The following is a 72,089-nucleotide window of genomic DNA, read 5'->3' as shown; positions in this document are numbered from 1 at the left end:
TATTGTTAGAGGCCAATTGTTGAAAATTGGATCATCCATATACCTTCCCTGGGGTAACAGAAGGTCCAACAAAAAATGAAGGCCCAATCAGTTCAACTGTTTGGACGTTTATTGGATACATACAGTCACCCTTATTTGACAAGGAGAGTATATTGAGATACATGCCTTTCACTTTAGATGGTTCAAAAAGGTTTACGCCTTGAATTTTCCCACTTTCATGTTTTAGTAAAGTTATTATTTTTGTATTTACATAACCAAAAAAGTATTTCTTCTTTCTATATTTTGAATTTTTAAAATTTCCTCTCAAATTTCTACTTTTATTTATTTTAAAAATAACATCAACAGCAGAACCATTACCCCTAAGTCAAATCACATGATCTCAGGGAAAGTTTCTGGTTGGTTGAAGCTGAAATCACATGACCTCAGGGAAAGTTTCTGGTTGGTTAAAGTTGAAAACTTTTCACGAAAAATATGCAATTGTTTTGTTATATTAAGAAGGTACCAACTAGCAAGATTAATTCTACAAAACATGGAAAACAAAATTTATTAATTTTTTCATATTTTGTAACTTTAAAAACCTGTTATATCCAAAATGAGGTGAAATACAGCACATTCAACATTTAAGAGTACTAGCACTAAACCAGCACATCCTATAGCTGCATCCCTCAGCTCAGTTGTAATAACTCCTAATTCTAGCATAAAGTAAAATTCCTACTGCCAACTTTTAGTAATAGTCAACGTGTATTAAAATTCAACTCTTTGTTATTTAGTATTTTGAACTATTTATCTTTTAATCAACATATTGTACCCACTCATTTAATTTTCCTCCTCAAAACTTTGCTTATTCCATGCCTGCCCCCCCCCCCTTATTTCTTTGATACCTGTACCCCTTTACTTTAAATCATACCTGCACCCCCTTTATTCATTAATATCTGTCCCCTTGTGTTTTTTTTCATACACGCCTCCCCATATCTGTTTTCATCCATTCCCCTTCATTTTTTTTCTCCCCACGTTGAAAAGCGCCTTAACCTGCATTCCATTCCATTTATAAATGATATATTTAGATTTAGTTGCTCAAATATATAAGAAATGATTAAAAGTTGGACTACTCTTACTTGTTTCTAAAGCACCAATTGGTATTTTGCTTTTATAAAGTTGGAAAAGTTTGAATATTTTGAAAACCATTTGAAAGTGATTAATACTGCACAGAGAGGTGTGGGAAGGAAGGGGGTTGTAATATAAAATTGAAAATTGATAATTGATTTAAATTATAAAAATTATATCAACATTTAACAAATTAGATCTAAAGAAAATATAAATGGGATTTGTAACAAATCAACTTGTTTACCGCATTTTATTTTTTTCTCTTATCCTGAGCTGGTAACTTTAAAATTGAATTACCTTTAATCCTGAGTCTAAAACTAAAGAACGAAAAGTTTTGACTTAAATTTTAAGTTCATGGTTAAATGCCACTTTTGACTTAATTTAAAGCTGAACTTTAACAGGGAGGTTAAATATTTAACCCTTTGGTTAAATATTTAACTCACCGAAATCGACGAGTTAAAATTTAAACACAGGGTTAAAACAGCTGATTACCGAATGCCGATACTTACATAATAATTCTTTAAATCCTTTTCTCTGATTGGTTCAGATTTTTCCCGGGAAATTCAAATTTAAAATTGAGAAAGTTTAATATTTAATTAGCTATTCATTATTTTACAGAACTTTTAACCTGAAACTTAACCCTATCCCCGCTGGGGTACTTGAAAACCAGGATACGCTGGGGGGGTGTCAATTTGACCCCCCCTCTAAATCCCATGTTTTATGTCCAAATATGACAAATGATACATCATTAGAAAGCTCTTGTGCTCTACTTTTAGAATCTGCAAAAAAATTTGCAAATTTGCGAAAATTGAATTTTTTATCGCAAAATCCAGTTTTATAGTAAAAATGTTTGCAAAAAAAAATTTGTCCAAAAAATGACAAAAAATACATTTTTGAAAAGCCCTTGACCATGCCATTTCAAAATTTTAAATAACCTGATTTTTAATCAAGAAAAACTAAAAGTGTGCAAATTTCCTTTGACAGGTTGTTCGCAAAAAATTTGCAATTTTTTTTCGCAAAACTTGTGCAATCCGTTTCCTTATGTCATAGGCTTTCCAAAAAGCTAAATTTTATCAAAATCTGACAAGTGAAAGTGGGTCAAAACAAAGATTTACTTTGCTACAGGCAAAAGCAGTCATTCAGGCAGTGTGCCTGAGGACTCAGGCAGTTAGTATTAAAGCCCGGTTTTAGACCTAAAGGGAGGGCTTTGGGTATGTAAGAAAAGTCAGAAAATTTCAACAGCCTCAGACCAATACTTTTTGAGTTATGTAAAAAAAAACTACAGGGGGGGGGGACTTCACCCCCCCCCAGCGGGAATAGGGTTAAAATTCGTGCATTCTTTAGTTTTAGACTCTTGTCGCTTAATCTAAATATCTAATGTGAACACTTTTAACTTCTTGCTTAATCTGCTCTTTTTGGATATCCTTACAGTATCAAAGATACAGATATGATGATATATTGATTGGACTTATATATCAGATTAAACAAACTTTCAATTTCATTAGAGTGAGCTCTTCACTAATTGGTTTTGAATTAAATAAAAATTGCCTTAAATTGAAATAAACAATATTTTTGTTCACTTGGGCATCGTCATTATAGAGATCATTTTTCACAGACAAAAACTATTTTTTTATATTCATTCTATCCAAAAACTATGCCCAATACCCATCTTAATCTATAGCGTCCTGTTCTTCAACCTGTCCTAGCTGCACCACTTAGCCCCTAAATGGTAAAAACCTATCCTGATCCTCAAATAATTTAAATGTCCTTAAATTTTTAAAAATTGATTGACAGTAATTTTTATTAATTGAAAAATTAGTTCAATTGAACAAATTGAACATTAGTCCAAAAAACCATTAAACCAAACTTAACTTGGTTTAGTCAATCATTATTTTAATCATAAACAAGTTTTTCAAAATTAGATTGACATGCTAAATTTCATTTTCAAATTTCCTGGCTGATTCGCCACTCTGATTGGTTGGATTTTGTACACTTTGTTGGGTACACAATACACATATAAGATCTTGAAATTAACATAAAGAGGAGATTATGAATCAATCTCAATATCCACATTCCACAATTCTAAAGTTTTTAGCTCTTATCATTCATAATGTTTGGATGTTCATTTGATTTGCTACTGTAAAAATTGATGCAATCAGAAAACTCATTCAAATCTTATAGTGAGATTATGTCAAAACTCATCTCGAAATAGTGCTGATCAAAATAGTCAATTTGATAACAGATAGTTGAATCAATAAATTGGTTGGCTATAAAATAACTTTTGCAATTTTGGGTATGTCGGTAAGAGAGTTTTAAGTCATCAGAGACTATCATGTTGGGGTACCAAAATGTAACTATCTTTAACTTAAATACCTTATTTTTAAGTGAAAGTGTGTAATTTAAAAACAGAAAGTACCATTAACAAATGGATTAATTAGTTTTTAGCTAAGAATAAACTACCTGAATCTGAATGTACTAAACCCACTTGCACATATTTTGAATATCTGATTAAGTTGGTACCACATAAAAAATGGGGGGGGGGGGGACACTAAACTTGAGTCATTTTTAAAGTTTGGCCTAAAACTGACATAAAGAACCATGACCTAAAAGAACATGCATATGTGAGGACTTATTTCTCCCTATATGGGCGAAAATGTAAAATCCGTTTTACTCCAAAACCCATTTCAAACCATTTAAAACTGATGACATTGCCAATCTTCAAGGAGCAAATGCCGTAAGGAAGAAAAGCATGTTTGTTGGTTGGTTTGAATCTAATTTTTAGCTCTAATTTTACAATGAGACAAAATATTTGTTGTAATTCTGAAATAGTTTTCAGAAGAATTTTAAAATGTTTTACGCCTGTTTGTTTCTTTCTGGATTCATGATTTTTACCAATGGTCAAACTCCAAATGATTTAAATAACAAAATATCTTATTTCCTTCAAGATCTTACAGGTGCAGTAGATAAATAAATTTAAGAAAATCATAATTTTTCGAATTGATTATAGGAGCAAAGTTATCAAAATCTGTTGAGAGAAAAAGGTATTGTGACAGGTATTCTTTATTTAGAAATTACACTTTTATTCATTATATTATATCTATAGGACTGAGGACTTCCTACAAATAAACATAGGGTAAAACTTCTAAATGAGACAAAAATCTAGCAAGACAAACATTAATGCCTAATGTAGAAGTCCAGTCACAAATCGCAATGCAAGAGACAAGTCAGACATCTGTGATTTCAAATTTAAAAAAAAATTTAATTACTATTGTCCCACTGAGTGAAAGGGTTTACTTTTATTACAAAAAAAATATTAGTAATATGTTTAGGTTTTAATAGAAGCCATGTCGTCTTTAAAATCTTAGATCTAACCCTGCATTCCTTTATTATAAGCAATCAAAAGTAAAGACATTTAGACGGAAGATGATTGGGTGGGGCTAAGAAAGTGCTACGAGGGAAGGGGTGCAGAGACGCCATGATCCCCGCAAAAATTACCTTTGAGCCTCAGGATTTGCAGAATTACCTCCAGGCCCCGCAAAACTGGTCTCCCAGCCTTAGTGACGTCACCAAGCCTCCCGCCATTCTGTCTCCACGCCCGCATTTTGGTCTACGCTTGTTGATTTTATTTTTTGTTTAAATTTATTGGCTTAACCAAACAAATATCAACATATATCTCTTCATAGTAGACTCCGTCATAGTTTAAAGAATCGTCTAATCAACAAATTTGACATGTTAATTCATTCAATTGTTCTGGAGTTGTGTTTCTGTAAAAGTTTACATTAAAATGGAATGAGTAAAAGATGACCTTTATAAACGACATATCTAATATTTTTGAAGGCATCATGATTTGAAGATTTTCTTTACTCTCGATTCCTTAGCATTACATTTTATCTTAAAAATGCAAATTAATGAGGATCTGTTCTAAAATATACAAGTTTTTGCCCCCCCCCCCACCTCTGTATATAAATTTTTTGGTCAAATAAATGAATTCTCTCACTAAAAGAAAAACTATTTAGGATCAAATTTAACTTATTAAAACAAGAAGATATGACACGAAGCTGCGGTAACCTGTTAGTAAAGCATTAATAGATATTTAGATTATTTTAATTCTTTGTTTCAATTTTTTAAAAAATAGTTCTTCAATATTTTCCAAAGCATACGATAAAATCACAAATACAAGGATTTCACAAAAACTACCTTGTTTTGTAAATTGCCGCTGATATTGTTTAATTCGTATATGAGACCCCTCTAAAATAATATAAATTTTTTTTATGTTTATAAAAAACTGCAATAGTTCTTCACAATTTAAGGAATTTGTGAAATTTAGAAAAACAAAATACAAGCCTTTAATCTTAATTAAAATTCACTTTTTAATACAAAATGTTAATGTATCATTCTGAACTATTTCATCATGTTGAGAATCTTTTAAAAAAAAGGTTCTTGGTGGAAATAAAAACCAAATATTTTTTTATTGGCGCCAAAATGCGGGGCGTGGAGACAGAATGGCAGGAGGCTTGATGACGTCACTGAGGCTGGGAGACCAGTTTTGAGGGGCCTGGAGGTAATTCTGCAAATCCTGAGGCTTGGAGGTCATTTATTACGGGGATCATGGCGCCTCTGCACCCCCTCCCTCGTACTGCCACATGTCTATGTTGGTGAGTAAATTGCAGGATGTAGGCTATACTTTCTCCCCTAGTAGAGGGCAGATATGTATATGTCTGACCTCCTAAATATTGGATTTGTTTGATACTTCACAAGTTTTTTGACCTAAGTAAAAAAGTCCTTAAAAAGGATTTGAGTTTTTGGCTCAAACTCAACATGTTTACAACCTTATTGTGTAAATCTTGATATTTCAAACTTAGATTATTTAATTTATCAGAGCTTATAGTTTGAGATATCTAAGAATAAAATTCGAAGAAAATTCTATACCAACCAGAGCTGAAAACTTTAGAATGTGATATCCCTAATACTGATCTGTTAATTAATCTGGAGATTAAATTCATGAGGAAAACAAGCAATATTTGATCTGGAGATAAAAAAAGAGTGGATCATGCATTAATCCTGATATCCACCATTCTAAAGTTCCCAGCTCAGATGTGTCTTATTTAACTGTCCATTATAGCACATGTGCTGCTATAAAGTTTTGTTTGGTTTCTTGATTTTCTCCAAAACATTTTAAATATTTCCAAATAATTTTTTTGATTAAAATGTAAACAAAATTGAAATCAATTTTGTAATTTGACTTTTGCTTTGTTACAAAGCTTATTTTATCTAGATATAGCCATTGAAATTAGACAAGTACACAAACATTTCATAAAATTACCTATAATACTTTTATTTTTGGACTTAAATTGTCTCTATATCTTGTAGGTTCTTGCCTTTTTAATTATATTTTGTCCCTCACTAAAACTTGGGACAATATAAAATAAAAGAATTTCTGTCTAAAACTTTATAACACTGCGAACAAAAATAACAGTGTTATAAACAGTAATAAATTAGTATAAAACTACACTTTTACTTACAGAGAGAATTTCCTTCAGGAGAACTGCACTTCACCGGAAATTGACTTTTCCGTGTGTTTTTTCACTTAAGCTTGTGATGAAATTTCATCAAAAAAGTCTCAAAAACACTTGGAAAAGTAGATTCCTGGTAAAGTTGCCAGTTCTCCCTGCTAAACCCTTGCTAATTAGTTATTACTAAACAGTAGTCAGTCAATATTTTCCTGGAAAAGTAAAATTTTAATTTAAAAGTTGTGACAATGAAGTTCAAATCTGAATTTATATTCAATAAGTAATATACTGAAAATAGATATTTTTAATAATAGATAATTATGGTTTTTAAGTGATATAAAGCTAATTATTGAATTTCAATAGCCTATGCATTTTTCAATAAAGTTCTCCTAAATGAAGGGATCAAATTCAAATTTGAATTGGATTCAGCATATACCCTTTTAATTATTCATATACACTTACTTTCAACCAGGACCCCAATTAACTTTTGAATTATCTTATCATGTGAAAAGTTTCATTTGGATCACTTGGTGTCCAATGATAGATCATAATGTTTTAATTACGATTAACTTTACCCATTATAGGTAATCGGATCAAGAAATATCAGGATTGGAGTAAGGAAACCAACACTAATTATTTTCATCAACATAGATAAAAACATTAACCATGAAGATAAGAAGGATTTTTTTCTGATCAGATTGTTATGTAGTAAGAGTCTGCGTAGAAATCATAATCATGGAGTTGGAGACCCCATTCACCAGAGACCCCCATGGAAGTCCCCAGATTCTCATTGGAGACCCCAGTATTTTCATTTGATACCCCATATTTTCATTTGAGACCCCCAAATTTGTGTTGGAGAATCACATGGGAGACCCCATAGTTTAGTTGAAGACCCCCATTATTTTGTCAGACCCCAGATTCTTGTTGGAGAGTGGAGACCCCAATATTCCAAACTTTCATTGCAGGCCCTCTTATTTTCATTAGAGACGCCATGTTTTTGTTAAAGATCCTCATATTTTTGTTTAAGACCCCTATATTTTAATTGTAGACCCCCACATTTTCTTTGTAAACCCCCTTTTTTCATTGGAGTCCCCCATATTATCATTGGAGACCCCAAATTCTCATTAAAGACCCAAGCTTTTTTGTAGACCCCAGCTTTTTTGTTGGAAACCCACAGATTAATGTTGGAGACCCTCAGATTTTCATTGGAGATCCAACAAAAATACAGGGTCTACAATGAGAATCTGGGGGTCTCCAATGAAAATATGGGGGTCTTCAGCAAAAATATGGGGTCTCCAATGAGACCTCCATGGGGTTTCCAATGAGACATCCATGGCGTTTTTAATTATTCTCCATTGACAATGATTTCTTCCCAGATTTATTGAGTAGTTAACCCTGTAGAAATGTCAGTCACACAAAGGACCAGCAAACGATCAGACTGATAGACTCAAAACTGAAAAATTAACATACTAATGTTATTAAGTGTAATCTTCTGAGATACCAGAAAAATTTCAAAATAAACTAAGTAAATGCTAAAATCTTTTTTAACAAGAATAAGAAGTCTTAAATTGACCTATAACTTTAGAATGATCAATTTACCAGACTGCTTGGCTTAGCATGCTTATATTTGTCTCAAAAAGTCTCAGGGCAAATATTCATAAAACAAAATAACCACAGAATATAAAGTTTGTGAAAGGAAAAGGACAGCTCCTAAAACTGAAAATTATCTTGACTAGTAAAACCAATTGAAGGGGTTAACCTAAATCCCACTATCTATGAGATAGACATCAAATGAGAACAATTTCTCCTTAACCTTTATCTGCTCTTAATTTCTGATTAAGATATTATTTCTTAAATCCTTGACCATCGGATTAAATTATTAAAGGTTGATAATACAAATTCTCTCTCATGATCATCTGGTTTCTGATTAACAACTACTGTAGAATTTAGAAAGACTGATAGACACAGATTTTAATTCAATTTAATGAATTGTTTAAGATGTGGATATAGGAAACAAAAATAATTAATATGTTTACAATAGATTTGAAGCAATAAACAAATCAACTTTTTTCATGCACAAAAAAAAAGGCAAACGTTTGGGGAATTCACCTATTAAAATTTCCTGGACTATTTCAGCTAAATTTTTTAATCTATAAATTTGTCTCCTTTAGATGGATATTCATATTTGGAACTTTACAATAATTCTCAAATCATAAAATTCAGGTAATACTTTGAGAAATTCTTATTCTTACCCTTCTTTTAGTAATTGTCAATATTAAAATTTTTTCATAAAAATCATGTTTAGGAATATTAATGGATATGTTTTTGTTGGCATTTGGTCTACGTTTTATTTAATGCCAAAGTTCCCAGGCTCTACCTTAGAAAACCTAAATTCATTGAATAATCAGAAATTAAGGCAAGTATGAGTTTGATACATTTGGATACCATAAAGGTTGAGAAAAAAATATTCTTACAGGATTTCCTACAACAATTATGTGCCACAGTTTGAACTTCAAAACGGAAAAATTTCAATGAAGACATCAGAGGGATTATGCATTGCCAGTTACATAGGTGTTAAAATTAAATCTTTTTGACAAAAACAAATATGAAATATGGCTGGGTGTGATAGTTGTAAAGTTGGGCATCCTTGCTATTCATTATTAAACCTGTAGAATTTTTTTACTTTATTGATTGATACTCCAAACAACTCTTTAACATTTAGAATATTTCATAATTGTAATCTCCGAAACCTTTTTACGTACATACACAAAGTAAAAATAATAGTTGTTTTGCTTAGTTTCATTAGAAGGGAAAATGCAGTATACATCTGGGACACCTGACCAAAAATTGATTTGGAAGTGGTTTATACCACATTTGTGTTGTTTACCAAGGCCAAATTGTTTAAACCGATAGTTTTAGGTGGGGAAATGGGGTTGAAATGTATGTGGCCTGAACTGTCTACTGTTTAAGATTAACTATTAGAAGAGTATAGAAAAAAGTGTATGTAGGTAGATTGGGTAAGCCGTCTTAGGCGCTGCTTTAGAATATTCTATGTTGAATTATAATATTGTGGAAGAGAAGTTACAATACTAATGTATAGCATAACTATTTGTAACACTGTTATTTTGGTTCACAGTGTTAGATTTTGGACAGAAATTTTCTCTTTATCAAGAAACCTCAAGCCTTTTTAAATTTAATTTTGTCTCAAGCTTTAGCGAGGGACAAATTATAATCTAAAAAGGCGAGAACCTTTGATATTTAGAAAAATTTAAGTTCAAAAACCTTTTAGCATGTCTTGTCAAAATAATAGTGTTTTAGGAAATTTTATGAAACATTTGAGTACTTGTCTTCAATGGCTGTTTCTAGATCAAATAAGCAGACACAAAGCAGACAAAATGTAAAGTTGATTTCAAGTTTATTATCATTTCAATTGAAAAACATATCCTAAATTTGTTGGCGAAAATCCACGAACCAATCAAAACCTTATAAAACACATGTTATAAAAAACAGCTAATTTAATATTATAGCACGATGATTACTTTATAGCACATTCATTATGAAATTCACTAGGAAGTGAGAAAGAATGATAAAGTACACTATGGTTTCATAAAGTACTTTAAGATATCCTGCAAATTGGTCACATTTTTCTCAATTTTCGTGAATAACTCAGTCAGGCAATCAACTAAAATTTACAATAAAACTAAACTCACTCTTCAAATATTAGGAGGTTGGATTATTCGGAAGTTTGCCCACAAGATTCTTTTTTTAAATCATTTAAAACCAAAACCCAATCTACTTTTACATTGGTTTCAGGGTTATTAGATTATTTTAAAAATCCAATCATGGAAGAAACCCGTAGAATTATCCAGCCTTAGGATTCTTGAAGAGCAAGTTTTGGGAATTAACAGCAATATTAGAGTTTAATTTTTTTATTATTTAATGTGTTCTATCAAATACAAGCCAGATGTAAATCCTAGGGATTTTTGAGATCGATCAATTGCACCCATGGTTCAGGGTTTACGCAAATATTTTACTCTACCATACCATACTCTCCTTCTAGTACCAATCCCTTTAACAACCTCTTTACACATATCTCTCAAAGTGTAAATGAATTGGAATTGATTGATTTCATAGTTTATTAGAAACATCTGAAATCTTTAATCATGTTTTAATAAGTTCCTTTAAATATTCAGCTGCCACAGTTCATGATCTGTCTGAGCAGCTTCCTCTATTACTCAATCTTGTTCAGCTGCTCTGAGAGTCTCTGTTATCCTGGCTACTCCTATAATCTGGGATGCTCTTATTAGATCTTCAGCTGCTTCTTTAATTACTAGAGTTGCTCTTGTAGTCCATGTTATTTTAGCCATTCTTAAAGTTTGAGCTGCTCCCAGAGCTATTCATAGAGTTTCTGCTATGTTAGCTGTACTTACAGTTTGAGCTGCTCACAGAGCTATCCCTAGAGTCTCTGATAGGCTATCCCTAGAATCTCTGATATGTTAGCCTTACTTACAGTTTGAGCTGCTCCCAGAGTTATCCCTTGAGTCTCTGTAGTGTCTTGGGAGTCTTAGTTATCCTATATATCCTGGTGCTATTGTTAACATGAATGTGTACAGAGCTGCTCTGCAATGAGCGGTGTCTCCGTATGTCTCCATTCTCGGGATCCTGGTTATCCTAGTTCCTTCATATGTCCTGGATATCCTAGTTCTCCTATGAGTCCTGGATACCCTAGTTCTCCTATGTGTCCTGGATATCCTAGAAGTCCCTGTCACTAGAACCAACTTGAGATTATAGAGCTTCTGCTTATAAATACCTTAGCTGCTCCAAGGCTCCAGTAACTCTGTTCATACATATATCCAGCTGGAGAATAAAGAGTGTCCTCTGATATCCTGAATGATGCTGAGGATTCCGAGGATGTACATTCATGTTGAAGGATGGAAGGAGGCTGGCGTTCTTCTTAGTTCTCTGGTAGTCATGGTAAGATATATCATCCTACGAGATGTCAATAAAGTACAAGTCCCCTGGCCTTAGTTGGATAAACAGAGCTAAGCTCTATCTTTTATCCTGTATAAGATCCTGGAGCGTACTGACAACCTCCAGGTTCCAGATAACTAAGAGTTTTTGCAGGAGTAACTATGTCTTAATTATTACATTATGTCTAATAGGTTAAACATAAATTGTGATAATCTATTCCATAATAATGCACTCTCACTTTGTAACCACCAAGCTAGTAACTTCCATTTAAGAGAAAAGGAATCTGAATACCAGTTTCAAAGATTTGAAACAACTGTGGGGAAGCAATCGTACAGGAATATGGACCGGAGTAATTGGAGAGGTATTATACTTAGCCTATTCATGTGATATAATTTGTAATTGAACAGCAGTCTGAAATCACATTCTCTATTTTAAACCATTTTTTGCCAAATTTGGCGCAAATTTACTTGAAGTGTGCACTATTGTCATGCAATCGTCTAGATTTGCACAAAACTATGGATTGTAAAGACTGTTTTCACTAAAATCTATGCAAAAATAATATTTGCTAAATCCTGCTTATTGCCTTTTCTATTTGTAAATTGCATATCTACTTTGCATTTTGATTTTTTTATAAAGAACTTTTTTTGGAGCCTCATGTGCAATGAGTATAACTTGTTTAGTTTTTTTTAATTAAAGTTATTAATATTATTTCTGTGCTAATTGTGTAATTTTTGCCAACATTCCGATATCTCCAAAAACCCAAATCTTGGCATAAACAAAAATTTGCATAACTTTGACTGAAACCATAACAAAAGTCATCTTTAAAATCTTCAAATAGAAATGCTACTGTGGATTTTAGTACATTTTGTTTTTATACAAAAAGCTAAAATGCTTCAATATTTTTTTGAAACCTTATTAACTCATTAAGTAAAATTTGTCTAATCTTTCATGTAAAAAAACCAAATTACATCATAAGCAAAAATTTGCTTTCCAGAACTTTTACTGTGACCTTAATAAAAGGTCATCTTTGTCTTAAAATAGAATTTCTATGAATTGAGAAACAAATTAAATTACAAAATCTTCAGCAACATTTCTGATTAAAAAAAAATTTGCTGTTTTATTTTGATTTATTCTTGTAGTCACTACTATGTCTGTTCTGTGTTAGAATGCTTGGTTCATGTTTTGTTTTACAAATAGATTGAAAGAGGTGAATCTGACTTGGGAATACCTTTTTTGGATACACAGTAGAAAGGTGACAGATTTAACATATATTTAACATATAATAAAATAAACATAACATAAACATAAAAAAGTGCTTATCTATATAATAAAACAACACATAAGCATACACTCATATATATAGCCGGCCTATTTCTTTTTAACAAGGAACAAAATGGATTTAATAATTTTTTTTTCATTTCGTTAGTTTAGTTTTCAAAAAAAATTATTTTGTTCGTTCTCAAAATTAAAGTTTACTTTTCATCTATTTTTTTAGTTGTTTTTCTGAATAATTGTTTCATAAAATAGATTTTTCAGTAAAATCGTGAATTCTGTAAAATCCTTTTTAGTTTGTTCAGTAAAAAAGTGATGGTTTTTTCAAGATCATTCAAACATTATAAATCATTTATTTTTTTCCTTTGATTTGCCTTTAGCAACGTCTTTTTTTACTAATCTATTTGCTGATGACACTAGTTTTCTAAAATCATCTCCACATATCGAAACCTTAGTAATTGATGCGAACTTTGAACTAAAAAAGGCAGCTGCATGGTTTCAGGCAAACCCTGTAACACTAAATGTTTCCAAAACAAAGTTTATGATATTTAGGAATAAAAATATACATTTTGATCCTGAGAACTGCAAATTAAAAATTGGAAATGAGATACTAGAAAGAATAGGAACTGACTGTACAAATAAATATTTCAAATTTGTTGTACTCAAAATTGATGAATTTTTAAATTGGGACTATCAAATTGAACATGTTTCCAATAAGATTTCTAGCTCAATTTTTGCTCTGAATCAGATTAAAAACATTTTACTGTTAAACATTCGTCTACTAGTCTATAATGCACTTGTAAGGCCACATATTGAGTATGGAATTATAACATGGGGGGGCGTAAAAAATGCTAAACTACAGAAAATCAAGTCTCTGCAAAAAAGAGCAATTAGAGCAGTAAATAATAGTTCATTTAAGGCACACTCAGATCCAATATTTTTCAGATTAGAACTCCTAAATTTTGATGATACATATAAACTAGGTGTTCTATCTTTTATGCATAAATACTTTTATGGAAAACTTTCAGCTTCCTTCCATGATATTTTTAATTCTTTAGCTGAACCAACTAGAACAAAATCATATAAACTTGAACGGGTTCTCTTTAAAACTCTAGAATGTTTTCCCTCTGCTTTGTTTCCAAAAATATGGAATTCGATTGAATTAGAGCTGAAAGAAACTAAATCTGCAAAATCGTTTAAAAGAAAAGTCGCCAAGATCTCTTTAGATAGTTATGCAAATTATATCTGTAAAAAAAAAACTGTGTATCATGTGGATAAACTTAGTCTTTACTATCTTCATCACCCTGTAGTTCATAAACATGATTTAATAACTTATGTTACCCTCTGTTCCAACCCTTACGCTGAGTATCCTCCCTTTACCTTATACTCCCTCACCTCCTCCTTACCATTTTCCTGATTTATCATCATTCTTATGTTTAAAATGTAAAATGTACATTTTTTTATCTGCAATTCTCATTCGTTTATAGTGGGCCAACCAATTAAAACAACCTACTCTGGTTAGGCGGGTCCAAACAAAAAAGAAAATGGGAATTAATTATTTGTATTATCTCGTGCTTTGTAGTTGAATAAAATATAAAATATGATATGATCTTTGTGGGTGCTTACTTGCTGGGCCTCTTTTATCTCAGGGCACTTAGATAGGAAATGAGATTTTGAAACAAATTATTCCTAGGTCAGCTGTTGTAAAATATTCACAAGTTCTCAGTGTTATTAGCATAGTCTGGGTATCCAAGGTATCAATAAACAATCTCTTTGATTTCATACTGGGCGAAATGTAATCTGCTGAGATTCATGCCAGCAATACTGTTTTTCTAGCTCAAAGGGAAGTTAAAATTAACTTTAAATGGGTTTAAAACAGGGCATGGCAACTACTCACTTAAAGTTACAATCTAAAAAAAACAGTGGTTTAAAGAGTTTTTTGTTTTGAATTTCAAAGTGGTAAGAGCTTTTACCTTGAGCTTTGTATGATTAGAGATTCCACTAGAAATTAATATTGATTCAATATTTATATTTTTTGAAAAAAAATACTTCATGAAGTTTAGCTGCAAATTGAGCCTACTTTACGGGGTGTATTTTCCTTTCTCATTTTATTAATGAATTTTTTTCTGATTTTTCCCTTCTCTTGTTCCCATCCGTTGATATCAAATTCAAATTCCCTTGGAAAAACTCCGGTCGTGTTCGGCTTTTTAAATTGCATTTATTATGCATCATATCCCTGGCCGGAAGAAATGAACTTCAATCAGCTTATGTACATATGGCTAAACCCTTGGTGGGTTTTCAATACCTAACACCATGTTAAAGGGCTTGGAATATTTAGTGTTTTTTCTCTGTTTATATTAAATTTAAAAAAATATGGTATTATGTGATATTTGAAAAAGGTGAACAATATTTAGTTTACTAAAATCTATTTGAACCTGTTAAACCTTAAAGAAGATTTTCTGGAGGTGGCAAAAAAAAACACTTAAAACTTTTGGAAATAAAGGGCCTAACCCTAATTAATTGATTTTCAAATAAATATAATCTATAGTTTAAGGCCTTTAAAGGTTCAAATTTTTACATAAAAAAATTAAAAACTTTAGTAAGAATCTATAATGTGTACTAGAACTAGAATGTGTACTAATAGCACATTGGACAAGTTTTCTCAGAATTTTTTTGTTTTAAAATAATTTTGCAATAAAAAAAATAATTTGAAATCATAAATTCTAGTATCCCAAGAGAGCAGCTTCATTTACCAATGTCCTGCAGGTATAATCAAAATGGATTATATATATATATGTCATAGATTTTTGAAAATAAAAAATCAATATAATAAAATAAATCAAGGTTTTTGACTTTGTAAGCTGGTTCGCAATTCTTATTTAGTTTAGAGGCTAACTTTAAATTGCAAATCCTTTGTTTAATAAAACTGTACTTCAATTATTTCAGCTTTTTTGGAGTTGGGATAGCTTTGCTTCTGATATTTTTTGTTTCTAAAATAAGAAATATTAAGAAGGTAATATTAGTTGGTTAATTTAACAAAGAAAGAATATTTAGGATAGATTTAATCCTATCTCTGCTTTGTGCAAAAATCATTATGTCTTTACATTAAGTAATAAACTGAGCGTTTAATACAACACTAATTTAACCGCCAAATTATAATTTGTCATTGCTGTAGTTTTAAGGATGTATTTTTATGTTTCTATCTGAAACTAATTATTTTCAATAAAGATTTTAATGTTTCCTAAAAATTCCTTTTCATCAAAGTTATTGAGTCTTTGCCACAAACTCATTTTTTAAGCACAACATCTTTGCAACCCAAAGTTGTAGTGCTTAGATATTTCAAACTATTAATTACATAAGCTCAAATAATCTAAGTTCCAAATATAAAAGGTTTACACCATCAGATTGCAAAGATAAAGGAATTAGAAAATTTGAGTTTGTGGCAAAGACTCAATTCCTTTCTCAATCTTCCATCCTTTTTCCTCAACCTAACTCTTTCTAACTCTTTCTAACTCTTTCTAACTCTTTTCTAACATCTATGCACTATATCTTTAAGTCTAAAAGTGTCACTATGAGTTACTAGATTTTATTTCAAAAATTACTTTGCAAAATAGAACAAATTTATTTTTAAAAAATGTTCTTAAAAACATTGTTATTAATAACATTATTGCATATTTTGGTACTAATATAAAGTTAACATGATCATAAACTTCATAAAATGTATTAATAGGAAAATTTAGGAAAGATATTTTACTGTTGCATTTTGAATTTTGTGACAATTAAATCTGTTTAATGCATACCAGGTAGGATACAGGGCAGTATAAAGTCTGGTCTGTGTAAAAAAAAATATAAGATAGCCCATAACTTTTTTGAGACTAAAGCTAAAGATATATCTAAATGCTATATTTTTTAAACGCCCGCGTGAAATGGATGTAGAAACACATGTCACACTTTGATATTTGTTGAAAACAAAAACAATTATTTTAACATTTTTTGACAATTTTTTTGGCTTTTTTTCTACCATACCTAGCAACTAAATCATCGGTCTAATTTTTTTTCAATGTGCTGGCCTTGAAAAAATGGGCAATAAACATGTATTTCAGCCCTATACCTATTTTCTAAGGCATTTTTATAAGGGCGGAGGGGAGGGGCGTGGGACACCCCCTAAGGCTTTGCATAGATTCAGACCCCCCCAGCCTTTATAGGGTTAAGCATAATGGACCTTCTTCATTGGTAAGAATGTTATTCCTGGTAAAGCCCTGCCTTTTTCATTTTGATTTCATGGTCAGTTAATGCATTATTGCTGTATTAACTTGAATTATAAATATTATATCTGATATATCTGATATATCTGCATATTCTAAGATCCATGAATATGGTTTTGCATGTTCAAACTTTTCTCACACATTTCAAGACTTTATTTACAGCCAGACACTGTCCTAGTCATGCTTTTACCCTACGTAGATTGGTATAAAGCAGATCAAGCCAAGGGTAAGATTTCAAGACTTTATTTACAGCCAGACACTGTCCTAGTCATGCTTTTACCCTACGTAGATTGGTATAAAGCAGATCAAGCCAAGGGTAAGATTTCAAGACTTTATTTACAGCCAGACACTGTCCTAGTCATGCTTTTACCCTACGTAGATTGGTATAAAGAAGATCAAGCCAAGCGTAAGATTTTCATTTATGGATTAAATTTCATAGAACTTTCATCACAAATAGTGATCAAGCATTCGTTTCCAATATTAGCCATTTTCTATCAAATATGACAAGGACCCCCTTTCTCAGAAAGTGGAACATCCATCTGAAAGTCATGCTGGCTTAGAAAAACTTGTGACTTAGATTAATTGATCATAACATAATTTAGGAAATATGTAGGTTGCTTTCTGTTTGACATTAGACATTTTACTTGTAAGATATCTACAGAAAACAGAATCTAGATTAGTATTATTATTCATAGCTTATTTAATTAGGCAGGTTTATTGTTCCGACTTTCCTTAATATGTCATTAATGTTATTTTCTTAATCCTGATCTGTCTGATGCCATTTTCATATAAATATCTTACAAAATTGAATAGGGCTTAATTGTATTTTGCATAACTACAGCTGCTATAGCTCCTCCAGCAATATGTGTAAATGGTTTTGCAAAAATTTTGCATTTTTCATGAAAAAAATATTTTTGCTGAAAATTTTGCTTTTGTCATGTTTAGCTTATTTTTTGCAAAACTTCACTTCAATCTGTTTTGCGAAATAAGACATGCAAAAGTTTCACAAAATCTAACAGAAAAATAAATGCAAAACAAAGCACAAAAGAGAGATGATTAATTAAGATATAATACAACTTAAAATGCTCAGTTAATTAATTGTTTATTTCGAGTAATTTTGCATTATTTTTGCATTGCCAAACATTGATAAAATTTTTTGCATTTTTTTGCGAAAGTTTTTGTTCGTTGGAAACCCTAGCTATGATGTAGTATAAATTCTTTATTTTGAATCAGTTCTAAGTGGTAGAATTGTTGTAACCATATGGAGCTTTGGCTCACTATTCATAATTCTTGCTTTCTCCTGTAATCTAAGGTAGGATTAAACACAATTTGAACTTTATTCTTTAATTTGATGCAAAACTTATGTTCAGGGCCATTTTACTGAGTCCTTCCTTTAAATCTCCAATTGATACTTCTAAGGACATTGTTCTAAAGAATAAGGTTAGTTTATAGTTTTTAAAGAATACATTGTTCCAGATAATGAAAACTCAATATGTCGACCTGTATGTTTTAGAAAGGAAAAATTTTAAATTTGCCGACAAGAATTTTTCAAAAACAAAAAAAACTTTCAAAAATGCTGCATTTTCTTTTGCCTCAATCTTCCTGGATTTTTTCTTATTATTTTCTTTTTGCAGTTGTCTGTTCTCTCTGCATACTCCTGGCATTATAATTATCTGTCCACATCTAAAGATCCATGGCAAAGAGATACCCTGAAGAACTACAAGTTTAAAGACGCGGTATACAAATGATTTACTTATTTAAATGAATACAATGAAAACTAAACACAGAGGCTTATTTAAGGGGGGGGGGCTATGGGGGCTAGGACCCCCAGGACCAGTAAAATCTATTGATTTAAGGCCCCAATTGGGGCTAAGCCCCCCTAGACAAATTTCTGAATACGCTCCTACCTATATAGACCCTTTCAACTGATGAAGTACTTTGGAATGTTTATACTGAAGAAAACGAGGTGACACCAGAACCCAAGGTGATGATTTTTTCCCCAGATCCTTACATTCAAACCAAAACAACTGTTACCAGTAGCTGTACAGCTCGACATCCCTGGATACGTTTTTCTCATAAAGGAATTGAGTCTTTGGAACAAAGTCAAATTTTTAATCCTCAATATCTTTAGAACTCGATGTTGTAAACCTTTGATACTTCAAACTCAGATTACTTGATCTAACAGAATTCATAGTTTGAAATATCTAAGGTCTGCAACATTTGGTTCCAAAGATATAGTGATTAGAAAATCAGATTTGTGGCAAAGACTCAATTCCTTTAGCAATTTATTAGCACTTAATTGTTAAACACGTCTCATACCGAAGAATGTATAGTCATCGATTATCTTTCGCCACATTTATATATAGTTGATTTTTCATACTATGTTCTAATTGTTATGATCTGAGAGTTACTTATAAAAACATTTATTCTTGTTTAGAGGATTTTTGGTAATGAAGACGACATTTTCATATTTTCCGGGAATGTTCGAAAACAAGTTGTAAGCTAAATATTATTTTGAAAAACAAAATCAAAACTAGTATGAAATATCAAATATATACAAATGTGGCGAAAGATAATCGATGACTATAGGTTGTAATATCTGAATGATTTGTTTGAAATTAAATTGATTTTTTTACGGTCTAAGTCGTATGTTGCAATTTTCTCAATTTGAATGGACGCCATGTTATTCGGTATGAGACGTGTTTAACAATTTTCTCCTTATAGACGCAACAGATAGAAGTAAAATTAGTAGCGATCAAAAGCGCTTTTTTATCGCATTAAGCCTATACCCATTTCATTTTTCGCGAACACTCCCTTTAAGTTTTGATTTCTTTCAAGGATGTGGACAATTTAAGTTCCTCATAAGACCATAGGTTTAAAATGGGAATATTTATTTTTCCAGACCTTTCAAATTCCCAAAGTTCATCTCTTGAAAAGTATTCTCAGTGGACAGTAGCTGTGGAAATCTATATAAAACTCCAAGCAATGTTTTTAGTTTCTCTTTTTCCAGCAAGACCATACTTTAATGTGAAATTTGAATTAGATGTCCACTCATCAGTTAAACCGCTAATATAACCGCTAATATTTCAGTTGTAAAGGGGGGGGGGGGGCTTGAATCAAATTAGTCTCTGCACCCCTCTGGAATTCTGAAACAGCAGTGATTAAACAAAACAACTTCTGGGTGCCAGGGAATGTCTTGGGACAGATGCAACATCCTTTTCATGAACATTTGTGTCCCTCTTCAACTTAAATTTCTTTGCATTATCTTCTCTAGGATAATTGCAAGCGAATATCCTGTAGCATCCTGGGTCCTGTCCCTCACATGGGGTTGCGCAGCATTTTTATTCTATTTTTTTTTCAAAAAATATTCTCTTTAAACTTTGAGCTTGAAAAATACTAAATTGTTTTATTTATTGTATTCCAGGACCAGGTGTTGGTCATCATACGAAACAACAAAACATTTTCAGGGATGAATACTCCAGTATTTTATTTTAGCAAGGTGATTCATGATTTGAACTCAATACAAAGTTATAAACAGTATGATTGACAAGTAGGGATTATAGCATTTAATAGTCAGAATTTTCTGTATTTCAAAGTTTTAAGTACTTCTAAAAATTAAAGCTGAAATTTTTCTTTTCATTAGCTAATGAAATGAGTCATGATTCAGGCTTGAAAACTTTATAGAACAATTTTACAGCCCCTGATCAATTCCATGTGAAATGATCTCATAATAATCCTGGAACATTACAAAATTCTTTTTATGAATTTTAATTATGAATTTTTATTGCAAAAACTTATTGTAATCCAAAGTCTGAAATGAGCTTGAAAGAGGGTCTCTGATAGCCACAAAATGATGATGATTATTATCTGAACTTACCTTTTTTCACTTAAATGTGTATAATGTTTAGGAGAAATTAATGCCATATTTTGCTGGTTGGGTTTTTCAAAAGGAAACAAAATGGGAAAATGATATTAATAATCATATACTGCTCTGTCATCAGGTACTTGTTAAAGAAAAGATTAAATAGAGTGAATACCTTCCCCAAGTTCTTTAGATTCCTCAGAATCCATTTTTTCTTCTTGATCCATTATTGTAATAATGTAAATAGCTAATGGACAGACAATGCATTTCAAATTTCTGTCAATTTCTAGCTATAACACTATTATTTTGTTTTAAAGTGTTAAAAGTTGTTGGACAAAATTTTCTCTTTATCCAGAAGGTTTCAGCCTTTTTGGATCATATTTGTCCCTCGCTAAAACTTTAAGATACAGAGAAAAATCTTAAAACTTTATTACACGTTGTGCCAAAATAATAGTGTTGCATGTAATTTTATGAAGCATTTCTTTACCCGTATTATTGCAATATTATTTTTAGATAAATTAAACTTTTTAATAAAGAACCAATTTTAAAAATAAAGTTATTTTAAATTTTCTTGAAAATATAGAAGAAAATAAAATCGAAATATCCTGAATTTAATTGAGAAAATCCGGGAACCAATCAAAATTGTGCAACACTATGACTACGTAATATTGCACATTTATAATAAAAGAGTTTAATAAAGTACACAATAGTTTCATAAAAGTGCTTCTGAAAACGCTCTTTTTGCAATGACATAAAATGTTTAATGATTATTATTTCCATCATGCCTCAATTCAGTTATCAGTTTTGAACTTTATTCTCTAGGCTGGGTTCTCTACAAAAATAGAAAATTTATACGCTTCAGTCAAGGTTCATGATACTTCAACACCATCAGAGGTTAAATACAAATTATTCAGTTTGCCATAAATCGACCTTCCACCCTACATTAATGTGATTTAGGACACATTGTTTTCTTTTACGACTAAACTTGAAAAATAAAAATTTGAATTTTTTCATAAAGTATGAAATCTGTGATCCCTGAAGCCCCAGTTTTTATGACCATATTCACTAACTGTCTGGCTACTTTTGTCCTTGTGAGCAATAGTTTAATCATTACAAAAATTGTGGGTGTTTTGAACGTCTAGTTTTCACTCACTGCTATTCCATTCATTCCATCCATCTATCAGGCTGCATGGACAATGAAATGGATTATATCTTTTACAAGAGTCTGTTAACAAAAGTCAAAAACCGTTAATTTTCAAAATGTTAACAAAATGGAATAGCTGTTTTTGAAGAAAAAAAAATTCAGTTCAAACAAAACAGAAATTTTTTTTTAAACTGTTAATTTCGTTTTTTCTGCTTAAAATCGCATGAAACTTTAAATCTAAAGAAATATATGTGTTTTGTTGTTGTAAATTTTCTGTTAACGGAGTTAATAAAATTGAAATCATTAATTTTTCTTTTTTAACGGTTGGAACTTGGAAGTAACAGTTAACAAAACGGCTAGAAAAAGTTGGAACATGCCCATCCCTACCAGTAGCTAACAAATGAATTGCAATATGGGTAGTGGATACACGGGCAGCCGTAGTACATTTGAATTTCCGAGCCGGGTCAACTTTTCCAGTCCCAGTTTGTACTGTATCGACCCGTCAGTGGGTCTATAAAGCAGACACTCAATAGGAGACTAGCCAATGCAACAAGGTTGACGCGGTCAGACTTTAGGTTGAATTTACTTTTACTGAAGGGTCAGAGATGCGTTGATAGAGTTTACTAAAATTAGATTAGAATTTTTCTAAAATGATTTACTATTATTCAGATAACTCTATCCATCTCAGATCTGGCCATTTCTTTCTTCTTACTAAGTGGTGGTCTTGCTATATCAGCAATAGGTAATGTTATTACTGGTTACTTAACAGTATACCAGTTTCTTAGTCAAGTCAACATTTCAAAGCAGTTTAACAATTTTCTTTATGTTTTCTAAGACAAAATAACTAATTTATGTTGATATATTGAAAAATCATGGCAGTCAATTATTAAGAAGTTTATTTTGATCATTTTACTTGAATGAATACAGCAATTTTAGATAATATATTTAATTGATGTAAAAATGGGGATACCTAAATTATATTTGCAGAATTATTATTCTATTGTTTACATTTCACACGTGTAATTGATTTAAATTGAGGACTCAAAATTATCAAATTCAAATTACATATTTACATATTTACATATTTACATATTTACATATTTACATATTTACATATTTACATATTTACATATTTACATATTTACATATTTACCTTACCAATTATTTTTAGTATTTCTGCTCGAGTTCTGGTGGAAAATTAAGTAAGATGTCAGATGCCATGAATATTTATACAGAAAATTAAGAAGAAAAAATAAATTTATTTTCTTTTCTAAATGAGTGCAAAATCTAATTTATAATGAAACATGTTAACATTCAGTAAGAAGCCCTTGCCCCGTTGAATCACAAGACAGAGAGAGTGCCTAACTGCAGTGCTCGGCCCCATAGCCTATTCTAGCCGCAGTGCTTGGCCCCTAGCCTGTCATTTTTGTACTGCAGTGTGCTGTCTTTGAGTGGACATGGAATCCATTTTCGCAAACATAATCTATGAAATATTCTGGTCGTAGGAAACTATTTTTTTTTTATCCTCCTCAGATACAAGACGAACACTGATGCATCTATTCTTACTTACAAATTCCGGCCAGAGAGAACTGGTTTCAATATGTACGCAATTAACTTTCCTTGCATTAATACCTTGCACTGAACTATGATTTGAAAGCAATTTTTATTAATATTTTAATTATACGTATATTGATAATAGTAATAATAATAGAATTTATTTTCAAACACAAAATACATGATCCAGTCAAACTCAACTGCGCGCATATAACAACGTATGAACAAGCCAAGTTTATAATGCAAGGAAAGCTATTTCAGAGGTGTACGCATCTTTTGTACTGCTGTGTATTGTCTCTGGGAGGTAATGTAAAGCCTGACATGGGATTCATCTTTTACATAAAAAATAAATAAATTCTGGTCATAGTAAACTATTATGTGAATTATCAAAATTATCAAAATTTAATGCTTTTAACCACCTCGGATACAAAAAGAACACTGATGCATCTATTCTTGTTTACAAATTCCGCCCAGAGAGAAAAGGCTTCAATATGTAAGCAGAGTATACGCAACTGCAATTAACCTTCCTTACATTATAACCTTGAACAAGCCAAATTCAATGGATGGGTGTCTTTCCTGGGAACGATTGTGTTTTCACGGGAACAAACCGAATATTTCACGGGAACAAACCGAATATTTCACGGGAACAAACCGAATATTTCACAGAAACAAACCGAATATTTCACGGGAACAAACCGAATGCAAAAACAATTTTAAAAAGTGGTAACAGGCTCAGCCTTAGGTACAACCAAGTGGTAGCATATACTCTTTCAAGGGCGTAAACAGGGGGGGGCAAGGGGGGCAGTACACCCCCTAGAACTAAGAGCTTTCACACTTTTCAAATCTTAAACTGAAGAGCGAAGAACATAAAAAAATAGTTTGCGTTCATTCAGAGCACTAAGAAAATTGTATACTTGGACCAGAAAAATCAATTTAGAATTTGCACATTCATCCTAATCAGATGGGCGCTATCAGGAATAGCGAAGTAAAACAATTATTTTTAAATGTCAAGCCACGAAGGCTTGAGTTTGGAGGTAGTAAATAACTATTTTTTGTTTTGTAATTTAGATTTAATTTATCTTATTCATTGCACCGCCTTTTTGTAATCTTTCTTTTTATTCCAAACTAGCTGAAGTATGCAGGCGTTGCCCGTGGGATTTTTAAAATCGAATTAAAACAAAAAAAATTATCTTTTTAGCTTATGTCATCCCCAAAGTTATCCATGAATTCCTCACTAAAATTGAGACCATTTGATTCATCCGTTTGGCCAGCCATAGCAAACATATAAATGAACTTAGAGCTTCCTTTGTATTAATTACAATTGTACTCCTACTTTTTTTCAAAACAGGTACTTTGACAAGTCAGAAATTTTTATTATTAAGTACATTACTAACAAAACACTAACAGTTAAAGAAAATTACGATTTTTTAGAAACAATACTTTTTTTCTGCTAGTTTTGTTTGAAGGAGAGATAAAGTATAGTACATGCAAGTAGGGTTGTTAATCGTTTTTGAAAACGATCGTTAAACGCTCGTTTTGTTTCGTTTTTCAATCGTTTTCAAAAACGATCGTTTCGTTTTCGGAAAAAAAGATCGTTTTTAATAACAACTCACTCGTTTTGAACTTTTAGAAAACGAATAACGATCGTTTTTGAAAACGATCGTTTTTATAAAAAAAAATTATTGACAATTATGTTAACGATCGTTAACGAAGGGTCGTCGTTAAAGATCGTTAACGAAGGGTTGTCGTTAACGATCGTTAACGAAACGACGAACTTTATAAAAACGGTAGTTTTTGGAAAAACTAAAGTTTTTGAAAAAAACATTATTTAATGTCGTCTTACATGAAGTTTAACAGTTGTGGGGGAGCTAAAACTTCTTGATATTTTCTTACAAACTACTGAATGACTAGTACAGATGCCCTTCAGACGACGAATTTTATAAAAACGAGCGTTTTGAAAAAAGATCGTTTGAAAAGCGACCATTTCTAAAAAACAATCGTTTTTAAAAACGGTCGTTTCGTTTTCGATTTTTTGTCGTCGTTTTCATAACGAAACGATCGTTTTTCAAAAGAATGAAAACGTTAACATCCCTAGTTGCAAGGTAAAATTGGACTGAATGAATGTGTACCTTTAAAGCATCTTATAATTATGCCTGATATCCAAGAAGCCTAATGTTTTGAATTTACCGTTCAATGCCCCCCCCCCCTTAGAAGATATTAGGAGGGGGGAAAAATAATTTGCGCTTCGTGCATATTTATTTCTGTATACGCTGCGTAAAAGGCTTCCCCCCCTCCTTGAAATAAACTTTGTATACGCCCCTGATTCATTCATTATCGCTCTTTTGGGTTAACTCACAATTGGTTTTATAGGTATACTTGATGCATTTTATATTAACCCTATTTTTTCACTGAAAAATATTTTGATTTATTTACTTCTTCACTTTTCTTTTTCTTTTCGATTTTTATTCTCTTCATTTGTCTTCATTTGCTCCTCTCTACTATTTAAATGGTAAAATTAATAATTTTATATATATAATGTTCATAGTTTTAAAACTATAAATTAATAATAAAATAATAATAATAACACTTATGTGTAGGGCAAGATGGAAATATTTTGCGAGAAGCGCGAAAAAAAATTTTTGCCCCCCCCCCTTAACATTTTTAGGGGGGGGGGGCAAGAAAAATGTCTATTATACTCAAACAATAAAAAAAACTAAGCTTACCAACCGGATATTCGAAGTATGACCCCATCTGATATGAAATAAAAAGAAATCTATCAAACAATTTTTTTAGTTACAGGAAAAAGCCTTATAAAGAAGGGGTGGGTGGGGCCAGGGTGTATTCTATGCTGTCCCATATAATTGTTCCTCATAATTTACAGTTCACGGGCAGCCGTAGGACTTTTGAATTTCCGAGCCGTGTCAACCTTTCTGGTCCCATTTTGTACTGTACCTAGCTCTATGGACAGGACTAGCCGGTGCAACAAGGTTAACACGGTCAGACTGTATGCTTCATATGGGCCATGAATTTACCTTTACTAAAGGGGCAGATTCGGCAGATTTGCATGAGTTGCAATATCCTACATTTACGTTTACCTAACGAATGCAGAATGAAAGATATTGGTTTGATTATCTGCTATGATTGAAGGAGTAAAATTTTAGGACACAGTCTTCACCTTTATTCCAGCAATAATTTTAATTCATTAAGTAGTTATAATGTTTTCAGCCCCTCCCATTCCCAGCTCCCCGGCCCCACAAAAGAAAAAAATTAGCTTGTTGCTTTTCCTTTAATGTTCATCACGCTATTCTGAATTTTCCAGGAGACCATTGTTATTGATCCATTCGTTTCAGCTTGTATTTGAAGCATTCCTCTGATTATAATAAGATTACTAACGTTCAATTATAATATTTTTTTACGATCTGCAGAGTGAGGGAGGGGGTCCATGGAGTTCCTCAAATAGTAATCACCGCCACCCAAATCTGTTTTCCGGCAAGCGCGCTCCTCAATTGGTAATCTCCACCACCTCAATTAGTAATCAACGTAAAATTTTGTTTTCTGTGATAAGAATTTAATGCACTTTTAACACAATTTTCGACATCTATCGGGGTTTTATGGCATCTGTATTGACTTAAACTAAATTTTCAAATTATTTCAGATTTGTTTGGTCAACAAAAACTGAGAATCAAGGCACAGTTCATTTTAGCCGAATCTTAGATCCAATTCGCCCATTTAATGACTGCATTCCATGATTGGCGTTAAGATACTAACAGGTCGGGCTGCCTGTTTACTAAAAATTATCTCATCCCATGCAAAGTAATATCCATCTCCATTTAAAAGATATTTTCAAAAAACCTTTACAGTGTTTAGATTTTTGTATTCGCCTACTCGAGTTCAACATCTAAAACAAAACTAATTATATGCATAGAAAGAGCATAAAATTTTGAAAAATTAGTCTCATCCCACCCCCTACTGAAAATGAAGTATATTTAGTCCACTCTATATAAGAAGCTTTTAAAACAACATTCAGAGGAAAATGCCGCAAACATTCTTAAAGCGAAACTTGAAACTATAAAAAACGTTTAATATATTTCTAGCACTTAGTGTGGCATATTTATAGATTTATTTTCGAAACTATAAAGGAGCAATAAAGAAAGCTTTAACAATATTGTACACCATAGGGTCATTAAAAGAGATCAATATGGTCTTATTTCTAAGAAATAAACGATTTAATGTTTTGATTTTTTGGGCTGATTACTATTTGAGGTGGTGGAGATTACCAATTGAGGAGCGCGCTTGCCGCAAAACAGATTTGGGTGGCGGTGATTACTATTGGAGAAACTCTGGACTCCCTCCCTCGCAGAGTGCTTAGCCTTCTTCTTCTTTAATTTGCTTAGGGTCAGGATTCATGAATCGCTAAATTGAAAAACAGGGTACCACTCTTGCCACCTCCTAGTTGCGTTCGCCCCCTCTTTTCTCAAAGAAGGGGGGGAGAGTGGAATGTGGCCTTGTTACCTCCCCCCCCCCAACAACCCACCGCGCCCTACGGTTACAGATCCCTCGTCGATTTTAATAAATCACTCACATGTGACCGCGACGATTCTCATTGGTTGATTTCTGTGACGTAATAAGCTGTGATTGGTCCAGAAGCTGTATCGTTCAAAGTTATTAGTTTCGTTAGCAACCACTAGGTGTCTCTTGGCAGACTCAGCTTTAATCTTAGATAACCGGCAAATAATTTGGTCAGATTTAAATAATTTGGATAAACATATAATTTCCATCACATATTGAAATAAAAATAATTTCTAAAATCAAATTTATAAGAATTTTAAGTTTTAACGTTGGTATTTTTAATGTTTATTGCAATAATAACGTCAAAAACATTTCCGTGTAAGTATGGTCTATTTTAATTGCTGTGTCGTAGGCTCCTTTTCAATTTTTAACAGGCGTTGGCCCTCATGCGTAATCGCGAAGTAGTCAATACGATTGAAATACAATGAAAATATCTTTTTTTGCAGATTATTGAAGCAAAGCTCAAGGGCTTTATAAAAACGTATCAAAAGTTATAGATTTGTATCACAATAAGAAAATAGAGGGGGGGGGGGGTCAATCAAAATAAAACCAGGGTAAATGGGGTTAAACCTTAGGTTTAATGCAGTATTTATAACTTAAACCTCAGGTTAACTGTAGTATTTATAGCTTAAACCTCAGGTTCACTACAATATTTATAGCTTAAACCTCAGATTTACTGCAGTAATTATAACTTAAACCTCAGGTTTACTGCAGTAATTGTAACTTAAACCTCAGGTTTACTGCAGTATTTATAACTTAAACCTCAGGTTTACTGCAGTATTTATAACTTAACCCTCGTAATCGAAAAGTGTGACTTAACAAAGGTTTACTGAAGATATTTATAACTTAAATCTCAGGTTTACTGTAGTATTTAAAACTTAAACCTCAGGTTTACTGAAGTGTTTAAAACTTAAACCTCAGGTTTACTGCAGTATTTATAACTTAGACCTCAGGTTTACTGCAGTATTTAAAACTTAAACCTCAGGTTTACTGTAGTATTTAAAACTTAAACCTCAGGTTTACCCAAGGTACTAATGCAAGGAAAGTTAATTGCGGTTGCGTATACTCTGCGTACATATTAAAACAAGTTCTCTCTGGGCGGAATTTTTAAACAAGAATAGATGCATCAGTGTTCGTTCAGTATCCGAGGGGGTAAAAGGCATTTAATTTTGATAATTTTGAAAATTCACATATTAGTTTCCTATGACCAGAATATTTCATAGATTATTTTTGTGAAAATATATTCCATGTCAGGCTTCGACATCCGTCTTGTGTTTACTTTTCCGTCCAAAGACAGTTGCACTGCAGTACACATTTGAAATAACTTTCCTTGCATTAGTACCTTGCTTACTACCTATCTCAAATCCAGTGGCGTAAATAAGGGGGGTTATTGGGGTTATTTACCCTGGGGGTAATTATATTGAATTGAAAAATTTGATTTTAAAATTGAATATCTTTTTAATTTGCACAAAAATAATTTAAATGTGCAAATACTATAGATATTTCAGATTTTAAGTTATGTTATGCTAGCATATTCTAAATGATTCTAAATTCTAAAGTAATAGTTAATGTCATTACAATTAGATGTTTTTTTAATAGAAAAAAAGGATATGGGCAATAAAAAATACATTTTTACCTCTAAATAATGTCATTTCCATATTAGATTTATTTAAGTTAACATACTACATAGACGACAAGAAAATTTTAGAAATTGAAATTAGAATCAAAGACAATATTTTTTCAAAGTTTTGCAGAGTAGCTTTTCTGAAGACTGAAAAAAGTAACATCTTTTTCCTCTTAGAGTAAAACTATTTTTTGTTACTTAAAATAAATTCAGCTTTTTTACAGATCTTTCTAGTTAATGTAAAATGAATGACTATAATGAAGGATATAAAACAAGGTAAAATGAAGCCTTTATTTGATGGAGTTTGTAAATGCCAGAAATTAGTGGAAAATGTAAATCAAATCCAATTAAAACCAATAATTTGATATACATCGTGATATTTTTTTAGGAAAGGTTATGCAGTACGTTCATGAAAATTTTACCGTACATGGCTGAGATGTACAATTATTCAGCTAAAATATTGCGATCTCTTAATTATTAATTGAGATATTAGTTATGTACGCGTCATGTTTAAATGCGACGACTGTACTAAGAAATCCCGTAGCTTTGTTTACTAATAAAGTGTACTGCATATTTTGGGAGTAATGTAAATACTGCCTGCACTTAGTTTTACTGACATTCCTCCTAAACACTGTAGTACAATATATTTTAAACAAAGCAATGGTAGTTCCTGGTACATGTCGTGGTACAGTGTATGTATACTGAACAGTATACCTTTGTGTACATAATGTTTGCTAAGATGACTAAGGCAGGAAAAGTATGTATGTGTGGGTATAGAAAGGCTGATTAGTCTGCTTAACCTTTAAATGTAAAAATACAGGCTTGAGAACAAATATAACAAATAGATGCTGTCCATAGAGAGGAAATTCAGAGAGTTTAAACATAAATATTCTGCCCAAAGATATTAAATTTATAGAGTGTGAAAAAATAGATGCAAAAAGATGAAATTCAGAGAGTGTAAACAAATAGATCTAAAGAGTGAAATTCGGTTAGTACCTATATATATATATATATATATATATATATAAAGTAGTAATCTCTGTTTGTGCATTTGTTGGTCCGATCATAACTCAGGAACCCCTTAATTGATTTGTCTAATTTTTTATCAAGGAACTCGGAATTTGTTAGCTGGGTTAAAAGATTCTTAGTTGAGTGAGAAACCACAGTTAAAGCGGGGTCTTTAAGCTAGTTCCATATCAACGTATAAAGTTTATATATTTTTGATGTCTGATCATAGCTCGTAAAAAGCAAAAGATATAAATTAATTATCAAATCGTATTAATTGAACTTTCAATATAATTTTAAGCATACAAATTTTGATTTTAACGATTTTGTATAAATGTATTTCTGTATACATAATATTTATTGCTGACTTTCTACTTTTGCTTGTTTATGGATTTTTAAATGCCGGTCAATCTGCCTAAGGAGACCTTCTAGCTGAAGCCCTTAAACACAGATTAGAATAGAAGGGATTTAAGCCTAGCCCTTGGTATAAATTTTTTCAATCCCTTTGAGCCTGAAAGTGTACAATTCATGTACATGTTTACAAAGTATACACAGTACATTACAAAAATACAGTACGATCCATTGACATAACCGCTAAAAATTTCTTTTTACGCTGAAAGGAACTCGGGAATGTAAAGTAAAGCTTATGATAAAATGAACTCGTGCATGACAGAGAATTGATTTAGAGAAAATTAAATAATTTTGAAGAAAATGTTTTCTATTAAAAGCCGTTTCAGGGCCCAAAAGATTATATGGCGCTAGCACAAATGTGTGAATTACACCTGCAGTATGGAAACAGTAAAACAAAATGGCGGTTTTATACTTTTTTCGACTTAATTCCACTCTATGTAAATCTCCTTGCCCTGAAATAAAGGGGCCTCGAGGCTAGAGGTTTGTTTGAGGGTGTGTGTTTGTTTGTTGGCGTTAACCTTTCTTTTCTGTACACAGTACATAAAATGTTGCATTTAGGATATATTTTTGCATCACGCATACATTAGCAATAAAATACATGCAACTCGTAAAATTAAGAGTTACTTAGAAAGAATAAGACTGTAAAGACGACCTGAAACACTTTAAATATGATTAAATCAAGGTTAAATTAAGACTTCTGTGATGAATATAGGTTTTTTATGGTTTCAAGAAGAAATATACAATTTAACATCTGCAGGGACATAAGGAAACAGATATAGTTTAATGTCAATACAGACGTCTCTGAAGGGTCATCCATCCTTTATGAGTAACCCTCTATGTAGAGTCGGGTCGGTTTAACGAATGCGATTAAAACTGCAACGATCACAAATATATCGAAGGTAGAACACGTTATCTAATATCCTCTCTTTCCCTTTTATCTCTCTCCCCAACAACTGTCATTAACAATCAATATCAGATAATATAAGCCATCGTTAAAGATAAGAAATCGTTTAAAGATAACACATTGAAGATAATACATCTTTGAAGATAATATATTGTTAAATATAACACTTTGTTAAAGAAAGCACATTGTTAAATATAAAACATCGTTAAAGATAGCACATCGTTGAAGATAGCACATCGTTGAAGATAGCACATCGTTTAAGATTATAAAATGCATCGTTAACATATCATAACATAAAGATGATACATCGTTAAAGTTAAAACATCTTTAGAATTAAAACATCGTATTATAAAATACATCGTTAAAGATAACACATTGTATTTTATAATATATTGATAAAGATAACACATTGTATTATAAAATACATCGTTAAAGATAATACATCGTATTATATAATATATCGTGTTATAAAATAAATCGTTAAAGATAATACATTGTATTATATAGTACATTGATAAAGATAACACATTGTATTATAAAATACATCGTTAAAGATAATACATCGTATTATATAATATATCGTATTATAAAATAAATCGTTAAAGATAACACATTGTATTATATAATACATTGATAAAGATAATACATCCTATTACATAATATATCGTATTATAAAATACATTGTTGAAGATAATACATCGTGTTATAAAATACATCGTTAAAGATAATACATTGTATTATAAAATACATTGATAAAGATAATACATTGTATTATAAAATACATTGTTAAAGATAACACATTGTATTATAAAATACATTGTTAAAGATAACACATTGTATTATAAAATACATTGTTAAAGATAATATATCGTATTATAAAATACATTGTTAAAGATAATGCATTGTACAGGGTGTCCCAATAAACATGGGAATTCAGAGACGAATTCGATATCGTCTTTTCAAAAAATTCTTTGATTTAGTATAGTGATACCTGCTGAGAAAGCTGTAATCCGTAAGATTTTCGTCTGCTATGTTTACAATTTGTTTGTTTATGTTTTGACTGCATACGGTTGTACTCAGTAAAACAAGAAAATTACAGTATACAAACAGAGTAAACTTGTCCGCCTTCATTGTTCATCTTGCGGAGACATTATAGACACATTTTTACAGCCATTTACCCTTTTCATTAAATAAACTCTAGCAGACATAATAATATTATGGCTTTTGAAATCAGGTATTGCAATGCTAATTAATAACAAAGACGATATCAAATTCGTCACTGAATTCCCATGTTTATTGGGACACCCTGTATTATATAGTACATTGTTAAAGATAACACATCGTATTATAAAATACATTGTTAAAGATAATATTGTATTATAAAATACATCGTTAAAGATAATACATCGTATTATATAATATATCGTATTATAAAATACATTGTTAAAGATAATACATCGTATTATAAAATACATTGTTAAAGATAACACATCGTATTATATAATATATCGTATTATAAAATACATTGTTAAAGATAACATATTGTTAAAGATCCTATAATACATCGCTAAGATAAGAAATCGTTAAAGATGACACATCGCTAAAGATTCTACAAAACATCGTTAAAGATCAACAATTCTCTAATGCCCTAACGTTAACGAAAAGTAAACATTTTATAAATCTTCTTAAATATAGACATTTTGTATTTTCTATTTTGTTCAATATTAAAACATTTAAAGTTTATTGCACTTTTGGTTGATTAATTATGAACAACAAACTATTTAGTGGAGAAATTTGTAAATGATAGATGGATACTAAACAAGAGTCCAGGACTCCTACAATGCAGAACAAATATCCCCCAAACTCCCCCTGCATCTGACATTTAAAAGGTAACCTAAAGTGGAGAAAGTTGACTTTTAGGGACACTGCTTTTAGATCCCTCAGTCCCCTCAAGCATCTGGACTCCTAAACTACCCAAGGTAACTCTCTACTTTTAGGGACTTGAAAACATAGCAAAAAATATATTTAAAGAAACTGTAAGTATGTAATTTCAAATATGGCAATGCCCGATTCACAACGGTACCCTTGAAACCTTAATCTGAAGTTTAAAGTGTTTAATTCTGATGATAATTCCTGTATGATGTCCTGCAGAATATATTCCCAAGTAATTTTGGTAGATAACCACAATTGGTTTTCTAAATTATAAACATTGATATATAATTCATACTTGCTCAGACAACAAGATTGGGTACAGTTTTTTCTTAAACAACAAGATTGGGTACAGTTTTTTCTTAAACAACAAGATTGGGTACAGATTTTTCTTAAACAACAAGATTGGGTACAGATTTTTCTTAAACAACAAGATTGGGTACAGTTTTTTCTCAAAAATTTACATAAAACGTTCGTTAAGCCTGCCAGAAGATTTCAGTTATTCCTATTAATCACTTTTTTAGATATTAAAGACTTTTAGGTTATATAAAAGATTTTTTTTAAAATCAAATTTTCATGAGATTCTATTAGATTTAAAAAAAAAATATTATTGAAATTTTAAAAGATTCTATCGAAAGTTTTAAATGATTCGATCATAATGTCCTCTATTTAGCACTTCTCTTATTTGTCTTTAAAATTCAGAATTTATAAAAAACTATAGTTCCTATAGTTCCTATAGTTCCTATAGTTCCTATAGTTCCTATAGTTCCTATAGTTCCTATAATTCCTATAGTTCCTATAGTTCCTATAGTTCCTTTGCCATTTCGATGGATAACAGATAAAGTATAGAATGGTAACCCCATAGATAAAGTTCTGTTTTTTTAAGTTAGATAAACATAAAAAATTGAATACTCGCAACAAATTATAATTTTCTAATCTTATCTTTGCAACCTGAATATGTTATCCTTTAAGATTTCAAACTTTAGTTAGTTGATCTAAGCATAGTTAAAGTACCAGAGAGAATAGTGTGAGTAATCTCTAATTTGTTAATTTTTCGTAATATTGGAGAACTAACATAGATTTTGATTCAAGTGAAGGTATAAACACTATACGTACTGCTTCATACAAATGATTAAAATAATAATTTATTACACTGCAACTTTACCTGTCTTAGATTGCATATTTTATTGTTAATTTGTTTACACCACATTTCTTTATGGATTTGATTTAAAGGTACACCCTACACTGCAAGTGCAAACTAGGGCTACTCACAAAGAATCAGACTTCAGAGACGACTGTACGGGAATTGTCGAGTTTATTTTCTTAAATTCCCGCTTCCCTACAGGCCCAGCTCTGAACACTTGTTTCCATTTTTGCCAGATCATTTAATATCTTACTGTAAATCTCATTTAACATAAGTCCATATGCAACCCTTAGATCTATAATATTTAAACGTTTAAAGGTCGCCATTAAAATCTGATATTGTAGGTAAACCCTAGACTACAAGTATGCCTGGTCACGTTAAACTAGGAAAGACTGGAGAACCTGACCCAGATCCAGCTCCATACCTAGTAGTCTCTATGGAGATGAAGAGGTCAATGATGATGATAATAATAATAATAATAATAATGATAATGATAATAATAATAATAATAATGATAGTAATAATAATAATAATAATAGTGAAAATAATAACAATAAATAAGTATAAAATATGGCATGGTTAACAGCAAGAATGAGATTAAAAATTTTGAAAATTTAAAATTTAAAGATTAATAAATGTTGGAGAAGTTTGCATTCATATTTTCAATGCTTTCACATTAAGCCCTATTCAGTCCACTCTGTACTTTGAAAATAGATAAAAGCCAAAACACTTTAGATTCTACGCAGGGTACCCATTGATAAAAAAACGTTTTGCCAAAAGTATATTTTAACATGACCAGATTTGATTGCGTTGTAAATATTCTATTTGATAATGAATAGAACGGGAAAGTAGCTTTAATTAAAGTAAATTTAAAATTTAAAAATTTATTTATGTTATTGTAGACTAATACATTTCCAAAAAGATTATACTTAGGTTTTCTTATTTTGTGAGTACGTTAGGTTATTTACCTTTATTTTCCAGGGAAGCCCAGGCCAAGCCGTATGATTCCAAGAAGTCCTATTGGTGTCCTGATGGAGAAGGAGGTTTCCTGGAATCCCTTCTGGAAAGCAACGAGGGGGGGAAGGCAGTTGTACTCATTGGTCATGAGGTAAAACTAAACATGTAAAATTAACTGCAAGAAAGTACTTCCTGTCTGTTTTGGAAGATTTTCAGTCCTTTTTTGATCTATAATTTAAAACTCGTGAAAAAGACTTCATACTAAATCCTTTTATCAAAAAAAAAGACATTTCAGTCTCTATTACAATTTTAAATGTTTGGTTAAAAAGGCATCATTCTAAAACTGTTTTATTTTTAGCAATACAATTAAGTATATTACTAAGTCTGTTAAAATTTATTTAGAAAAAGACGTTCAAGTCAGAGCAAGTTGGTCAAGTGAATCCACCAAAGTTTGAGAAATGTGAGGACATGGCTAATCTTACTTTTCTTAATGATGCTTCTGTATTCTGGAATCTCAAGACTAGATATCAGGCAACTATTTTTTTAAATTAAAAAAAATTTAGATTTATTATTCTTTTTTTCAGACTAAACTTATCTATACATATTCTGGTCTATTCTGTGTTGTTGTAAACCCCTACAAGAGGTTTCCTATCTACACTCCAACTGTAGTCAAGCTCTATCTTGGTAAAAATCAGAATCCTTAATTCTTTTCCCCTTGATTCTCTTTTGTAATTTCTATATTAAATTGTAGGCAAAAGGAGGAATGAAGTGCCCCCTCATCTATGGGCTATTACTGAGACTGCATATAGGTAAAAATAGATATATATTATTTCAAACAGAGTTGAAATAACAGAAAAATAAATTTTGAATTATGTTCTAGGAACATGTTGCAGAACAGTAAGAACCAATCTATGCTGATTACTGGAGAGTCAGGTGCAGGAAAAACTGAAAACACCAAAAAGGTCATTTCATATCTTGCCATGGTCGCTACCACCGGAAAGAAATCAGATACCAAGAAAGTGTCTCTTGAGGACCAAATTGTGGCAACCAATCCCATTTTGGAATCTTATGGTAATGCCAAAACATCAAGGAATGACAACTCCTCAAGATTTGGTAAATTCATTCGAATCCATTTCAATGCTTCTGGTAAGCTTGCCGGTTGCGACATTGAATCCTATCTGCTGGAAAAGTCAAGAATCACTCAACAACAGGAAGTTGAAAGATCTTACCATATCTTTTATCAGCTCCTTCAGCCATTTGTCCCTGATCTGAAGGCTAAATGTAATCTTGGAGATGATATTTATGACTATTCCTATGTGTCTCAAGGAAAGGTCACCGTTGCTTCTATTGATGATAATGAAGAACTGGAATATACTGACAGTGCCTTTGATATTATTGGATTTAGTCAAGAGGAGAAATGGAATTGTTACAAATTGACTGCTGCTGTTATGACCATGGGAGAGATGAGGTTCAAACAAAAGGGTAGAGATGAGCAGTGTGAACCTGATGCTATGGATATTGCTGGAAAGGTGGCAAGCAACTTAGGAATTGATGCTGAATCAGTTATGAAAGCATTTTGTAAACCAAGGATTAAGGTTGGTACAGAATGGGTCACAAAAGGACAAAATATTGAGCAGTCCATGAATGCTGTTGGTGGTATTGCCAGGGCCATTTTCGACCGTCTGTTCAAATGGCTCATTGAAAAGTGTAATGAAACCCTAATTGATGCTACCATGAAGAAGGTTAACTTTGTTGCTGTATTAGACATTGCTGGATTTGAGATCTTTGAATACAATGGATTCGAGCAGATTTCCATCAACTTTGTAAATGAGAAGCTTCAACAGTTTTTTAATCATCATATGTTTGTTGTTGAACAGCAGGAATATGTTTCTGAAGGAATTGACTGGGTAATGGTTGACTTCGGAATGGATTTGCAAGCTTGCATTATTATGTTTGAAAAGCCTATGGGTCTTTGGGCCATCCTGGAAGAGGAGTCTCTATTCCCTAAGGCAACTGATAAATCATTTGAGGAAAAGCTGAAAGCATCACTAGGAAAACTTCCAATTTTCCTGAAGCCTCAATCCAAAACAGATAAAAATGCCCACTTTGCCATTTCTCATTATGCTGGATTAGTTTCTTACAATGTAACTGGCTGGCTGGAGAAAAATAAAGATCCAGTAAATGATTCAGTTGTTGAAATTTTCAAATCTACTGCTACCAATGCTCTGCTTGTGCATCTCTGGGCTGATCATCCTGGTCAACCTTTAGTAGCACCAAAGGATGATGCCAAGGGAAAGAAGAAGAAGGGCAGTGGTGGTAAAACTGTATCATCAGTTTATCTTGTTCAGCTTACATCACTAATGAGTACTCTTCACAGCACTGAACCTCATTTCATTCGTTGCATTGTTCCAAATACTCACAAGCAGCCTGGAGCAGTTGAGGCTCCATTGATCATGCACCAGCTCACTTGTAATGGTGTTCTTGAAGGTATTAGGATTTGCATGAGAGGATTCCCCAACAGAATTCTTTACCCAGACTTTAAACAGCGTTACACTATTCTTGCCCAAGGAAAGGTTGATGCAAAAACAGAAGAAAAGAAAGCAGCATCAACTATTCTTGATATGACTGAAGGTTTTGAGGCTGAAAAATACCGCATTGGTAACACCAAGGTATTCTTTAGAGCTGGAGCACTTGCTCTCCTTGAAGAAAAAAGAGATGATATTGTTACCAAGTTGATCAGGTTCCTTCAAGGACAGGTCTATGCCCGATTTGGAAGAGAAAGATTCCAGAAGAAGTCAAACCAAAGAAACATGATTAAGGTTATTCAACGCCAGTTTAGAAACTACATAAAAAACAGGGACTGGGGATGGTTTGTCATTATCCGTAAAACTAAACCAATGGTTGGAGTGCCTAATCCTGAGGAAGAATTGAGACTCCTGGAAGAGAAGGCTAAAACTGCCTATGGAGCTTATGAAGAACAGTTAAATACCAAGAAACAATTGGAGGAAGAAAATAATCTGATGGTTGATGAAATCAATCAACTGAAAAAGAAGCTGAATGATGAACAAGGTGACTTATCTTCTTACCAAGAAAAGCTGGCAAAGCTTTCAACTCAAAAAGCTGACTTGGAGCTTCAGCTGGAAGAGTGTGAATCTAAGCTTGCAAGTGAGGAGAGGAACAAGGCTTCAGCTGATGATGATAAGAAATCTGTTGAAAGGGAATTTACCAACCTGAAAAGGGATTATGCTGATCTTACTTCTAAGCTTGAGAAAGTATCTGCTGAAAAGGGGAAGCGAGACCAGGTTCTCAGAGGATTAAATGATGAAGTTCTTTACCAAGATGAGACAATTTCAAAACTTAACAAAGAAAAGAAGTATATCCAAGAAACTGTTGGAAAGGCATCAGAAGACCTAAATTCTGCTGAGGATAAGGTTACTCATCTCAATGAAGTGAAGTCTAAGCTGGAGAAAACTCTTGACCAAATGGATGGGTCACTTGAGAAGGAAAAGCGCATGAAGTACAACATTGAAAAAGACAGGCGTAAAATTGAAGGAGACCTTAAGATGTGTCAAGAAATGGTCCTTGATATTGAACGCTCCAAGAGGGAACTTGAACAATCAATAATGAGAAAAGATACTGAGCTAAACACATTGATGGGGAAGCTTGATGATGAGCAAAATGGAGTTGGTCGCACTCAAAGAATCATCAAAGAACTACAAGCAAGAGTTGAAGAAATGGAAGAAGAGTTAGAGGCGGAAAGGCAATCAAGATCAAAGGCAGAGAGGCAAAGAAATGATCTCTCAAGAGAGTATGATGAGCTTACTGAAAGACTTGATGAGTCATGTGTCACTACAGCTGCTCAAATTGAGCTTAACAAGAAAAGAGAAGCTGAAATAATGAAGATGAGAAAGGATGTTGAGGAATGCAACATTCAACAAGAGTCCACTCTATTGAGTCTAAGGAAGAAGCATCAAGATGCCATTGCAGAAATGTCAGAACAGTGTGATCAGCTTAACAAGATCAAAGCTAAAATGGAGAAGGATAAGGTTGCTGTAAAAATGCAGCTGGATGATACAAGAGCAGCTAATGACCATGTTGTCCATGAAAAGGCTGTGGCTGAAAAGAATCTCAAGGCTCTCCATGCTCAACTTCAATCATTCATGAAAAAGATTGATGAGAGTGCTGTTGTTCTGGGAGAATATGATTCAGCCAATAAGAGGCAAATGTCAGAAAACTCAAACCTGTACAGCAGATTAGAAGATCTTCTAAACAATGTCTCTATGCTTCAAAAGATTAAGATTACACTGAGCAGCCAACTGGATGATGCCAAAAGAATGTGTGATGAAGAATCTAAAGAAAGACAGTCTCTCCTAGGAAGATTTCGTACTCTTGAGCATGAATATGATGGAGTTAAAGAACATTTTGAAGATGAACAGCAACAAAAGAATGAAGCTGGAAGACATCTGCAGAAACTCATGGCAGATTCTAACATGTGGCGTTGCAAGTATGAGACTGATGCTTTGGGGAAAATTGAGGAACTGGAAATGACAAAACTAAAGCTACAAGCTCGCTTGGCTGAAAATGAATCCACCATGGAGAACCTCAACTCCAAGCTTGTTTCCCTTGAAAAGGCAAAACTACAAGTCCAGAAGGATATTGAAGAAATGGCTCACCGGGTTGACCAAGTCAACATCATGTACAACCAAGCTGAAAAAAGAGTCAAGCTTATGGATAAGGTAATCGCTGAATGGAAAACAAAAGCAGACACTATTTCTCTTGAGCTGAACAATTCTCAGAAAGAATGCCGTAATGCTTCTGCTGAGCTATTCAGAGTTAAGAATGGTTATGATGAAGCAGCCTCTCAATTAGATGATGTTAGGAGAGAAAACAGATCTTTAAGTGATGAGATCAAGGACCTGATGGAACAGATAAGTGAAGGTGGTAGATCTATCCATGAGATTGAAAAGCAGAGGAAGAAACTGGAAGCTGAGAAGAATGAACTTGAACAAGCATTGGGGGATGCTGAGTCTGCATTAGAGCAGGAAGAAAATAAATACCTACGTCTTTCTTTGGAGGTTAATCAGGTTAAGGCAGATATTGAAAAGAGGATTCAAGAAAAAGAAGAAGAGTTCGAGGGCACAAGGAGAAACCATGCTAAAGTTATGGAACAGATGCAGTGTGCCATTGAACAAGAAAGCAAGTCAAAGGCTGAGGCAATAAGAATGAGAAAGAAGTTGGAACTTGACATCAATGAACTTGAGTCTGCTCTTGATCATGCTAACATGGCCAACATGGAGCTCCAGAAGAGTATCAAACTCTATCAGGAAAGAATCAAAGACAAAACTATGCAGTTTGAGGCTGAACAAGTCGCCAAGGATAGAGCCAGAGACTACATGTTGAATGCTGAAAGGAAAGCCCATTCCAGCCAAAATGCTCTTGAAGAAACCAAAACCATGCTTGAGCAAGCAGATCGTGCTAGGAAGCAGGCTGAACAGGAACTCTGTGACACAAATGAACAACTTGCTGATCTTACTGTCCAAAACCAGGGGCTCTACAGCTCAAAGAGGAAATTGGAGAGTGATCTTGCAGATTTGAGGGTTAGTATTTTAAACTTTATAAATTTTCATTTAACTTATTTTCTCACTTTGATTTAATAATTGCAATATCAAAATTCAGAGTGAGGGTGACGAAGCTGCTGCAGAAGCTCATGACACTGAGGAGAAGGCCAAGAGGTACATGATGGACGCAGCAAAGTTGGCCGATGAGCTTAGATCTGAACAGGAAAATGCCCAAATCTTGGAGAAAGAAAAGAGAGAAATGGAAGCTAGGACAAAAGATCTTCAGGTATTACAAAGTCTCTTTGTATCAATAAAAATGAATTTTAAAAACTTGTAAATATATTTACTGTTTAGATTCAACTTGATGATGCAGAGACTAATGCTATTAAATGGGGACGTAAGATGGCAGCCAAGCTTGATGCTAGATGCAGAGAACTTGAAGCTGAGCTTGATGCCGAGCAAAGACGTTCCGGTGATGCTTACAAAAATCTAAAGAAGGCTGAGAGAGGAATTAAAGAATATACTTTCAGGTGAGCACAAGTTTAAAAAATATTATTTTAAAGGATAATCCATCATTCAATGAATAAGAGGTTGGCGCTCCTAGCCGTCCAAATGTTTCTGTGGTCAACATGACCAGTGTGACCTAAGGGAGAAGACTTAATATGGAAGATGTTCAAAGTACCTGTTTTTATTTTAGATCTGAGGAGGATCGTAAGAATGCTGAACGAATGCGGGATTTGGTTGACAAGCTTCAACAGCAGATCAGGACTTACAAGAAGCAGATTGAAGAGGCGGAGGAGATTGCTTCCACTAACCTTGCCAAGTTCAGGTACTGGATTCAAGATCAAACCTAAAAGACACAAAAATTTAAAATTTTTCATTTTTTTCTCATATTGCAGGAAGGCTCAGGTTGATCTGACAGAATCATGTGAACGGGCGGATATTTCAGAGCAGGCCTGCGCCAAGTATAGAGCCAGAGGAAGGAGCCAGTCATTGGCCAGAGATTATTAAAATTTCTTCATCAGAATTTAAAATGAATACTTGATAACGACTAAAAGCCTAATGGAATACAAAACTGCTGATCAATATTATTTGTTTTTAATATTTTCTCCATTTTTGCAAACTAAAAAGACAAAAAAAATTAGTAAATTTACAAATATTTATAATATATGATATCTCTAACTAAAAAAAGGCACCACTGAATCCTATGTACCAAGTTTTATGCTATATATATGTACCATTCACCAGTAGAAATGACATTTTATGTACCATTCAAAAGTAGAAATGACATTTTATGTACCTATTGTTAAATTGTGAATGCTAACTTTGATATGAAATATATAATTTGTTCACTACAACCTAAACTTAATTTGAAAATTATAATTTCTTTGAATTTTAAATACTGTACGGTTGTACTGAAAATACTGTACGGTTGTACTAAAAATACTGTACGGTTGTACTGAAAAAAGTATTACTATTTATATTTTTTGTTGTTTTATATATTCTGCAGAGCTAACTTTGATTGAGGGATTTCCAAGTGCTCACACTGGATATCAAAATTAAACATTTAAGAGTGGCGTTACTCCACACAAAATCTCTGTTCTCACTATCTACTTTGGATTTAAATATTGTAGATTCTAGAATAAAAGGGAGTGAAATATTGTGGATTCTAGAATAAAAGGGAGTGAAATATTGTAAATTCTAGAATAAAAGAGAGTGAAATATTGTAGATTCTAGAATAAAAGGGAGTGAAATATTGTAATTCTAGAATAAAAGGGAGTGAAATATTGTAGATTCTAGAATAAAAGGGAGTGAAATATTGTAGATTCTAGAATAAAAGGGAGTGAAATATTGTAGATTCTAGAATAAAGCAAAAATCTACTTCTTAAAAAATCAAATCTCAAAACAAGTGCTTTATAGTTCTAAAAGTGAGCTTACTGCAGGGTAAAATTAAAGGCAAAGGCTTTGCGACACTTTAAAGTCGATCCAATCTAGTTAATTAATGCAACTTTTCAAAGCAGTCTGGGTTAAGGTTTTCGCGAAATGACCAATATTTTTTGCGCACCATTATGATTATGCTACTCTCAATTGGCTACTTAGTAGTACTTAACTAATCAGTTTGATAAAAAAAAAGAATATGTGAATCTTCCCCCCTCAACTTTAACTAACAAATTCTTAATTATGACCATTTGCAAAAAGTGCTGCACAACAAAAGAAATATTTAATGCAATTAAAACAGATGCAACTAACGCAAACAATCTCAGATAAAATCAAGTCAAATCAAATGATATCATATAAAATGAAATGAAATCAAGTAAAGTCAAATAAGATCAAATAAGATCAAATAAGATAAAAAAGATAATTATTGAATTCTATTATTTAACAAACAATTCATTGCTGTTATAAACATTAAACAAAAAGACTAAATAAAATACAAACATATTTTTAAATTCTATATTTACTGAGTATACAGGGTTACTCACAAAGACTGAGAACGTAAAGACGACCTGAAACTCTTTTTTTCTAAGGTTACATTAAGTATGGACAAAGAAAGAAACAAATAAAGAAAGAAATCATGAATATTAGAAAATAGACAGCGTTAGCCCCGTACAGTCGTCTCTGAAGTCTCATCCTTTGTGGTTAACCCTGTATATAAGTTCTAAGCTAAACTAACAAACAATTTAATTGGATCTCAAAATTCGTCCGAAAAAGTTAACAAAATAATATAACAACTGGTATTTAACATTACTTGTTGGATATTTAGAATATAAAATAATTTAATAATTATATAAAATAATAAAAATGGAAGTTCATCAAACACTTGAAGGGACTATAAGTGAAATTTTCATCAATTTTCCGATTAACAAGGGTACTTTTTAAATCACTTTTAAAGAGAAAAATCCTGATTAAAAATAAAACATGTTTGGCGGCTAGACGAGCTAGACAAACTAGGTAATTCAGAATTTTCTTAATCGGAAACGTCAATCCATAAATAGTAAATCACTTGCAATTACGTGTTCGGTCCCTTTAAGCTTTTTAAATGTTTTTGCATATGTCCAATAGAACTGGAAGATAACTGTTACATCTGGAAAAAAATATAAATTGTTTTTTTTTATAAAAATATAAAAATCATTTAATTCTTGAGTTCGAGAGTTTTTAACTCCATCAAACCTTAGGAGTTTGCACCTTTTAGTCTAATGTCTATAAAAAAAAAATAATGATCTGCATAATTCTATCAAACGCATGCGTGTATAAAAGTTTTTTTTCATAAAAAATCTAAATTTCACAATATTTAAAATACTTTTGATGCATTTGTCTGTCCCAATACTCAATGTAACTATTGTCCTGTAAAATTATTCGGGGAAAATTTGTTCATTTAGAAATCTGGATTGTAGCGTTGAGGTTGCTGAACCCTGCCCGCCCAGTTTTGCTGCTGTGCCCGGTCAGCAAGTTGCTCTGGTCGGCGAGCTAGCTCGTCCCAGTCTGCTGACCGACGGCCGGCCAGCTGAGCACGGTAGCCAGACTCAGGTTGGTGAAGTTTTAAATCATTTCCTGAAAATGTTAAATATGATATTTTTCTTTACTTTTTAGAAAATTGGATAAATTAAAAAAGAGTTTTGATGACGTATTTTCAAACTTGTAATCGACTGTCATCGTCATATTTATAAGTATTTCATGTCGTTGAAGACTCTTTTTTTGTGAATAACTTTGTAAATATGATTGGTTCTTCGTTTCGGTTCGTTTTTGCCAGCTTTTAGGACTTTAAGTTTTTCCCAACAGTTTGGGACTTTAAGTGTTTCCCAACAGTTTGGGACTTTAAGTGTTTCCCAACAGTTTGGGACTTAAAGTTTTTCCCAACAGTTTGGGACTTTAAGTTTTAACAGGTTTCCCAAAAATCTGAGAAGTTTCACGAATTTCAAATACAGGGTGTCCCACGAAACATGTCAGTATGCAGGACGACTTGAATGTCGTCTTGATTTTTGATATAATTTGCTGCGTTTATTTGTCAATATAATTTTAGAAGCAAATTTCTAGAGATAATAATCACAAAATTTCAATATTGCCCGAGATATGAAGAATTTCGTTCAGATTTCTACAATTTTGCTTTTATTTAACAAAATTGAAATCTGAACCAAACTCTTTATATCTCCGCTAATATTGAAAGCACAAAAAACGCAGACCACTTTTTGGAAATGCCAGGGCTAGGAGAATTATGTGATCGTTGTTTCAAGAATCATACATGTTAAAGTAGATAGAAGACTAAATGTCACAAATAAATTCAAATACCAAAGACGACTTTCAAGTCGTCTTGCTATTGTCATGTTTCGTGGGACACCCTGTATGTTCATTCTAAACATTTGCTTTCTAACACTATGCCAAATTTTGAATATGCAAGATACAACCCTACTACTTGTATTTACCTAATCCCAAATAGAAGTATGGATTAAAAATATCCCGATACAAGGCAGTTTCTTGAATTTGGTTTTACGTCATTTAAAGGGACTGTAAGCGTAATTTCAAGTTACTCTCCATGCAAAAATGGCAATGCTTGATTTACAACGGTACCCTTAAAAGCTGATCAACTTTTCGAATCAGAAAAACGAGGCTATCTATCTATCTATCTATCTATCTATCTATCTATCTATCTATCTATCTATCTATCTATCTATCTATCTATCTATTTATCACATTTTTGATCAGATAAAGGATCACTATAGTTTCAGTATAAGTAAATATTTCCATTTTGGATGATGAGATAGATACAAAGATAGATGTTACCCCGATGCTATTTATATTGGTTCAGAATAGACAACAAACACATGGCTGAACCCTGATTGGATCAGGCGCTAATGGACTCGGCATACTAGAGTGCAATGGTTCCGTTGTAAATCGGGCATTGCAATCTTTGCATGAAGGGTCACATAAAATTACGCCTACAGTCCCTTTAAAGTCTTATTTGCAGTGGATAGCCTTGTATTTACCTAATCCCGGATAGAAGTATGGATTGTTAGCAGGAGCTTTCAAGGAATCTACGTCGTCTTCCATATCCTAAATAAAAACAGCTTTAAAATGTCGTCTTGACAAGTTTTTAATGACTTTTAAAATATTATACAGAGTGTCCCACATCAAATTAGACCGCGTCAATGGGTCTAAAATATGATTTGGGGACAAATCAGAAAATTTAAGAAGAATGAATTATTTTGACAAATTTAATAAGGCTATTAGAAAATTGTTTTTGCAGAAAATGCTATATTTTCCGAGTATTATATGCGTATTTTGGCGCTAAAGATTGGAGATAATCTAATATGATATGGGACGCTCTGTACCTAAACTTAGGAATTGTATAAATATGTAATATATTCTGTGTTAATGCTTGATGCGATCTATATTATCCATGTTAGTAATATATCTTAACTATCTGTATTTTGACCCTGTCCGACTAGTCCGGTCAGTTTAGTTTCACATATAAAATAAATTAGTTCAATACGAATCTTTGAGTTATACGGACGTATACAGAGCCTTGAGTTTTGGCTAGAGATTGAGAGCCTTGAGTTTTGGCTAGAGATAGAGTCAGTTAGATTATAATTAGACTTTGAGTTGAGTTATCTCGGGAGCTAGATTTATTACAAATAGATAGATTGCCATGCAGATATGCAGGAACAATTTGAAGAGCTGCATATAACTTTTTAATTAAAAAACTAAATATCTATCAGTTCATTATCAGTTGGCTTAGAAGCCAACATGTTATTGATTCTTTCGATGTCTCCAATTCCTTTATTAGAAACTAGCTGAAGTGCCCGGCGTTGGCCGTGGAATAAAAAGAAAAAAGTTTTATTTTTTAGCCTATTTCTGGCCCCAGGCTAATATTGCTCTAATATCGTCTTCCTATTCCACAGTTTTTAGATTCCACTGTATAATCTTCTTTTCCGCAGATTTATTTTAAATCACTTGAGAAGGTGAAAAAAGAAAAGCTTGTGAATAAGTGCATTGTGACCTTTAAGAATTCTAATCCAAGAAAGAATGATGCTTCAGCAACGCCATTACGGTCTTTATTCAGTCTTTTCTTAAATTTTAAATTAACTAGAAGTAAACAGGGTGGCCCACAAAGGATGAGACTATTAACTAGAAGTATACAGGGTGGTCCTCAAAGGATGAGACTATTAACTAGAAGTATACAGGGTGGCCCACAAAGGATGAGACTATTAACTAGAAGTATACAGGGTGGTCCACAAAGGATGAGATTATTAACTAGAAGTATACAGGGTGGTCCACAAAGGATGAGACTATAAAGACGATTGGAAACTCTAAAATATGATCCCAAGGTTAATTTGAATTTAGTCTTTAATGATTTGGAAAAGAAATAAACAAGTTTAAACACTAGAGTTTACACACTAGAGTTTACACACTAGAGTTTACACACTAGAGTTTACACACTAGATTTTACACACTAGAGTTTACACACTAGAGTGTACACACTAGAGTTTTAGTAGAAGTAAATATTCCATTTAGTGTATAGCGCCGATTTAAGGATAATTAGATAATGAGATGGATAAAAAGATAGATGTTACCGCCATGTTATTTCTATTGGTCCAGAAAAAACACCAAACACATGAATGAACCCTGATTGGATCAGGCGCTAATGGGCTCGGCATATAAGAGTGTACAGTTTCTATTGATTCAGAAAAAACACCAAACACATAACTGAACCCTGATTGGATCAGGCGTTAATGGACTCGGCATATAAGAGTGTACAGTTTCTATTGGTTCAGAAAAAACACCAAACACATAACAGAACCCTGGTTGGATCAGGCGCTAATGGATTCGGCATATAAGAGTGTATACAGTTTCTATTGGTTCAGAAAAGACACCAAACACGTGACTGAACCCTGATTGGATCAGGCGCTACTGGACTCGGCATGTATGAGTGTATACAGTTTCTATTGGTTCAGAAAAGACACCAAACACGTGACTGAACCCTGATTGGATCAGGCGCTACTGGACTCGGCATGTAAGAGTGTACAGTTTCAGGGAGTTTTGAATAGTATGAAACAGACAGTGTTAGTTCCGTTAAGCCGTCTCTGAACTATCATCCTCTGTGGGGAACCCTGTATTATGTCTATGGCAAAATCAACCTGTAAGTATTTTTGTTTAAAACAAAAATATAACAAAAATATAGATCTCATTCTTTATGGAGAACCCTGGTATGTTTGTTTACCTCTACTCTCTGTTTGTTATTGTTGAGTGAATTCACGTATTTATCGAGATGAGGTTGATAAATACCACTTTCAGGTTGATACGCTTTCTGCTCATAAGGTTGATATTGTTGTTGTTGTTGTTGTTGATATTGCTGCTGGGGGTACAATAGCTGCTTAGCGTACTGCATTTGTTGTTGTTGTTGTTGCTGTAAATAGCGCTGGGGGTACTCAATCTGGAAACAAAAGAATTAAATTTTGTTATAAAAAATTTAGTGATTACAATAATTAAAATATTTATGAAACTATTTTTTTTTTGGGTTCTCAGTTTTCACACAGACATTTGCTAGGTTCAGCATTCTTTTTAACCAAACATAGATAAAAAATTAATTTAATTTTAATATTCATTCAAATTTGAAAATTTTTTAAACAAATCCAAGAATTAAAGTTTACAGTGCACAGTGGTATTCTATACCGCTAATTTAACATTAGCGCGATGATTTCTAGATAACACTGCTTTAATGATATTAACCTTGAAGTGCTCAAGAATGTACATAATGATATTAACCTTGAAGTGCTCAAGAATGTACATAATGATATTAACCTTGAAGTGCTCAAGAATGTACATAATTGTTTCATAAAAATAAAATGTATAAAGTTGATTTTTTAAAAAGGAGTTGAGAGGGTAAAAAACTTATAAATATAAAACCAGCTAAAACAGGAAACTATTTTCTTCGCACTTTTAGAAAAAACATTTTCACCTGAGGCTTCTGATTTTTTTGTCGAAGGCTTCTTACTTCTGGGTCCAATTGTGCTATTTCCGGTTGTATGTTGCGGACTTCCGGTTGCAAGTTACGGACTTCCGGTTGCAAGTTCCGGACTTCCGGTCGGATATTCCGAACTTCCGGTTTCTGAATGAATGGCTTCACCTGACTCCTTGGAATTCTCATATCAAACTAAACACAGATAATGTTTTAAATAATAAGAAAGTACAATAAATTACTTCATTTTCTTTATTTGATTACAGTTTAGATACATTTTCTTTACTATATAATTTACAGAGTAAATACATCATCAGAAAACTAGAATAAAGTACGCATTACAAATTCTCCGGATTTGTACCACGAAATGTTTTATTCAGCATTTTCAAACTTTTATCTTTTTATTGTTTATTAATCGTTTAGGTTTACAGCTATTTAGATGTTAACAGTTTAATTACTTTACACTGTTGAAAGAAAGTTGGATTGAGCGATAATAACTAAAATTCATATTTTTATTTATTTCTGAAATTCTTAATAATTACTAAATGATTTTGACAGAGCTGGAAAATGGAAAAAACACACTTTCAATACTCATGTGTTTTTGATTTTTTTGATTTTTTTAATTAGAACTCACCTGGCTTTGATAGGAAGGTTGAGAGGCAGCATTAGCTGGCGGAGCTGGAGCCAGAGGTTTAGATACAACTCCTGGAGATTGAAATACCGGAGATAAAGCAGCTACTGATGGTGATACAGCTGAGGGAGGGGAGGGAGCAGCTTGAGCAGGTTCAGCTCCTTGAAGCTCAGCTCTAGGGGAAGAGCTGGAGCTGCTGCTGGGAATGGGATCCTGGAGATCAATACATTCAATTTTTGTTTATCAATTTACAAAAAAAACTTCGAATATTAAATAACACCTTATTCACCAAATTACGTTATTTCACTGACAGTACATAAAATAATATAATTTTACTAATCACTTAGTTATTTCACTGACAGTACATAAAATAATATAATTTTACTAATCACTTAGTTATTTCACTGACAGTACATACAATAATATAATTTTACTAATCACTTAGTTATTTCACTAATTTTAGTTTTTTAATAAAATATTATTTCTGGAATATTATGCATATTAAAGCCCTACCTCTAGATGATTAGGTTCCTGCATGACAGGACTAGCTGAGCTACTTCGGACAGGGGGTACAGGATTTAGAGCTCCTATTCCTAGAATTCTTGGGTTTTATCTAATATCTTTTAAAAATGAAAAAATTGAAATATCTGTATAATTTATCATCTAAAAGAAAAGTTAAATATGAAAATAGTTTTAAAGCCGTGCAAAGAAAGACCTGTAACCTTTAACCTATGCAGATGAAAGACAAACTTGCTATACGCTGTATTTCCACCGGCTAAAACCGGACTTCCTTATGAACATCTCTGATTTAAAAATGCAGCTAAACTTCCTTGTGGGATGATTTATTTCTCTAAAAAGATCGTTTAGCTTATGTTTACCTAAAGAGCATGATGTACGGCAGTTATCATTCTCATCAACGGATGAAAAAATTCCGTTCTTTGTTTTAAATCAGAAATACTTACGAGGAAGTCTGGTTTTAACCGGTGGAAATACAGTGTGCAATACCTGACCCTTTAAAGGGAGTGTTCGCGAAAAATGAAAGGGGGTATAGGCTTAATGCGATAAAAAAAGCGCTTTTGATCGCCCCTAATCTTACTTCTATCTGTTGCGTCTATAAGGAAAAATTGTTAAAAACGACAAAAACCGAATAACGTAGTGTCCATACAAATTCAGAAAGATCAAGGGGTGTAATCTGTCGTCTTTGTAATAAGGACAGAGATCAGGGACAGAAGGGAATCGGTGTTAGGTATAGATCATGTAGTGACATACAGTACAAAGGAAAATACGGGTTGCGGCATCTGTTTATATACAGTGTACACAGCTCTGGGGTATGTAAACAGTAGACAGTAAATTTTGAGCATCATGCGATACTGTTCTGTGGTTAACTGTACCACAAATGGTTAAAGCTTCTTTCAACGAACTGCTGTCAAAGTCAAGGACTCAAAGATGAGAGCAGAGTATCCTGAAACCCTGCGTAGTTTTGCACTTACTCTGCATTATTCTGCATGCGCTTACAGGTATTAAGCGTTTAACCATAAGCCATTTAATCTATGTAAGTAACGCTTGGGGGGGGGGCTCCAAAAAATTGCTGATATCACATGTTTCTACATTCTTTTTTCAAGGGCTTTTTATAAATGTGGTTTTTAGATCTGTAGCTTTAGTTTTAAAAAAAATAATGGGGTATTTCAGTTTTTTGTACCCCCCCCCCTTCAATTTTGCATTTTTTTTATTAATTTCTTCCTCTTGAGTTAAATTTTATATTATGTAGCTGAAAAACAAAAATGGACAAGAGTTGAAAACAGTGTGATCTAAGATTGTTTGTGTACTTTGAGTATTGATATGTGTTTATGTTTAGATATCTACGAGAAGTGTTTTACAGCACTTTACCACACGAAAGCATATTGAGGAAGTGTTGTGAAAATTTAGATGCCTCGCCAGAATTTACAGAGCAATTATAAGTTTAAAAAATTACATTTGAACTAATTGGTTGCTGAGATAGGGGAATCCAAGATCCAAGATGCAAAGATGAAAGACAAAATATTTTGTGCCAGATAGATATTAAACCGAATCTGCCTCAAAACTGTGTCTAATCTGAATGACAGAACACCCTGATATCTTTAACCCTATCTCTGAATATAATTACTAATTTACTTTTTGACAAAATCATTATTTTGGCATATGTCGAAAAACCAATATAAGGTTGAGAAATTTAAAATAAAATACATCAACAACATTTTTAGCATACTAGTTAGGGCCGAACCATGTGCCCCCCTCTTGTAGGATGAAATGGAGGGAGGACTCGCACGCATGGCTGCGTTAATAATTCTCAGTAATTCGAGCCCGTTTTATATCAAAAGAGCCATTTTGGATGTTTTGCGTCATGTTTTTCATATTGCTAAATATGCTAAATATTTTTTGAATATTTGAACTTTGCACAAGGAGTTAGAAAAACGACTTGACAAATGTACATTAATTGGTTTCTGCATTTATATTCATGCTTAAAAGGACGTCTACAAAAATCCCCCTCTTCTTTAAATGTACATGTTAACCTTTATGTTCAATTATAAGGGTTCTGTACAATTCCCCTGTACAAACTGTCCATCAGCATTCTATACTCTAACCTTTCTCCGAGAAAGATGCAACATTCGACTTAGACCGTAAAAAATCTATTTAATTTCAAACAAATCATTCAGATATTACAACCTATAGTCATCGATTATCTTTCGCCACATTATATATATAGTTGATTTTTCATAATATGTTTTAATAGTTATGATCTAAGAGTTACTTATAAAAACATTTATTCCTGTTTCAAGGATTTTTGGTAATGAAGACGACATTTTATTATTTTCAAGGAATGTTCGAAAACAAGTTGTAAGCTAAATATTATTTTAAAAAATAAAATCAAAACATATTATGAAAAATCAACTTTATACAAATGTGGCGAAAGATAATCGATGACTATAGGTTGTAATATCTGAATAATTTGTTTGAAATTAAATAGATTTTTTACGGTCTAAGTCGTATGTTGCATCTTTCTGAATTTGTATGGACACCACGTTCCTCGGTATTAGTCGTTTTTAACAATTTTCTCCTTATAGACGCAACAGCTAGCAGTAAGATTAGTAGCGATCAAAAGTTTTTTTTTTATCGCATTAAGCCTATACCCCCTTTCATTTTTCGCGAACACTCCCTTTCAGGACCCGAAGATGAAAAACCATTTTACTGGAATTATATAAACCCACACTTTTAAAACTGCGTAGGAAGAAATAAATTTACAGTAATATAAATTGACGGGAGCTCAAACCTGAATGATATCCAAGAATTGAAGGTTCACTATAGTTTCAGTAGAAGTAAATATTTCCATTTACTGATAGCGCCGATTGAAAGATTCATAACTCTAATTGGATAATGAGATAGATAGAAAGATAGATGTTTCTATTGGTTCAGAATAAACAACAAACACATGACTGAACCCTGATTGGATCAGGCGCTAATGGACTCGGCAAACAGGAGTGGGTTGACCCCATTTATTATTCAAATAACTATACCATTACCTTGAAAGTTAGTTTGGGCTGCACCGCTTAATCTTTGAATTTCTCTGATCTGTTCTTGGAGCCGGGCCTTCTCATCCTTATACATAGAAACAAAATAAGAATACAAATTGTTTCCCCCAGGTAAGGTTTCCAGCGAAAGAAAACTTTCGCGAAAAAATGCGAAAATTTTTGTACATATTTTGCTTACTTTTCTGTGAAAATGAATTAAGCGAAACAATAAATTTCGCAACACAATTCTCTGCTCTGAGAGCTCAGCATTAGAAGTTTTATCATATCATAATTAATCTTTTTTATCGCAAAATTTTTGCATTTTTTTCCCCAAAAAATTTCCCATTTCTTTCGCGGTATTTTCGCATTTATCGCGAAACATGCAAAACCATGCTAAATTTTGTGCGAAATTTTTTAACGATTTCCCCTTTTCGCTGAAAACCCAACCCCATCCCATCCTCATAATATAATTTTCCCTCTAATAAATTTGTTCGACCTGCAAACACTGAACGTCTTTTTTGAGTTTTGTTTACACTGACCTGTAATAACTGTAATTCTGTTTTGTGTACACAGACCTGTAATTACTGTAATTCTGTTATGTGGACATAGACCTATAATTTAACTTTAATTCTGTTTTATGTACAAAGACCTGTAATAACGGTAATTCTATTTGTGTACACTGACCTGTAACAACCGTTATTCTGTTTTGTGTACACTGACCTGTAACAATTGCAATTCTATTTTGTGTACACTGACCTGTAATAACTGTACTGTATCTACAGATTGCTGGAGCTGTTTGAACAGGGCAGAATATTGATCCTTGAATTTATCCCGATCTAAAAAAATATTTATAGAACTCTGTTTAAGTACAAAAAAAAAAGATTTCAGCATTAATGACCTACTCGTATATAATTCACCCTGGACTAACCAGGGCAAGATGTGTTTCGTTTCTTCAATTTGAATTTAAATTTGTGTATTTTTCTAGAATCTTTATTTTCACTTTTTTATTCAAAACGCCAACAAAAAGTATAAAATAGAAAGGGCTAAATTTATGTTTCAGAGGATAAATCGGGATCGAAAGTCACGGCTTGCTGGCCGATAAAGACAGAATCCCAGGAAACATTTTTACCGACCATATGTGCCGATGGCGAAGTTGGCGGGTAAAATATTCTGGACTTTAAATGTTCGCCATCGGTTTGTTGGAGACTAAATGTTTGCAGGGAGTGCAAAGGTGTAAGAGAGTACATCGATTTATTAAGGGCTATAATATGCGATATTAAGGGCTATAATATGCGATATTAAGGGCTATAATATGCGATATTAAGGGCTATAATATGCGATATTAAGGGCTATAATATGCGATATTAAGGACTATAATATGCGATATTTTCAACAGAGCCCAAAATTTAAGACAGGATATCGTTCTGAAAAACAATTTTAAAGCCCGGATTAGGCAGTTTTGTGAATATTTTTGTAATGAAATATATTTATTCATTTTGTTAATATTCTCAATTTTTTTTCGAATCACTTAAATCAAAATCTACACAAAAGTTAAGGCCCCAAAAAGGAAAGTTTTGTCCAACAATACTTTTTTAAATTTCGGGCTCAGCAGGTTCCATTGTGTACAACTGGTGTACACGCGAAAAAAAACAAATGTCTGTATTCAGGGATATTTAAGGATCCTTAGAATACGAAATACAAAACCTTCAAAAATAGACTCATTCATAATTTTCATGTTTTATGTTCAAAGATATAGTATTTAATTCTTTGAAAATTGTAAAACTTAATCCCTGAATGGGTATTATATGCCGTTAGATAGCAGTCAAAAACCTTTCGTGGAAACGTAGCATCTCGTTCCGGTACAACTATAGGCTTTCTTAGCCTTGCCCTTGAGAGCTCATGAGCAGACTGTATATATCTAGTCTTTTGGACCAAACTGTATACGAATTAGATAGATACCTGCAGTGAATACAGCAATACTATCTCGTAATTAGATAGATACCTGCAGTTAATACAGCAATACTATCTCGTAATTTCATAAGTTCAGAAGCCTTTGAGGAATTGGCATCATCCACTCTTGCCCTAGAAGATAATAAATAGAAAAAAATATAATAATAATAATAAATACATTAACAATAATATTTTATGCTCACCTCAATTTTTTATTTGCATTGTTTGCTTCCTCTATATCTGCTATTGCTTTTGCATTGGATTTACTAAAATTAATATTATTAAAGTAATTGATTGATTGATCGAGTTTCAAAGTAAGACGACTTGTTGGAAATCTAAAACATTTACATTCCGTGGTACAATAGTTGTAATATCATAGAAGTAACTTACAAGCAATTTCAATTGGCATTCTATTCTGTCAATTCTGTCAATTTCCTTTCTTTACTCTGCTTCATAGATTTTAAATTATAGATTGTGTGCAATCTTCATAATGTTACTCACCAAAGATAATGTTTCATATTTCATTAATAGTTTTATTCAACTACAAAGCACGAGATAAAACAAATCAAAAATCACAATTTACTATGTAGTTTGGACCCGCCTAACCAGAGTAGGTTGTTTTATATGGTTGGCCCACTATATGAACGAATGAGAATTGTAAATAAATACATGGGTATACACTGTACAGTGTATATTTTAAACATAATAATGATTGTTAAATCAGGAGGTGGTGAGGAAGTAAAAGGGAAAGGGAGGGTACTCAGCTGACAGAGAGTAACATAAGTTATTAAAATCATGTTTATGAACTAAAGATTTAGTTTCTTTAAGCTCTAATTCAATCGAATTCCATATTTTTGGAAAACATTCTAGCGTTTTAAAGAGAACCCGTTCAAAATTATATGATTTTGATCTATTTGGTTCAGCTTAAGAATCAAAAATATCATGGAAAGAAGTTGGCCGTTTGAATGTTTGATATGGACATGTCATATTTACAAGGAGGACCACTTTCATTTACACCAAGCATGATTATCTCAACACATTATCCTATTACAAAACCTTGATATCAAATCTTAAAGCTTGATTATCTCAACACATTATCCTATTACAAAACCTTGATATCAAATCTTAAAGCTTGATTATCTCAGAAGAGTAATGACTACAGAAGTCAGAACTTCTGTGTTTGTGGATCTTGGGATCAAGTATTGATCTCCATATTCTTGGAATCAAGTATTGATCTCCATATTCTTGGGATCAAGTATTGATCTCCATATTCTTGGGATCAAGTATTGATCTCCATATTCTTGGGATTAACAATAATCCACACAGAAGCTTCGACATCTGCAGTATGAAAAATCATCTTACCTGAGAGTTTTATATTTGCTTTCTAACTTAATGTTAGATTCTGATAACAAGGCAAATTTTTCCTCAACTTTCTCCTTTTCTTTCTCTAGTTTTCCAACCTGTATAAAATAGAGTATATTGACCTCTTCTAAGTCCTAATTCACTAAATGTAGACGCTAGGAAACTTTGTATGCAGGCTGGGATCTATAATGAAGGGGGAGAAATAAACTTACATATTTAGTTAAACAAAGAGAGAAACAAAAATGGCAACTACTCCCGAACCTGGTAAAAGCATACTTACTGGCTTTTTTTCTACCTTAGCCAACAATGGAGTCTTCCGGGGAAAACTGTTGGCTTCCCCAGGGTAATTGTAAGCTGTATAAAACAGTGCAGATAAATGTGTTAAACCTTAAATTCCGTTTTATATATATAGTTGATATTTCATAATATATATCACTTTTGAAAACATTTATTCCTGTTTCCGAGGATTTTTGATAATGAAGACGACATTTTCATATTTTCCAGGAATGTTCGAAAATCCAGCGCCAGCGAAAAATAATTTTTTTTTAAATCAAAAATATTAAGAGATATTACCTATATACGAATTCGTCGAAAAAAAATCGATGACTATTGTTTGTAATATCTGAATGATTTGTTTACGATCCGAGTTGAATGTTGCATATTTCCGAATTTGTGTGGAAGCTGCGTTCTTCGGTGTGAGTCGTTTTTAACAATTTTCTCCTTATAGACCCAACAGATAGAAGTAAGATTAGTAGTGATCAAAAGCGCTTATTTTTCGCCGTAAACCTATACCCCCTTTCATTTTTCGTGAACACTCCCTTTAATCTAAGTGTTAAACTATGGGACAATTTTTGGAAAAAATGGTCATATCCACCCTTACAACTGTTCTCAAGCTTTCTTTGGTAAAGTATAAAAATAAATTTGACAACTTTTTATTATAATTTTAAGCCTTCTCAGATTTTTTCGTCTCTATGTAAATCAAATCACTAATATAAACCAGAAAAAAGCGTCAAATACATCAAGATTGGTATAAAAATATCTGAAACGTCAAATACATCAAGATTAGTATAAAAACATAAGAAACGTCAAATACATCAAGATTGGTATAAAAATATCAGAAACGTCAAATACATCAAGATTGGTATAAAAATATCAGAAACGTCAAATACGTCAAGATTGGTATAAAAACATCAGAAACGTCAAATCGTTTCCTGAAACTTAATAATTTCAACAAAACCCGCTTTTGTGGATAGATATTTGTCATAGTACAGGGTGCTCCACAAAACATGGGAATTCAGTGACGAATTGGATGTCGTCTTTGTTATGAATTAGCATTGTAATACCTGATTTCACAAGCCATAGTATTATTATGTCTGCTAGAGTTTATTTTATGAAAAAGGTAAGAGTGTAAAGATGTGTCTATAATGTCTCCGCAAGATGAACAGTGAAGACGGACAAGTTTACTCTGTTTGTAAACTACAATTTTCTTGTTTTATTAAGTACAACCGTATACAGTTAAAACATAAACAAATAAATTTTGAACATAACAAACGAAACTCTTACAGATGACAGCTTTCTCCGTAGGTATCACTATACTAAATCAAAGAATTGTTTTAAAAGACGATATCGAATTCGTCACTGAATTCCCGTGTTTATTGGGACACCCTGTATCAAAAAACGAGTTTTTATCCTTAAATCAAACAATTTCAAAAATATGAAAAAACGGACAAATGGAAACATTACAATTGATGTAATGTATACTGTCCTAATTACCTTCTCTTTACAATTAAGATCTAGTTTATCTAGAGTTTGTTTTAATTCTCTTAAACTGCCCTCGTTGTCGTCCAAGTCTCTTTTCAGCCTCTCCTTCTCCATAGAAACAGCCTTCAGTCAACCAATCAATCATTTTTCATTTACCAATGTAGTATTGGGTACCCAGCGTTGCCCAGGGTAGTCATAGCTAGTCCCCCACCCGCGCTTTGTCGTAAATTACGATTTTAGTTATTTTTCCATATAAAAAACCGACCCACTCAGCTTAGAATCTCAAAACCAAGCTAAAAACATTTCCTTGGGCCTACTGAGTTCCTTGATAAAAATTTGGTCCAGGGGTTCAGGAGTAATTGGTCGGAAAACAACCAAACAGACAAACAGATTTTATATAGATATAAGAATAAGTTCATATGAAATAAAAATCGAATTTAAATTTAAATTGATTTTATTCCTTGAGTTGATCTGATTGCTTATCAACCATCATTTGATAGCTGTGAACTGAACTCGTCATTAGAGATATCTTTCAAATAATTGCAGATTTTAAACTTGATATTAGAGATTTCTAACAAATAGTTACAAATAAAAAATTTTTCATAAGAGATATTTCTAAAATAACTTTTACAAAAGTTAAGATTGAACATATTAGATAATAACCGGTAATAATAATAATAATAACTTAAATCAATCCTTACCTTATCGTTAAAAGATTTCATGACAAGGCCCCCAAGAAAAATAATAGCAAATCCTATGCCATAAACAAGATAGGCCTACACGGATATATATTTGTCATGTATTATAATATCGATAATTTGTATTTTAATATCTAGAATAAAATTATTAATTTTTATGACAAATTCACATCCCTTTCTGGTATTTCGGAAGACACTGACGTTAATCATTTTGTGCGATTTGAGGGGAAAAGTGAAAAATTTAATTATTTCATTCAAATCTGAAACAAACATATAAATGATATAAATAATTTTAAAATGAACACTATTACGAACTGGATAGACAATACCATCAAAAAAACATTTGGTTTGAAATGGTGACAAAATTCCAACTTTTAAAAGATTAATTCAAATCGTTAATCTCGGTAACGTATTCAAACACAGTAGAAATATCTTGATTTCTTCAACTATGAAAGAAAGGTAACGGTGAAGACTGAAGACGAGAAGACACTAACCAAAGATTCTCTCTTGACATTGGAGGGTTTCCCGGATCCCTGGCTTCTCATTGGTCAGAACCATTAAACCACGCTTTCCTATTGGTGCAAGAAAGTGAAAATATCAGCTGTTTGAACCATCATCAGCTGATCATGTAAACAAGAGTTTCCTCCAACTGAGTAGCCAATACAGGGATTTCATCCCCCCAACAAGCATATTTGGGAAATTTAAATTGTTCAGGGATTTCTGCTTTGAACTGAAAAAAATGAATTCAAACCTATCGGACAACTCTATTCCCAAATCTTCGTTCTCATGGGTTTGGGGAGAGTTCTTTGAAATCTAGAAGAAAGAATAAATTGATGATATGACAGCATACTAATTCCTCTAGGAAAAATAGATAATTTTTCTAGTATATAGCTTATATCGTTAAACCTTATACATTTGATAATTAGAAAAGTTGATTTTAAACTTTTTATCTTGTCTATCTAACATCTTATCCCTATCTTTCCAAATTTATGGATAATATAGTCTCAAAAAAAGTGACAAATAAGGAAGAAATGGGGTCCGCTAAGCAGTATTCTAGTTCACCCTCAGGCAACTCGAGCCGAATTTCACTATATTACACTAACATGAAGCTCGCACAATAAAAAATTCACAAAATAATCTTAATTCAGAAAGAAAATATGCACAGAAATATTTATGTGATTTTAACTGTTCAAAATAGTATTACACAAAGCAAATTTTACATACGCTTATTTAGCTGAATTTTCAAATGCAATTCGAAAAGTACATAGTGATTAACAGAAAACTCTAAAATAGGAAGACGACATTAAAGCAAACTTAAGTGTATTTGATTGTTAAAAAGTAAATAGTTTACTAAACTCCTATTGAATCATTAATCAAGTGAAATTGGTCTGTTTACACTTCACAATTGCTGTGTACGATGCTTATTGGATTATTTAAAATAGTCACTCGATTAGAAAAGTAGTCTTCCTATTTCAGAGTTTTCTGGTTTTCACTGTACTTAATTTGGGCTGCCTCAAGATTTCAAATAATGATCAAAAAGAATACGTAGAATGTAAATAAACATTCAAGAGAGGGGGTGTTATTTTAATTACAAAGAGGGGGGGGGGGTCATTAGAATTGAAATTTGTTTGAACCAAAAACGAGAATATTATTCCGTCTCCATTGCTTCTTCGGCTTCTTCTATTTTATCAGTATCTTCTTCCATGTTATCTTCTTCCTCCTTCTCTTCTTCTTCTTCCTTCTCCTCTTTATCTTCTTCCTTCTCTTCTTCAACTTCTTTTTCCTCCTCTTTCTCTTCCTTCTTGTCAGTTCCCACTCCCTCATTTTCCTTTTCTCCTCGACTATCTTCGCCACCTGTCACACTGTCTCCATCCTAAACAGTTTTTGTGTGTGTTTATGTCCTACATAAAACCACTAAATTTGTCATCAAACTATTTAAACAGGGTTACCCACAAAGGATCACACTTTAAACGACTGGAAGGAATTTATACTGTCTGCTTTTATATATTTATGATTCTCTTCAAACATAACCTTTTTTTCACTGCCAAATCATTAAATAACCCATTTAAAAAACCAAATTAAATGCAGAAGACTCGATTCAAACTTGGCCATTTTAAAAGTTTCAAGTCGTATTTACAGTCTTAAAAGTGTGTGTAACCCTGAACAATGGAGATAAATATTTTCTTCATTATGATTTATTTAACAGAATCTTTTTTGTTCTAATATATCTCTCTTTTATAGTTTACTCAGCTAGCTTTCCATTTTCATAATGCAGTCATTGTTGTTTACATTGTACTCAATATATATAAGACTGTAAAGACGACCTGAAAATCTTAAAATCTAACGATCCCAAGTCTTCCGCCTGGAATATAATCTCTTTATAGCAAATTAATTTAACAGCGAAAATAATAGGCTTGCAATTACAAGGACTTATAAATATAAGGAAACAGAGTAAAAATTTAGTACAGTAGTCTCTTAAAGTCTCGTTCTCTGTGGGTAAACCTTTAACACCAAAGTCTTTAATATACGATCTGTCACGACAATTGGGACTATATAGAAAATTTAATTAAGAAATTGATAGTAAAATTGATTATAATAATTAAAATAACCATACGGTAATAATGTTTAAAATTGTTGGGTTTAAACAAGGAAGGTTAAATTTTATCAAATCTTTAACTTTATCTGTAACTCGCTGTTTTGTTAATTTAATGTTTGATTTTAAAGTTAATGAAAAATAATAGTTTTCAAGAAAATACATTTTTTCTTAAAAATTTTACCTCTTCCGCTGTATCTTTTCCCTCTTCTTCCTCCTCTTTCTCAGACTTTTCTTAAGATCATAAAATGTTTAAAATTTGTCATCAAACTTAGAGACACTAGATCTACTTGAACGATGTGTTAAATTCCTTGAATCCATTACAAATTTCGAACATAATAAAATTTTTACGAAACACAATTTATTTTGAAATTTTATCATTTATTGTAATCAAAAACCTTTCACGTAAAATGAGAGAAGCCAATATAAATTACTGTATAAAAGAGAAAAGGAGAAAAAATTATGTTAAATAGGTCAAATTGTCATCAAAAGTCACAGTTTTCTGGGATGAGGACCGAACCGATAAATCTGCGTGACATGGCATCTAACCCCTCCCCCTCTCATTTGTTCCTCTTCATTTAGTAAAATTAAACTACCTGAATCTGGAGCTTTATAATCCTCGTCTTCACTGTTATCCTCATCTCCTCCAGCGTCTCCAACATACTCATAATCTTCGTCAGGATCATCTACATCCTCCTCTTCTACCTGCCGGAGCATAGGTCCACTCTGCTAAACATCAATTTATCAACTATTCAATATTATATCTACATTCAACATCCTTCTCTTCTACCTACCGGAGCCTTGGTCCATTATCACTTTTGAAAACATNCTCCCTTCAGAAATTATGTTCCTCCCCAGAAGTTAGGAATGTTTGCGCGGAGTGGAATTATTTAAGGGCTGTATTTGCTGTATTAGGGAATCAAGGGTTTATATTTTCTTATAAAATCATTCCCTCCCTTCAGAAATTATGTTCCTCCCCAGAAGTTAGGAATGTTTGCGCGGAGTGGAATAATTTAAGGGCTGTATTTGCTGTATTAAGGAATCAAGGGTTTATATTTTCTTATAAAATCATTCTCTCCCTTCAGAAATTATGTTCCTCCCCAGAAGTTAGGAATGTTTGCGCGGAGTGGAATTATTTTAGGTCTGTATTTGCTGTATTAAGGAATCAAGGGTTTATATTTTCTTATAAAATCATTCCCTCCCTTCAGAAATTATGCTCCTCCCCAGAAGTTAGGAATGTTTTCGCGGAGTGGAATTATATAAGGTCTGTATTTGCTGAATTAGGGAAAATAAATGATTTTTAAGGGAAAACAAAATTAATTTATGGATAAAGAGTAATAAATTAAAAAAAATATGGAAAATGTTCTTTGGCTGATGTCAAATTTTTCATTCCCCTCCCCCCTAGCGCATCAAAGATAATTTTCTGGGGAAAGGGGAGGTTATTTCATGTAACCCTTCGGAGTAAACATGATTTAGATAATTTAATTTGATTTCGCCAACACTAACAGGCATCATAAAAATTCATAGACAACACAATCACAGGTCCTTTCACATTTTCCTTTTACAAGTAACAAGTGAACGAAAAAAATGCTAAGAACCATTTTTTTGTGTGCAAACAGTCAAGTTAAATCAGACAACCAATTATAAAGAAAGTTAAAGAGAACAGACCTCTTTAGCTTTTCGTGGTTTGGTTTTGCTCTTATTCTCAGGATAAGGTTTAGTTTTCTCCTCCATTTCTTTCTCTTCTTCTTCTTCTTCTTCATCTTCTTCTTGGTCTTCTCCTTCTCCTCCTCCAACCCTGGCAGCTCGTGCTTCCTGCTTACTACTGTAGGCTGACCTGCAGAGAAAACAGTGGATATATATAAAGCGGAGTGATTCTCTTAATCCTAAACATTATCTTTGTCTAAAAAATTGACCACAAATAGTATCTTGGTTAATAAAATCTCCGCAAATGAGACGTAACACAATCTACGTATGAACCCCTAAGCGGGGTTTCTAATAAAAATAAAGACGCAAATTGACAAGCATTCAAATTTTAGTGTACAAAGATATAAGTAAATCTTAGACTTCTGAGAGTAGAGGTAGTTGTAAGGCCCCCCAGGTCAAATTTTAGCCCGAAACCTTTGGTGATAAAAATCATGGGCAGATTGTAATTGTGTTACAAAAATAAATCCTGAAGTAATGAAAGTTTTAGCAAATTTTAACAACTAAGTGTTTAATAGCTGCAGCGCTCAGCCCCCTAGCCAACTCAGTCGCAGCGTTTGGCCCAGATATAATCCCAATCTAACCTTACCCACGATATAGATAACATTAGCAGATTGTAATTGTACAACAGTTAAATGTTAACAAAATGTGTGATTGTCTGTTAAATCCTTCGTGGTTTATTACTTACTATATGCATGGATAGCGTTTAATGATAGATAGATAGATGGAATTGATCACGTGACCTAATGATTGGATTTGAGAGTTATGGGGGTTACCAACACTACCCCTCTATAACGATTAAACCGAAATCCTATCTTATACAATAAATTTGTAATTGCTGAGTTCCCCATTTTGCCATTAAATTAGAATGAGACAAAAGTTGTAAGTTCATCGTCGAAAAATACTAACAATCCACCACCAATTTATATCAAATATAGTGTAAACAATAAATATGTAACTTCTTTTAGAGGTGTTTAAATATTTTCTCCTGAAACGCTTAATTTTGTATGTTTTTGTTATATTTCATAGATAAATAATTTTTTACTTTTTAATTTTTTTTTACAATTTACTTTAATCGTTTATGATATGAAGCGAACTCTAAAACCTTATTCCTTTTATAGATTTTGAACCCGACAACTTGTTTCAGACCTGCAGTTGTTTATAGCAAGATGTTTCGCCATCTTGTGTCCGCTCATAGATTTGTATCCGCAGCAACAGAACAGCGGAGAGTCAAGGGAAACCGGTTTTCCAAGATTAAACTCCGGTTTAGCCTAAATATATGGTTTTAATTAGAGTTATAGCAGAACAGAGCAGAGTCGAGAGAAACTGGTTTTCCAAGATTAAACTCCGGTTTAGCCTAAATATATGGTTTTAAATAGAGTTCTAACAGAGCAGAGCAATGTCAAGAGAAACCGGTTTTCGCAGATTAAAATCCATATCAGCCTAAATATATGGTTTTAATTAGACTGAGTTTTGACAGAACTGATTAGTCAACTGAAACCACTCTTATCGGGGTAGGCTGCTTAATCTGTTTTAAGTATCATTTATAATTTATAAGTGGGTTTCCCAAATATATCTGGAATTCAACTTAATATATTTTCACTTAAATTTTACGTAGTGTACACTGTACATGTGGAGTTAAATCTAGTTAAGGCTCGATCTGTTTTAAAACCTCTGACTTATAAGATACAAGCTGAAGGACCCTACGGCGTTGCCCGTGGAAAAAATTAAATATTATTTTAGAATAGATTTTTTAACCTATAACACCCCCTTGCCACCCATAAGTGTCCACAAAAATTTTTAGCCCAATCGGTCCAGCCGTTTGGCCGGCTATACGTAACATATATATACGAATGTCTTGTTTTATTGTATAGATTGTTTAAAAAAATCTTTATCACTATTTTACCTTAGAATGGAAGAGTTGTGAGTGAACACTCATCGCCTTATTGCAACAAGTTGAATATCTGCATTTAGTGCAGCAGAGGTAAGCCATGTAGTGGCCTGTGCTCGTCATTGTTCTAAAATTGATATATTAAACATTAAAAAGCGGAATATAGGTTTATTTAGGAGGCTTAAAGCAGGGTTCATCCCAGAGAAAATATGGGTCAGTTTACACTTAACCTGACCCAATTGACCTGCCACTTTCAGATTTGAAACACTGTCAAATTTTGGCAAAAATCCGCCATTTTTTGAGAAAAATCGGCCAATTTAGGGATAAACTCTACCAAGTATCAGAGGAAAATGCAATTTTCGCCAAAAATTTCTGCCATTTTTGCTTTAACATAACCTGCCACAAACAAAAACTTAGGAAGGAACCCTGGCTTTAGGACAGCCAAAATACAGGCTGTATAGTGTGTAGTAGACAACTTAGATCCAGTCCAGACAAAATTAAACGAAAACTATACGTTTTCTGCTAAAATCGCTAAAAAATAAGAAAGGGTATCTATTTTCTTAAAACCTCATGAACATCTTTTTTACCCAGATGTTTGTTTCTTTGTAGGGTAACAAAAAAATGCATACTCTTTAAGGTAAACTTAGATAATCAAATCAAGGACATAATCGATTAATTACCTTTCGCATTCGCAACACTTTTCCCTGTCTGCATCATAGATCGCCATATCTTCAAGATTAACGGCAGCAAAGGCAGCTTGCTGGGGTATCATACTCTTGCCAGATCCTTAAATATTAAACAAATACATATAATGTCGATTGTCGAATCTGTAAAACATTATTTCGACATAAGCCTAATTAAAATTGAATGTAAATAGTACAAATTGTAAATCAGTACATCCTTGTTTCCACCCAAGGTTGCTAGCAGACTAAATTTTCATTCGTGTCTCGCAAACTTTGTCGCAAAAATTAATTTTACCGAAAGGAAGCGAAAACGATGCAGATGGGAAATATTTAGAATTATCTTTTTTTTTGAAAATGCGCCAATTCGAAAAGAAAAATCCGCCAAAATTAGAAAATTATTTTAAATGGCCGACTTCCAAATCAATAGTTAAAAGCTAAATCTATTTACAAGAAAAAGAGGCGTGAAGCGTCCTTAAAGCCTAGTTCGTAATATTTGGTCCCAGCTCCACCTACTGAGATAACTAAGAACTAAATCTCCACCAGTTTCTAGGATCCCAAGAAGCTACCTGTTCTCCTTGATGCAAGCTTGATAATATTCTTCTCATCAGGTTTAGGCATCTTAATGGAAGCATCTGCTGAGCTAACTTGGAATGGTTCAATCTCATCAAACTCCTTAATATCAATAGTATCAATTAACAATATTCACCTTGAATACTGTATGCAAGCCTGGAATCCCTGGCTGATTAAAGATAAAGAAATCCTGGAAAAAGTACAGAAAAGAGCTATTTATCATGACTTCTGGACTCTCAGAGAAACTGAGAGAGGTTGGACTCACTAGTCTGGAGGAAAGCAGGAAGAGGGAAGATATGATTCAAGTCTGGAAAATCCTTCATGGACATGATCATGTGGATAAAAACAAATGGATTAGCTCAGCCTATGTACCTGGGGAAAATGAAAGACAAACCAGAATGTCCAGTGATCCTTTGAATCTGAAGTTACCTGTTGTGCACACCGAAATACGAAGAAACTTTTTAAGCAGTGTTTCGGATCCGTATCATTTTGATGCGGATCCGGATCCGCATCCGTGATGATGGATCCGGATCCTGACTCTGATACGGATCCGGATCCGAGGTAACTTTTGATTCTGTGAATCGGATTTTCCCTTTTAAATGTTATGCAAGGTTATAATTTATAAGCTATGGTACTCCTAAAGTTAAAAATGTCGTCATTACTATTTTATAAATGTAAACATTAAATTATTAAAGATAATTTTGAAAAATTTTCGTCATGTAAATAATACATTTACGAACCATTTTTTATTTATTTATTCCATGGTTTTGGTTAATTTTTGGCGCTACCCGGATCCATATCAACGTTTCCTGATACGGATCCGGATCCGGATCCGACCAAATGATACGGATCCGACCGGATCCGGATCCGAAACGCTGTTTTTTAGTGCAAGAGTTATCAATATATGGAATGATATTCCATATGAAATCAAAAGTGCTGGAAACCTGAACATTTTCAAAAACAAGCTCGATAACTGGCTGAATTTCTGAACGGCCAATGAAGTCGGAAAAGAGATGTTTTAAATTATCACACCCGTGATATATAAACATAATTACACCAATTAAACCAATTAAATTTAAGTGCTCTCATTTTAAAGTAATTATACATTATCAAATCAAATCATGGAAAGGTTCTTCAAGCTCTACTAATACTATTTAGTTTCTAGGTTTAACTAAACTAATTGCTTTCCTGGATCCTAGGTTTAATTACTTTTCAGGATCCTAGGTTTAATTATTTTCCAGGATCCTAGGTTTAATTACTTTTCAGGATCCTAGATTTAATTACTTTGCAGGATCCTAGGTTAAATTACTTTGCAGGATCCTAGGTTAAATTACTTTGCAGGATCCTAGGTTAAATTACTTTGCAGGATCCTAGGTTTAATTACTTTGCAGGGTCCTAGGTTTAATTACTTTGCAGGATCCTAGATTTAATTACTTTGCAGGATTCTAGGTTTAATTACTTTGCAGGATCCTAGGTTTAATTACATTGCAGGATCCAAGGTTTAATTACTTTGCAGGATCCTTGGTTTGATTACTTTCCAGGATCCTAGGTTTTATTACTTTTCAGAATCATAGATTTTATTACTTTGCAGGATTCTAGGTTTAATTAATTTGCAGGATCCTAGGTTTAATTACTTTGCAGGATCCTAGGTTTAATTATTTTGCACCGATCCTAGGTTTAATTACTTTGAAGGATTCTAGGTTTAATTACTTTGCAGGATCCTAGGGTTAATAACAGTGTAGGATTCTTGGTATAATTACTTTGAATGATTCTAGGTTTAATTACTTTGCAGGATCCTAGGTTGAAGAACTTTGAAGGACAATGGGACTAGTCACTTTGCAGGATTCTAAGACTAATCACTTTGCAGGATCCTAGGTTTAATTACTTTGAAGGATTCTAGGTTTAATTACTTTCCAGGATACTAGGGTTAATAACTGTGTAGGATTCTTGGTATAATTACTTTGCAGGAATCTAGGTTTAATTACTTTGCAGGATCCTAGGTTTAATTACTTTGCAGGATCCTAGGTTTAATTATTTTGCAGGATCCTAGGTTTAATTACTTTGCAGGATTCTAGGTTTAATTACTTTCCATGATCCTAGGGTTAATAACTATGTAGGATTCTTGGTATAATTACTTTGAAGGATTCTAGGTTTAATTATTTTCCAGGATCCTAGGTTGAAGTACTTTGAAGGACAATGGGACTAATCACTTTGCAGGATTCTAAGACTAATCACCTTGCAGGATCCTAGGTTTAATTACTTTCCAGGATTTTAGCGGTGGGGGGTCGTCCGTTCAATGGCCCCACGAGGTTGCTCAAGAGAAGCTTACTGGATATGGCTGTGGCTAACGTTCTTGATATGAGGAAAAATATGTCTTAGAACGGTGGCACAAAGTGATTGAATACTCTAATACTCCATATAGCTTTAACTTGACGCTTCCCTGGATTGGAGGGTACACAATCGTCACCAGGTTGAGTGACTAGGCTGCTTCCGGTAGTATCGTGCTTTGCTTTGAACTGTCATAGGGGTAAGCAGCGTTTCGGATCCGGATCCGGATCCGTATCAGGAAAAGTTGATATGGATCCGGGTAGCGCCAAAAATTAACCAAAACCATGGAATAAATAAATCAAAATGGTTCGTAAATGTATTATTTACATGACGAAAATTTTTCAAAATTATCTTTAATAATTTAATGTTTACATTTATATAATAGTAATGACGACATTTTTAACTTTAGGATTACTATAGTTTATAAATTATAACCTTGCATAACATTTAATAGGGAAAATCCGATTCACAGAATCAAGAGTTACCTCGGATCCGTATCAGAGTCAGGATCCGGATCCATCATCACGGATGCGGATCCGCGGATCCGGATCCGCATCAAAATGATACGGATCCGAAACACTGGGGGTAAGGATAGTAGGGCGCCGGGTGAACGGGTTTTGGGCACTGCGGTCCGATGATCCCACATTGGGGTCTACCAAAATCTTTCTTTCATTTCATTTCAAACAGCTGACTTTAGTGCAATTGTAAGTTTGTCCAATCGGCCTTTAGTCCTATTGATAAAGTATTGTACGTTTATAAAGATGGGTGATTAGTACCTTATACGAGACGTGATCCTTCTCCAGGTGAACTTTAAGTTGAAGTTCTTTCAGAAACACGAGAGAACATTTCTTACACTTGAAGTTCTTCTTCTTAGTGTCCTAAAATTGAAAAAAGTCGGAAAAAATCCTAAATAGATCCTAATACTCGTGAGATGTATGTCACAAAATGTCGTCTTTGAAAAAAATGTCCAACAGATTTGTTGTGTTTTACGAATATATTAAAAATGATATTTAACAGATTTAAAATTGCAAGCTTTCTAAGCTTTAACACTTTTGATATTAAGTAAAAAATTATAATATCAGTTTTAAGTTACTACATTAGAGGCATAAAAAGAAACTAGATTCAAATCGATCATGAAATTTACAACAAAAGTTAGATAATTACGTTTCATTAATTCAAAAATAAGTATCAGGGGCGTACTCAGGAATTTGTCCAGTGGGGAATTTTTTTCTATGGGGGGGGGGGAGGTCAGCACCAATGGGAAAAATCTCCTGGAAACCATTAATTGAAAGCAAATACCTCGTGTTTCTGAAGATGTTCCATGAATGAGACAGCACTAGACGAATTGTATCCCTACGCCAACAATCAGTTCAAAATGAACTAAATTCAATTGAGAAATCAAATAATCAATTAAGCACATCTAATTCAAAAATCAAACATGATAATTTTCAAAAACATACCGGGGGCTTAAAATAATGTTTTAAAAAATCTATTCTTAAAACTCAGAAATTTTGGTTTGAACTATTTTCCTTTTCGTTTGTCAAGCTGTAGGTTTTCAAGCACAACGGGCACTGAAGCTTATCTAGAAAAGAAAATCATAAAAATTCATATTCAGTTATTCGACAATTAATAAATTCATGAATAATGTAATGCGATCTATATCTATATCTATATCTATATCTATATCTATATCTAAATCTATATCTGTATCTATATACGGGCACTCAGTGGACGGCGTTCATATCAATACAATGAAGCAGACTTTTCTATCTACGTTTTGATTTCTAACAAGCATTTTTTCCATCAAATTACAAGTTTACAAGTAAGTAAAGAGATGCTACTAATTAACAGCTTCTCTTTGCTTCCATGTTCATGTGTATCCATTCTGTAAGCTTGGTTTGAAATAAAAAAATCATCTTCATTGTATTGAAATATACGACGACGACTGTAGTTTTTTAAAACTTTGTATTTCCTAAATTAGAATCTATTCTACACAACTGTACAGATCCGAAAGTTTCCATAAACTCTAAAATTTTACCTGTTCGGTCGTGCATTTCGTGAAAATGGTCGATCAGCTCTCGATGTATTGAACTTCTGAACTCACAAACCTTTGAAGATAACATATATAACAAACTCTTCCCATTACAAATAAATCTTTATCAGATATTCCAGAAAATTTTAACCCCTATCTACCCCCCCCCCCAGAGTGGTGACGCTCTTATTTAAGGAAAACACTAGTTGATGAGAAAAGAGAATGTGGTCGGAAAAGTCACAGTATGTAACCATGTTAAATGATTTGCCGCAACTTTTCCCAATCTCGGGCATTGGAAACCTAAATTGAAGGGAACTTAAGTCGGATTTACAAGGATTAAAGGGAACTTAAAGGGAGTGTTCGCGAAAAATGAAAGGGGGTATAGGCTTAGTGCGATAAAAAAGCGCTTTTGATCGCTACTAATCTTACTTCTCTCTGTTGCGTCTATAAGGAGAAAATTGTTAAAGACGTCTCATACCTAATAACTTAGCGGCCATACAAATTGAGAAAATTGCAACATACGACTTGGACTGTAAACAAATCAATTTAATTTGAAACAAATCATTCAAATATTACAACCTAAAGTCATCGATTATCTTTCGCC

General features: G+C 32.7%; 4 protein-coding genes and 2 long non-coding RNA genes across 6 annotated transcripts in view; 4 read left to right on the top strand and 2 right to left on the bottom strand.

Moving 5' to 3' along the window:
* The first annotated feature begins 3,928 nt into the window (after positions 1 to 3,928).
* LOC111697636 (uncharacterized) lies at positions 3,929 to 4,559 on the top strand. The gene is made up of 3 exons (XR_002764346.1): positions 3,929 to 4,058; positions 4,112 to 4,145; positions 4,208 to 4,559. It is a non-coding gene; the product is annotated as an uncharacterized LOC111697636 (long non-coding RNA).
* Positions 4,560 to 9,094: 4,535 nt separating this feature from the next.
* On the top strand, positions 9,095 to 15,625 carry LOC111697635 (uncharacterized). The gene is made up of 5 exons (XR_002764345.1): positions 9,095 to 9,185; positions 11,858 to 11,946; positions 12,783 to 12,837; positions 14,551 to 14,611; positions 15,585 to 15,625. It is a non-coding gene; the product is annotated as an uncharacterized LOC111697635 (long non-coding RNA).
* Positions 15,626 to 16,454: 829 nt separating this feature from the next.
* LOC111697638 (uncharacterized) lies at positions 16,455 to 23,572 on the top strand. The gene is made up of 10 exons (XM_023467706.1): positions 16,455 to 17,438; positions 18,356 to 18,434; positions 18,493 to 18,562; positions 18,757 to 18,858; positions 19,038 to 19,106; positions 20,547 to 20,621; positions 21,031 to 21,123; positions 21,807 to 21,878; positions 22,798 to 22,870; positions 23,300 to 23,572. The coding sequence occupies exons 1-10, from the start codon at positions 17,243 to 17,245 to the stop codon at positions 23,332 to 23,334; spliced, it is 864 nt and encodes a 287-aa protein (XP_023323474.1). The 5' UTR covers positions 16,455 to 17,242; the 3' UTR covers positions 23,335 to 23,572.
* A 10,504-nt stretch (positions 23,573 to 34,076) lies between these two features.
* LOC111697624 (myosin heavy chain, muscle) lies at positions 34,077 to 42,883 on the top strand. Its single transcript, XM_023467690.1, has 11 exons — positions 34,077 to 34,174; positions 35,613 to 35,718; positions 36,250 to 36,376; positions 36,628 to 36,756; positions 36,810 to 36,909; positions 36,977 to 37,034; positions 37,106 to 41,822; positions 41,902 to 42,069; positions 42,138 to 42,313; positions 42,481 to 42,612; positions 42,683 to 42,883. Exons 2-11 carry the CDS (start codon positions 35,633 to 35,635, stop codon positions 42,792 to 42,794), a joined length of 5,805 nt encoding a protein of 1,934 aa, XP_023323458.1. The 5' UTR covers positions 34,077 to 34,174; positions 35,613 to 35,632; the 3' UTR covers positions 42,795 to 42,883.
* A 1,245-nt stretch (positions 42,884 to 44,128) lies between these two features.
* On the bottom strand, positions 44,129 to 59,962 carry LOC111697633 (putative mediator of RNA polymerase II transcription subunit 12). The gene is made up of 15 exons (XM_023467705.1): positions 59,859 to 59,962; positions 59,688 to 59,762; positions 59,447 to 59,515; positions 58,999 to 59,109; positions 57,226 to 57,323; positions 56,067 to 56,129; positions 55,916 to 55,995; positions 54,670 to 54,749; positions 53,926 to 54,001; positions 50,882 to 50,961; positions 50,372 to 50,581; positions 49,738 to 49,932; positions 49,000 to 49,212; positions 46,766 to 46,832; positions 44,129 to 45,335 (listed from the first exon to the last, which is right to left on the bottom strand). Exons 1-15 carry the CDS (start codon positions 59,955 to 59,957, stop codon positions 45,160 to 45,162), a joined length of 1,692 nt encoding a protein of 563 aa, XP_023323473.1. The 5' UTR covers positions 59,958 to 59,962; the 3' UTR covers positions 44,129 to 45,159.
* A 5,134-nt stretch (positions 59,963 to 65,096) lies between these two features.
* LOC111697643 (uncharacterized) overlaps positions 65,097 to 72,089 on the bottom strand; it is a 29,682-nt gene continuing 22,689 nt past the window's right edge. The window contains exons 29-34 of the mRNA XM_023467715.1: positions 70,753 to 70,806; positions 70,230 to 70,331; positions 67,122 to 67,227; positions 66,553 to 66,658; positions 65,888 to 65,999; positions 65,097 to 65,252 (exon numbers count right to left, since the gene is read on the bottom strand). Coding sequence (XP_023323483.1) covers positions 65,097 to 65,252; positions 65,888 to 65,999; positions 66,553 to 66,658; positions 67,122 to 67,227; positions 70,230 to 70,331; positions 70,753 to 70,806 — 636 coding nt within the window. The remainder of the gene's footprint in view (positions 65,253 to 65,887; positions 66,000 to 66,552; positions 66,659 to 67,121; positions 67,228 to 70,229; positions 70,332 to 70,752; positions 70,807 to 72,089) is intronic.

The sequence above is a fragment of the Eurytemora carolleeae genome, unplaced genomic scaffold (genome assembly GCF_000591075.1).
Source record: "Eurytemora carolleeae unplaced genomic scaffold, Eaff_2.0 scaffold133, whole genome shotgun sequence".
In the NCBI taxonomy this organism is placed as follows: domain Eukaryota; kingdom Metazoa; phylum Arthropoda; class Copepoda; order Calanoida; family Temoridae; genus Eurytemora; species Eurytemora carolleeae.
Note: the sequence above shows the minus strand (reverse complement) of the source record. Positions and strands in the feature narration are given on the sequence as shown.

What these genes read in the sequence shown, in the direction of transcription:
- LOC111697638 (XM_023467706.1), top strand. Translation starts at nt 17,243, where the DNA reads ATGTTCAAACTTTTCTCACACATTTCAAGACTTTATTTACAGCCAGAC. An exon ending in ACATTGTTCTAAAGAATAAG is followed by an intron (nt 18,563 to 18,756) that starts GTTAGTTTATAG and finishes TTCTTTTTGCAG; the next exon opens with TTGTCTGTTCTCTCTGCATA. An exon ending in ATATACTGCTCTGTCATCAG is followed by an intron (nt 21,124 to 21,806) that starts GTACTTGTTAAA and finishes TTTATTCTCTAG; the next exon opens with GCTGGGTTCTCTACAAAAAT.
- LOC111697624 (XM_023467690.1), top strand. Translation starts at nt 35,633, where the DNA reads ATGCCTGGTCACGTTAAACTAGGAAAGACTGGAGAACCTGACCCAGAT. An exon ending in TGTAGTCAAGCTCTATCTTG is followed by an intron (nt 36,910 to 36,976) that starts GTAAAAATCAGA and finishes ATTAAATTGTAG; the next exon opens with GCAAAAGGAGGAATGAAGTG. An exon ending in GTGATCTTGCAGATTTGAGG is followed by an intron (nt 41,823 to 41,901) that starts GTTAGTATTTTA and finishes ATCAAAATTCAG; the next exon opens with AGTGAGGGTGACGAAGCTGC.
- LOC111697633 (XM_023467705.1), bottom strand. Translation starts at nt 59,957, where the DNA reads ATGTTTGTTTCAGATTTGAATGAAATAATTAAATTTTTCACTTTTCCC. An exon ending in AGGAACCTAATCATCTAGAG is followed by an intron (nt 50,582 to 50,881) that starts GTAGGGCTTTAA and finishes ATTGATCTCCAG; the next exon opens with GATCCCATTCCCAGCAGCAG. An exon ending in ATAACAAACAGAGAGTAGAG is followed by an intron (nt 46,833 to 48,999) that starts GTAAACAAACAT and finishes GTTTTTATTTAG; the next exon opens with GATATGGAAGACGACGTAGA.